Source organism: Pristis pectinata, chromosome 20 (genome assembly GCF_009764475.1).
Source record: "Pristis pectinata isolate sPriPec2 chromosome 20, sPriPec2.1.pri, whole genome shotgun sequence".
In the NCBI taxonomy this organism is placed as follows: domain Eukaryota; kingdom Metazoa; phylum Chordata; class Chondrichthyes; order Rhinopristiformes; family Pristidae; genus Pristis; species Pristis pectinata.
Genome location: NC_067424.1, coordinates 36817047 through 36889135, shown reverse-complemented (window position 1 = coordinate 36889135; position 72089 = coordinate 36817047). Strand labels below are relative to the sequence as shown.

Sequence of the window (72089 nt, the reverse complement as noted above, 5' to 3'; positions counted from 1 at the left end):
TGTTTCCATTAGCAGGAGAGACTAGGATTCGAGGGCACAGCCTCAGAATGAAGGGATGTCCCTTCAGAACTGAGATAAGGAGGAATTTCTTCAGCCAGAGAGTGGTGAATGTGTGGAATTCATTGCCACAGATGGCTGTGAAGGCCAAGTCATTGGGTGTATTAAGGCAGAGATTGCTAGGTTCTTGATTGGTAAGGGGGTTAAGGGTTACGGGGAGAAGGCGGAAGAATGGGGTTGAAAAAAAATCAGCTATGATTGAATGGCAGAGCAGACCTGATGGGCTGAATGGCCTAATTATGCTCTTATATCTTATGGTCTACCTTAAGATGTTACCACCTATCATGGTATACATCAAGAATACAGAGTTTAATATATGAGCCATGGTTAAACAATTCCTCCAAGATATCACGGCTGGCTGCAGGGTGAGGGGTGGGATTAGGGCCCTTGAGCCTGTTCTACCAGCCAATGAGAAAATGGTTGATCAGTGACCCAACTCTGGTACCCACCTTCCACCACATCCCTTAATACCATTGCTTAATAAAGATCAAACCATCTCAGATTCAATATTAATAAATGACCTAATAACAACTGTCATTTTCAGAAAAGAGTTCCGGACTTCAATCACCCTTCAGGAATAGAAATTAACCTCTTTTAATGCCTGGCTCTCATTTTCAGGCTTTATCCTCTAATGCTGGGATCTCAAACCAGCAACAGGACTATATCTCAGCATTTCGCCATAATATCTTGAAAATTTACATCTTTTAAATTCCAAGAAATGCAACTCCAGATTGGGTAATATCTCCTCACAATTCACCCCTTGGGGTCCAGCTAAGTCTCAGTATTGTCCGTTGAGCATTTGTGCTTTTGATTCCAAAGTCTAAATTTTGGACTTTGGGGGCAGGCACTGTAGTGTAGTGGTTAGCGTAACGCTACTACAGTGCCAGCGATCCACGTTCAATTCTGGCCGCTGTCTGTAAGGAGTTTGTACATTCTCCCCGTGACTGCATGAGTTTCCTCTGGGTGCACTGGTTTCCTCCCACACTCAAAAGACGTACGGGTTAGGAAGTTGTGGGCATACTACATTGGCACTGGAAGAGTGGCGACACTTGCGGGCTGCCCCCAGAACACTGTACGCAAAAGATGTATTTCACTGTGTGTTTTGATGTACATGTGACTAATAAAGAAATCTAATCTAATCTAAATTGTTAATACAAGTTATGAACCCCTGAATAACCCAAATGGCTGCTCCTTACCCCTACTCCCTGCCTTCAGCCAGCAAGCTATCCATTACGTTGTCTGTCTCCTGCTTGGATCACTCAGATCTGAAACAGCCTGGTGATAGGGATTACTCTGATATAATGTACAGCCTGATGACACGGGGTGATCTTCGAATCAGACTGGCAATGCAGGCATTGGTGATTTATGCTGATCTCCTCTTCTCTCCTCTCCCATCAGGTAGAAGATACAGGAGCCTGAGGGCACGTACCACCGGGCTTAAGGACAGCCTCTACCCCATGGTGATAAGACTGTTGAACGGTTCCCTTATACGATGAGATGGACTCTGACCTCACAATCTACCTTGTGACCTTGCACCTTACTGTCTACCTGCACTGCACGTTCTCTGTAGCTATGACACTTTACTCTGTACTGTTATTGTTTTTACCTGTACTACATCAATGCACTCTGTACTAACTCAGTGTAACTTCACTGTGTAATGAATTGACCTGTACGATCGGTATGCAAGACAAGTTTTTCACTGTACCTCAGTACAAGTGACAATAATAAACCAATACCAATCTAGTCCCTAGTGATGGGGAAATTGGTGAATCCTTCTGATCTACTGATGGAAAAAGATCACAGTGATCTAATATTCAGTCTGGGATAAGACGGCTGATAAGTCACTGAAGTCTCCCACTCGCCTACTGATGTGAGGGTGAAGGATCACTCTGATCTAATAGCCCAGTGATGGGTGCAGTGTTGCATTATTCTGCTCTCCCACTCAACCTGGCAAAGGGTAAACACAAGAGACACTGCAGGGTCTTGATCTATCCCTTTGCCTCCACAGATGCTGCTCAACCCACTGAGTTCCTCCAGCAGTTTGTTTCTTGCTGCCAGTGGATAGGTTGAAACATTCTGTGCTAATAGCCAGGCAATGGGAATTATGCTGAGTGATGGGGAGGTTGAAGGATCACACTGATTTGATGAATGACCACCAGTACAGATGTTAGTGGATCACCTTGCAACATGTAGTGATATGAATGGATTAGTCTGGTCTCTCACATGGCCCACAGATCATGATGGATCACTTTGATCTAATACACAGCTGGCCATTGGGAATGAGATGGATTACCCAAATCTGATAAGCTTCCTAGCGATGAGCAGGATGTTGGATCTCTCTCGTCTAATATTCAGCCAAGTAGGGGGAGGATAGTAGATCACACTGACCTTACACTCTGACCAGCAATTTTGTAGATCCCTCTGATCTCCCACAAAGCATGGAGGTAGATCACTGATCACCGACCAGTCCAGCAAGTGGGTTAATGATACATCATTCAGGTCACACACAGCCTGGTGCTGAAAGGCGTGGTGAACCACACCATTCTCATAGAGTGTGGCAAATGGGCAAGTTGATGGATCATTCCAATCTACTCCCCAGACTGCGGCTTGCTGGAACACACTGACCTCCAACACAGCCTGGCAACCGTAGAGATCATAGAATCAAACAAACCTACAGCACAGAAGGACACGTCGAGTTCACGCCAGCCAAAAATGACCAAACCCACTTCCCAGCCCTTGGACCAGAACCCTGCGTTTCATAAAGTCAGCTAACTCGTTTTTACATGTGATGAGGCCTTCTGAACTATGCTTTCAGGCAGAGCATTCTGAGCCTGAACTACCCAAGTTATTTAATATTTTCTTAGTTTCCTTCTAATCCTTTGGACAGTTAACTAAAACCCATATCCCTTAGTTACGAATCTTTCAGCCGAGGCAAACAGTCCCCGTCTAGCCTCCCCATAATTTTATCACCTTGATCAAATCTCCTCTCAGTATCCCCAAAAAGACAGTTCCTCCTCAGAACTCTAATTCTGCAACCTCAGCTACATCCTTCTGAACATCCTCTGTGTCCCCTCTACTTGTGTCACATCCTGATGACCAGAACTACACACAGTCCCCTTGTTGTGGCCCAATGAGCATTTTACACAGTTCTAGCAGGATTCCCCAGATTCTACCACTTACCCACACACTCGGGAGAATTTATTGCGGCCAATTAACCTAACAAACTCCACATCTTTGGGATATAGGAGGAAACCGGAGCACCTAGGAGAAACCCACACTGTCGCAGGAAGAACACGCAAACTCCACCCAGAGGCGATGGACTCTCTCATCAGCGAGAGAGAGAGATATGTTAATGGCCAGCAAGAGGAAATAAGTCTGCTCAAAGGCTCCATCCCTCCCAGACCATGACGCAAGCTCCCTTTACCAATTGTAGTGAGAATGACCAGATTGAAGGGGTAGTTGGTGAATTCATTTCCCAATGGTCTGGATGGCTAAAGATTGGGGTGAGGCCAATTAATAGGAAGGGAGATGATGTCACTGGTCAGGGAGACTTGGAGGGTCTTATTTTCTCTCACTGGCCATGAAACACCTCTCTCTCTCACTGATGAGAGACTCCATCACCTCCCTGCCCATTGATGCAACCTCTCACTGAGTACTAACTTCGTCCTTCTTGCTAACCATTGACACATTCTACCTCACTGAACTGATCACTGAGTCCATCCCTCTCCCTCACCGCAGACGATCTTTCGCTTCCCGATCAGTAACTCCTTCGCTCACCGACTCCCTCAGTGTCGACCAACTCCTGGCCACCGAGATCTCTGTCCTGGACCACTGCCGCCAACATCCTCCCTCTCCTCTGACTCCAACACTCATCCCTGTCCACTGAATCCATATCTTTCCCTGACCATTGACCCTCCAAGTCTCCCTGACCAGTGACATCATCTCCCATCCTGTTAATTCACCCCACCCCACTCTTTGGCTACTGACTCCATCCAGGCCACTGGGAAATGATTCCACCAACTATCCCTTCAAACTGGCCATGCTAACCAGAATTGGGCACTGGCTTCATCCACCCAACCACCAGCACTGTTATTCTCCCTGGTTGTGGATGACAGATCTGATCTAGTCGCCCACTCCAGCTCTCTCCTCACCAGGCCACTGACTCTCGTTCCTCCAGCTGACCACTGTCCATTCTTCCCCTTGACCATTGTAAGTTGTCTCCAATAGATTAGCAAGACATCAATGGTGCTAAGGTCAAGAGGGTTGAGAGCTTCAAGTTCCTGGGAGTGAACATCACCAACAGCCTGTCCTGGTCAAATCACGTAGATGCCACGGCCAAGAAAGCTCACCAGCGCCTCTACGTCCTCAGGAGGCTAAAGAAATTTGGTTTGTCCCCTTTGACTCTCACCAACTTTTACAGATGCACCATAGAAAGCATCCTATCTGGATGTATCATGGCTTGGTACAGCAACTGCTCTGCCCAGGATCGCAAGAAACTGCAGAGAGTTGTGGACACAGCCCAGCGCATCACAGACACCAGCCTCCCCTCCTTGGACTCTGTCTTTACCTCTCGTTGTCTTGGTGAAGCAGCCAGCATAATCAAAGACCTCACCCAACCAGGACATTCTCTCTTCTCTCCTCTTCCATTGGGTAGAAGATACCACCAGACTTAAGGACAGCTTCTACCCCACTGTGATAAGACTATTGAATGGTTCCTTTATACAATGAGATGGACTCTGACCTCACAATCTACCTTGTTGTGACCTTGCACCTTATTGCACTGCACTTTACCTGTAACTGTGACACTTTACTCTGTACTGTTATTGTTGTTACCTGTACTACATCAATGCACTTTGTACTAACTCAATGTAACTGCACTGTGTAGCGAATTGACCTGTACCATCGGTTTGTAAGACAAGTTTTTCACTGTACCACGGTACAAGTGACAATAATAAACCAATACCAATACCCAAACATGACATCCCGTTCATAAGTCCACGCTGACTCTGCTCAACCTTATTATTTTCTCAGTGATATATTGTTATATCCTTCGTTATGGATTCTAGCACTTCTCAACTTCCATCTAGGATAACAGGTTGGTAGTTCCCCGTTTCCTCTCCCTCACCTTCCTTAATTATTTACTTCTGTCCAATTCGCAGGAACCATTCCAGATTTTATGGAATTTTGGAAGCTGATAACCAATGCATCAACCATCCCTAGAGCTAAAACTCCTGCAAAACTCTGGGATGTAGATCACAAGGTCCTTGGGATTTGTTAGCGTTCAGTCTCAACAACTTCTCTACTAATATTTTTGAATGAATACTCTCATTAGACCCTTGATTCTCCAGCATTTCTGGCAGCACCTTCTTCTGTTCAGACAGACACACAGTGTTGGTTTACTTCTCTTCCATTTAACCTATTCCCCATTATTATTTCTCTCAACTCTGTCCGTAAGGGACCCACACTTGCCCTAGACTTGTCCTTTTTACAAACCTAGAGAAGCTCTTCCAGTCAGTTTTGATGTTTCTCACCACTCTACTCTCATATATTCCTTTAACCTATCAACTTTCTTCGAGTTAACACCATCTTGTTGGCAACTTGTTCTGTTAGGTTTTATGGTTTAAAGGATGTTATTTTTTTACAAATCTTATTTCTTTAACTGCTATCCACTGTAATACCTTTTCTCAGTCTACCACTGTGAACCCTCATACCATCAGCATTTCCATAGTTTAGGATTGAAGTACATCACTTCCAAATTCAATGTAAAATTCTATCATATTATGAACACTCTTCCCTAAAAACCCCTTTACAACAAGATTATTAACTATTTCTCACTGCAAAACACACAATCCAAAATAATCCAGTCCTCAGCTGGTTCCTCAATATATTGATCAAGAAATGCATCGTGAATACATTCCATGGATTCATTCTCCACCCTATTACTGCCAATTTGATGTGTCCAATCTATATATTGTCACCCACAATTATTGTATTACCCTGTTACACACACCTCTAATTCCCATTTATACCATGCTACTATTTGGTGGCCTCTAAATAAATCCCAACAATATTTTCTACCCCTTGCTATTTCTTAGCTCCATACAAACTGATTCTGATTCTACATCATGATCTGCTGAGCCAAGGTCATTTCGCACTGATCTCCTCCCTTATTAATAGCATGACTTCACTTCTTTTTTGCCCGTCCTTCCTAAATGTTGAATACCCTCAAATATTCAGCTCCCAGCTCTGGTCTACCTGCAGCCATGTTTCCATAATGGCAATCAGATCATATTTGTTTACTTCCATTAATTCATCTAGCTTGCTGCTAAAGCAGTGCGCCTTTAATTTTGTTCTTTTAACATTTTTCTACACATTGACCCATTTCCTTTGCCTATTTATTTGACTTCCTATTTTTCCAACTTCCCTTTCCCACTTCGTGTCTCTCCTTCCTGAACTCCCTCTCAAGTTCCCACCCACTTGCTGATCTGGTTTAAGTGTTCTCCAAAAGCCTTCCTGTTGTGCTCCCTGGCTGCCCCAGAAACAGTCCCAATGACCTCCCAAGCCCATGACCTCTGCCACCAAGAAGGCCACAGGAGCGCCATCACTTGCAGGTTCTAAGCCACACACCATCTTGATTTGGAAATATATCCCCGAATCCTTCCTCATCACTGGAACCAAATTCTTGGACTCCCTTCCCAACAGCTCTGTGGGAAACCTTCTCCAGAAGGCATTTCACACTACCTTCTCAGGGGCAATTCAAGCAAGCAAGCAAGCCTCAGATCCAGTGGGCAGGGAGGGAGCTATTGCCAATGGTTAAGGAAAGGCATGGTGTCTGAAGCCAGGGAGAGGAAAGGAGCAGCGACAGGGAGATGGACTGAGTTTGACCATGAAGGACATGGTCAAGATAAAAGATTTAATGGCCAGAGAGGCAGGAGCTGTCAATGTTAGGGGAGACGGACTGAAGCTGCATACAGTGACGGAGTTGGTGGGTAAGTCAACGGGTGGAGCTGATGGCCAGAGAGGGAGATGGTCAGGAAGAGTGAAATATTCAGTGAACTGGTGAGATTGTCTCGAGGAGGTATTCAGAATCAGTGACCAGGGAGGGAGACTGTGCACGTGGCATGCGAGAAGAATGGATGTCTGTATTCCATGGGGCTGGATGCAGGTCAGCCACCAGAAGGGGGACTGGGGCATTGAACTGACCCACACTCACTTAACACAAGAACCACATGACAGCAGTCAGAATAGAAGTAACAGCCTCGGTATTGGTTGTGAATCCCACTTTGAGTCTGGGAGGCCTCGGTTACCTTTTGGAAACACAGGTCAGTTTACAAGAAGTTGAAACCTTCTGTAATTTTCCACTGGTATACTCATTCAGGGCAGTCATAAGATCAATCCTTCCAACCACTGCATCATTCAATGAAACCTTTCGTAAGGTATCCACTCGGATGTCAGAGAACAAATCTGGAATTGGAGCGGAGTTGGACGTACAGCGTGAGTATCACAGGTTGATTGCCCTTTGCTTCATCTAAGCCTAAACATTAAGTCTGAGATTCTATATCTAATTTGGTAATCAAATCTAACGTCAAGATGAGGGGAAACAGAGCATTGGAACTGGTTCTCAATGTGTCAGCGGTACTTCCACAGCAAACCTGATAGTCAGAAATGCTCTGAGAATAAAGAGCTGTACAAGTGAAAGCAAGCAAGAGCCCGCCATCAGGAGCAGTAAAATATTTAAAAGCTGTGGGGAGATGTGTGATGCTGATGTATCGCCTACTGTAAGTAATACTCAGGTACGGAAAATTGACGCTTGAGTTTAAAGGATCAGCAGATCAAGTCACACATTTTAAAAAGTGTTTCAACATAACTCAATGCCCTTACATCTACTAAACATTACAGATGAAACTGTAAACAGCAGAAAAGAAAAGAGGGGAATAGACACAGAGGACAAGGTGCAACAGACTAAACAGTGCAAGGAAAACTGATAGAGACAGGACTACACAAGTGCCTCAGTTACTGAAACCTCTTATAGAAACAGGAAATGTTAAAAATAGAGGCGAGAGCCATTGCAAAGAGGATTTTCCATAACCATCTCTTTTGTCATTTAATCCAATTCTCAACGTGACCTTCAATCAGAGTCTGTAACTGGTAACTGGTGGAAGTGGCAAGTCTGAGGACAATTGGCTGCAATTTCGGATTAAGACACAGAGAAATTCCTTTACATAGAAGGTGGTAAATCTTTCAAATTCTCTACCCCAGAGGCTGTGGATGATTAGTCTTTGAGAACATTCAAAAACCGGGAGGAACAGAATTTGGGCATGGATGGAATAACAGGATTTGGGAATCAGCTGGGAAAATGGGAGGTAGAGGATTAGCAATGTTCTACTGAGGGAGAGAGCAGGCAGCTGAGAATATACAACCTCTACCTTTCTCATTCTTGCTGTCATTGAGGGATATTAGAAGCAGGAGGTAATATACAGTATAAGGGAATAGACAGAGAGAGAGCAACACACTAGGGTTCAAGATATTGAGAGAGCAGTGTACAGAAATAAACAGAAAAAGAGGACGGTTAACAAGTTATAGGATACAGAGATAGCAACATACAGGGAGCTAAAAAGAGAAATCAGACGATACACTGAGGTACAAGACCCATAATGTACTCGATCACAAGATACAGAGAGAGGGCATTACACAGGGAAACAGACACTGTACAAAGGACTATGCACAGACAGAGTACAATGTAAAGCTGGACAGATAGAGAAAAAGGTACTGGGGGTAGACACAGAAAGAGGGCAATGTACAGAGGCTGGACAGAGAGAGAGGGAAGTGCACAGGAATGTAAACATAGAGAGATGCCAAGGTACAAGGGTCTGGACCCAAGAGAAGGCAATATACAAGGAACCAGGCACAGAAAGAGGGCAACGTAGAAGGGACTGGACATAGCGTGAGAGCAACATAGGAGGTAATTACATACAGAGAGCAATGCATAGGGAACTGAACACAAAGACAGCACGTACAGGGGAGAGCACAGAGAGAGAAGAAACCAGATACAGGGAGAGCATGATGTATAGGGGATTAGAGAAAGAGAGGTTAAAATGTAGTGAACAAGACAGAGAGAGGGCAACATATAGGGACATGAGCACAGAGAGTGTGATGTCTATGGGACAAGACAGCACGAGGGCAATAAACTGAGGACTCACAAATTTGATTTGAGTTTTTTTGAAGAGGAAGATGATTGTTGAGGGTAAGGCAGTGGGTGTTGTCAACATGGACTTCAGTAAAGCATTTGACAAGGTCCCTCAGGGTAGGCTGATCCAGAAGATTAAGTCACATGGAATCTACAGTGAGTTAGTACGTTGGATCCACAATTGGTTAGGCCATAGAAAACAGAGGATGGCGGTGGAGGGGTGCTTTTCTGACTGGGATGAGAAAGGTTGTCAAAGGATACAGCAGGATGTAGACCAGTTGAAAATTTTGGAGAAATGGCAGAGGAAGTTCAATCTGGATAAGTGTGAGAGGGTGCATTTTGGGAGGTCAAATGCAAGGGAAAAGTGTATAGTAAATGACAGGATGCCCAGGAGCATTGATGTACAGAGGGATCTTGGGGTAAAAGTCTATAGCTCCCTGAACACTGCAACACAAGTGGATAGGCCGGTAAAGGTGTACGGCATGCTTGCCTTCATCAGTTGGGGCATTTAGTATAAAAGCTGGGAAGTCATGTTGCAGCTGTACATGTTTGGTTGGGCTTCATTTGGGAGTATTGTGCGCAGTTCTGGTTGCCACCCTATAGGGAAGGTGTGGAAGCTTTGGAGAGGTTCACCAGGATGTTGCCTGCATTGGAGTGTATTAGCTATTAGGAAAAGTTGGACAAACTTGGATTGTTTTCTCTGGAGTGTTGAAGGCTGAGGGTGACCTGATAGAAGTTTATAAAATTATGAGTTACCACCGCCCCCACCCCCAGGGTGGAAATGTCAAATACTAGAGAGCACTGGTTTAAGATGAGAGGGAAAAGTTTAAAGGAGATTTGCGAGCCAAGGTGTTTTTTTGTACACGGAGAGTGGTGGGTGCCTAGGACGCACTGCCAGGGGAGGTAGTAGAAGCAGATGTGACAGCATTGCTTAAGAGACACAGAGAGGTACATGAACAGGCAGGGAATAGAGGGATACTGACCACATGCAGACAGATGGGATTAGTTTAGATTGGTATCATGGTCGGCACAGACATGGTGGGCCGAAGGGCCTGTGCTATACTGTTCTATGTTATGTCTATGACCAGACAGAGAGAAAGGGCTATGCAATTAAAATTACTGCATTAATTTGTAACATTGTAATCACATCTGTCATCATTATGAAAAAACAAAACTACTTTAATAATTGCCCAACGCACTTCTCCATCTGGTCCCAGAAGTGGCCACACACGAGCCTGACCTGCTCCAGGAAGGTGCACTTGGGCCCACTGAATTCAGGCCTCCCTGGATCCTAAGCTCCACTGGTTACTTGCCTTGCGTTCTCACTCTCATATTCCATTTTCTCTCTCTCTCTCTCCACCAATACTTTAGTTAACCATTGCTGGTTCACCAAAAGCACAGAATTTACACCACTCTGTTTAGGGATTGCACTTCACCCACACTACTGAGTGCAGGGCAAGCCAGTGGCCATCACTTGCATTCTGATACCTACACTCATCCAGTGGCACTCACCACCTTCCATTCTGAGGTAGTGTTGATGCTTCATTAGTTCCAAAGGAGAGGAGTACTTTCTACCACTTTTTGAACGTCCTGACCAAAGCAACATCTTTGATTGTGATGAAATTTATAAAGGATGCAGCTTTGCTCTTGATTTAAATGAAGCTGTTAAGAATCCCTCACACTGCAAACTGCTTCATTTTGAGAGGGATTCAAACATTGAGAAAAGCTGGTGGTAGAGAAGCCATCAGTTCCCACCAGATGAATTAAGATTCCAATGACCATAAAAACATCTTGCAATGTGATAACATTTCTCAGATGAAACAGGACTACTCTGTACATGAATCCACACAGTCTACAAAACTACAAATCAATTGATTAGGTGGAAGCTAGGAAATACTACAAGGGAGTGTTTTCTCATTGACAGTCAGCTATGCTTTCATCATGGACATGTCTATACTATATTCTCAATAAGAACACGAACCAAAATTGTAGGTCATTTTAAACAATGCAGTCTTGTCCTTCTCATGAAAGGAACCAACTCACAAAATGCTTCATCTGGGAGGAGTTAATAAATTGAGAATAAGTTTAGCCGTTAACACTTACCAAATAAGACATACAGAAAACTCTCGTTTACCTAGTATTTATGCATCCAGAATACTCACCCAGTGAAAATACATCCAAGAAATGAACTAGATCGGTGGCTGGAAATTGACAAGAATGCTCCTGTTACAGTGACATTAAATACTGATGAAATCATAGAAAATGTTTTGAATAGGTTGAGTGAGCTAGGGCTTTTCTCCTTGGAGAGAAGGATGAGAGGTGACTTGGTAGACATGTACAAGATGATAAGAGGCATAGACTGAGTGGATAGTCAGAGACTTTTTCCCAGCACGACAATGGCTAACACAAGGGGACATAATTTTAAGGTGATTGGAGGAAGATGTAAGGGGTATGTCAGGGGTAAGTTTTTTTTTACAGAGTGGTGGGTGCATGGAACGCACTGCCAGCAGAGGTTGTGGGGGCAGATACATTAGGGACATTTAAGAGACTCTTACGTGGACACGTGAATGATAGAGAAATGGAAGGCTATGTGGGAGGGAAGGGTTCGATAGATCTTAGAGCAGGATAAAACGTCGGCACAACATCGTGGGCTGAAGAGCCTGTAATGTGCTGTAATGTTCTATGTTCTCTGAATTGTAACAAACCTAAAGAAGAAGAAAGTGGTGATAAAGGGGTCCAGAGAAATAGGTCCCTTGGAAAATTGCTGCAAAGGATTTGAAAATGTATTGAAACTTGTGGAGCGACAAAATCGCTTTTCTGCTCAAATGTAATGTTTTACCTTCTTCATTCACACTTAGTGTAAGAGAAAAGGCTGGGATGCAGGCAGACTTCAGGGATCTAATCATTAAGGATAGTAAAACCTAAATCTCAGCCTCGGACTTCGACAAACAAAAGTTCTGTTGACCCTGATGAAATACCATTAGAGTGTCCAGTATACAGCAAATAAATTGCACTGCCCATCTGACATTTAGAATTAAGTGATTTTAGTTTGTGGTAGCCTAGCCCACGCATACAAGTCTATGCATAGCCTGCACAAGATTGTTTTGATCTTATGAAAATGAGCTCAAAGAGTGAATTTTATTTTAAGTGTATTGGTGTATTCAAGTGTATGGTGTATTGTCCTTCATCAATCATGGAATTGAATTTAGGAGCCGAGAGGTATTGTTGCAGTTATATAGGAGCCTGGTCAGACCCCACTTGGAGTACTGTGCTCAGTTCTGGTCACCTCACTACAGGAAGGATGTGGAAGCCATAGAAAGGGTGCAGAGGAGATTTACAAGGATGCTGCCAGGAATGTGGAGCATGCATTATGAAAGCAGGTTGAGGGAAATCAGCCTTTTCTCCTTGGAGCGACGGAGGATGAGGGGGGTCGATTGGGTAGGTAGTCAGAGGCTTTTCCCCAGGGCTAAAATGATGGCCACAAGAGGACATAGGTTTAAGGTGCTGGGGAGTAGGTATAGACGAGATGTCAGGGGTAAGTTTTTTACTCAGAGAGTGGTGAATGCGTGGAATGCGCTGCCGGCAATGGTGGTGGAAGCGGACATGATAGGGTCTTTCAAGAGACTTTGGGATAGGTACATGGAGCTGAGAAAGATAGAGGGCTATGGGTAAGCCTAGTAATTTCTAAGGTAGGGACATGTTCGGCACAGCTTTGTGGGTCGAAGGGCCTGAATTGTGCTGTAGGTTTTCTATGTTTCTAAGTGTTACGTGAAGTGTGAAAGACTATTTATTTACATTTGTACACAAGGGCTCTAGAGCCATAGGCTGATTGACAGCAACATCGTCCTTGAAGATTAGGCACGTGATGGTGAGTACAGCCATTCATTTGACTTATTATTGCTGTGTTTTACATTAATACTGCTCAGCCTTAGAATACAGAATTGTAGGGGAAAACATTGTTATTTAAGAGGTAAGGTGACATATAGTTCAGCAAGTAATTTAAAGGTTTATGCATAGAATAGCGTGGGATGTACAGTAATGATTTTTTTGAGCAACTCACATGTAACTGGTACCCTCCCATTCCCTGTGGCTGAGTGTACTGTACTGTACTTGATGCACCCGAGCACTTTGGCATTTTGCTGAAAATTAGATGTTTCAGACCAAATGTCACAGGCTGCAGCGTAAAACACGTACTGGCACAACCTGGGACGTACGTGTACTCTTTTGGAGACAGGTCTTTTGGCTGAAGTTACTGACTGAGACAGTGTGACATGGACTCACTCCTCAGTATCTGCTGATTTGCCATCTCTGGATCCACATAATTGTGAGGTCAGCCCCAGGACCCATCTCAAATATTTCCCTCCAAATGTATCTATATACAGGTACACACTGAGCAACCAATCATTGTGTGTATGAATCTGGCAATCAGTTTCCAAACCACTTGTGTCAAATGGCTCCCTGTTGTATGTTGGTCTAATAGAGGGCAGTCTTTGTTTATACAGCTGGGATTTCAAGACTGATCATTGCTTGTAAGTTTCAATGGAAGTAGTCTGTTGGCTGATATCATACCCTTTTAGGTACTGAAACATCAAAATGTTTATTAATGCATGTTAATGTTTTTAGAACATTTTTGGGCATATTTATATTTATTTGGGAGGCAGTGTATTGAGTGAAAAGGAGAGGGCCTCAGTGGTACAACTGTTTTTTTGTTATTTACAAGTCCTGCCTCTGAACAAGGACTTGGTGTACGCTGGTGAATGACTTTGGGCAAGTGACATTGGGTGAGAGAAACCAGGTGAAGGGATGTGAGAGTGAGAATGAATCTGGGAGGGGGAAATTGGTGTCAGACACTGCATGAGAGATACAGCACGACATTAGGTGTGTTGGAGTGGGAAAAAGACTGATAACACTGAGATACTGGGGTGAGAGATAATAGTGAGCCTGAAATACCGTGAGTGAGTGACTGGTGAGAGATACTGGGTGATTCACACTGGGTTTGAGGCACTGAATGAGCAAAATGTGAGAGACACTGGGGGAATCTGGGTGAACTGGAGCATAATCACCTCAGGCTCAGCTCAGTAGAACAATTCCCAGAATTTCCTTTAAATATTTGAGCCTGGAAATTGCTTCCTATCTACAATATTGTGGGTGAAATGGAGAGAGGCACCAGGAATGCAGTGGTTTTCTAGTGAGGGATCCTACAATCCAATATACAGTCATTCTGTCAATATTTGTACATCAACCAGTGTCACTGAGACAGACTAAATCTGGTCAATATCCCTTTGTGGGATCTCACAGAGCACTAGTGGGCTGCCCCATGTTCTCTTTTACAACAGGAACTACATTTTGAAAGTACGTCATTAACTCTAAAATGTTTTGAGTATTCAGAGAATGTGAAAAATACGAAAAGTTCCTTCACTCGAACACCAGCTTTTCAGGATAAGTAGATTTAGTTAACCAAACTTATGGAAATATGACTGTGCGAATCAAAATACTAAAACTAAACAAAATTTATAGACAATTAATATAACTTTTGCAGCAGTAACAATATATCAGTGCAACCAAAATTTTCTCTCAAGGCTTGGTACCTCAACTCTTACCTTAGTGACTTGTAGGGAACCACTTTCTCAGGCACATACCAGACTGCCAACTTCAAAGCATTATTTCCCTGTCAATAGTTTTGTGATGCTTCTTCACTGATTGCTGTACTTTCAAAGCTGATCATAGAATTAAAACCTACTGTTCAGACTTCATGCATTGCTGCAATTTCTGACAGAGAGCTCCCTAATAAAAGCTAAAATATCATTAGTGCTACATTCAAAAATCAAAGAATTGTTTCACAAGCGCAGAATCACAGGAATTTACAGCTCAGATGAGCACTTAAATCACTAATGCATAAAAGGCTACAAACCAAGTGCTGGTTAATGGAATTAGTATAGGTGGGTACTTGATCGGCATGAATGAGGTGGGCTGAAGAGCCTGTTTCGGTACTCCACAACAGGAGGAGGCCATTTGGCCCATCATGTCCATAGTGGGCAAAAATAGACCTTATGAGTCACAGTTCCCCATTCTTAGCCTGTAGTTCAGTGCGTTAGGGTTTTTCTAGAAGCTTTTTCTGGTACTTTTAAATGTGGTGAAGGTTTTTGCCTCCATCTCCCTTTCGGGCAGCGAGTTCCAGAAAGATCTTTTTGTCGATCTAGGGATGGAGTAAAGGCCAGATTCATGGTTAAAGAATTCTTTGAGTTGCTTCTTCCAGTGGGTGCTGACTGCCTCCCTGACCTGTAAGCCTTCTCTGTTCTTGGCTCTCAGTGAGGCGGGGCCAAAGGTGACTTTGACAGCACTGAAAAATCTGTACTTGTCCCGGTTATCAGGGAGTTTCTGGACATTCTGAGCTCTTTCCACCCATCTCTTTAGGTCATGGGTTTTCTGTTGGACCTCAGGCTTCAGGTGCCCAAAGAGCACTTGCTTTTCCCTTGAAGCCTGGTGAGGTTCCAATTCAAGTACGCCTGGAATATGAAGTCAAATTAGCACGTGAATCTCCTGGTTATTCGCATCAAACCAGTCCCAATGCTTTCTGGTAAAGACGAGCGTCTCCTCATAGGTGCCAATCATGATGGATCTCAGGGCAGTCCAGTTGTTACGTGTGGCAGTGGTGCAGCTGGTAGAGGCACTGCCTCACAGTTCCAGAGACCTGGGTTTGATCCCAACCTCCGGCGTGTCTGTGTGGGTTTCCTCCTGGTGCTCCGGCTTCGCTCCACATCCCAATTTACAGTGGTCACTGAACCTTCCAACCCACATCCTAAAGCAGTGTGATTGGTAGGTTACATGACCACTGTAAATTGCCCCATGTGTAGGTGTGTTTTTCCTTCCATTTTAAATAATTGGATCACATTAGCCACTATCTCATAGGAATTGATTCAGAATCCAAAAGATGTTGGATAATGACCAATCCATCCATTATTTCTGGAACCACTTCCTTAGGATGCAGACAAGGTCCTGGGGATTTATTAGCCTTCAGTTTCATGCTCCTTAGATGTTTGCCATTGCTGATGCACCATCAACCCTGGAAGTACTGTTCTCCAATCTTAGCCAGCTCTCACATCATTATAGTTTGCTTCATTTACACTCAGGACCTTAGAGTGAAGCAGTGGATTCTGAGACTAAGTCTTAGTGAAGAACATGGTCCTGTAGCTCTCCCTCCCCAAGGGGAGTTATACAACAAACTGCTAATTAATTGCTTCTCATGGGCGACATAATCTCACAGTGCCGGTGACTCAGGTTCACTCCTGCCCTCTGGTGCTGTGGGGTTAGCACATTCTCCTTATGACCGAATGGGTTCCTCACACCCCAAAGCTGTGCTGGTTGGTATGTTAAATTGACAACTATAAATTGCTCCTAATGTGTAGATGAGTGGTAAAATCTAGGGGGCGGGGTGGGGATGGGAATGTACAGAAAATAAAACTGGTTAGCATAAGATTAGCGTAAAACAAAATGCTCTGACTATATAATGCATGATCCGGTCTCAGATTGCCTGCTCTCTAGTTTGTTCGCATTAGTCCAGAAAACATCCCATATACTTTCCAGGGATTCCTCCACAATATTGTTACTAATTTGCTTAGCCCAACCTGTGTAGATTATAATCATCTATGATTATAGTTGTACTCTTCTATACACAACTATTCCCTGTTTAACTCTATCCCCAAAACCACTGTTTGGAAATCTGTATGCAACTACCAGCTTTTATCTGCCCCTTGGTGCATCTTACCTCTACCCATGGATTTCACAACACCCTCCCTTACTATTGCTTTCATCTCAGACCCGTAAATCCATGCCACCTCCTTTTCCTTTTTGCTCATCCTTCCTAAATACACATCACTGGAACTTCAGATCCCATCTTTACTGCCTACGATTCCAATCATACCCATCTATTTGCAGTTAATTCATCCACCTTATTGTGAACTCTCCACACACACACACACACACACTTTAGGCTCGGCTTTTGAGCTTCATTAACCCATCCAGTATTATTTCCACACGGCAGCCTGCTTTGTTTTGCTCCCTTGATTTCTGCCTCCACTTCTGCTTTTCCCCATTGTTTCTATCCTAGTTTCCCCTTCCAGCGTCTCCCTGCATTGGTTCCCATCCCCCTGCCATTTTAGTTTAAAGCCTCAACAGCCCCAGCAAACTCTGCAGGACATCAATCACTGTTTTATCCGGATGAAACTTGTCCCATTTGCACACATCCCACCTTCCCCGGAACCAGTTCCAATATCCCAAGAATCTAAACCCCCTCCCTCCAGCCACGCAGGCATTTGACACGAACTAAAACAGAGTAAATCAGACCCTTTGAGGTATAACTTTACAACTCATCTCCTAGCTGCTTAAATTCATCTTGGAGGACCTCTTTAGAAAAAGCTCATGGTCATTGTTACTCTGTACCATGACTACCAGCTGTTCACCCTTCCCTTGAGAATGCTCCCTATGAAATTCATAACCCTCAGACCTGAGAGGCAAGATACCATTCTGGAGTCACGTTTGTAGCCACAGAAACACTTGCATTCCCCTTACAGTTGAATCCCCCATCACTATAGCTCTTTCTTTGAACTCACTACCCCAGAGAGCTGTGGAGGCAGTCACCGAAAATACAGTGGCATACAAAAGTTTGGGCACCCCTGGTCAAAATTTCTGTTACTGTGAATAGCTAAGTGAGTAAAAGATGACCTGATTTCCAAAATGCATAAAGTTAAAGATGACACATCCCTTCAATATTTTAAGCAAGATTACTTTTTTATTTCTAACTTTTACAGTTTCAATATAACAAATAAGGAAAAGGGCCCAAAGCAAAAGTTTGGGCACCCTGCATGGTCAGTACTGAGCAAATCCCCGTTTGGCAAGTATCAGAGCTTGTAAATGCTTTCTGTAGCCAGCTAACAGTCTTTCAATTCTTGTTTGGGGATTTTTGCCCATTCTTCCTTGCAAAAGGCTTCTAGTTCTGTGAGATTCTTGGGCCATCTTGCATGCACTGCTCTTGAGGTCTATCCACAGATTTTTGATGATGTTTAGGTCGGGGACTGTGAGGCTGTGACAAAACCTTCAACTTGTGCCTCTTGAGGTAGTCCATTGTGGATTTTGACGTGTGTTTAGGATCGTTATCCTGATGTAGAAGCCATCCTCTTTTCATCTTTTTATACAGACGGTGTGATATTTGCTTCCAGAATCTGCTGGTATTTAATTGAATTCATTCTTCCCCCTACCAGTGAAATGTTCCCCGTGCTACTGGCTGCAACACAAGCCCAAAGCATGATCGATCCACCCCCGTGCTTAACAGTTGGAGAGGTGTTCTTTTCATGAAATTCTGCACCCTTTTTTCTCCAAACATACCTTTGCTCATTGCTGCCAAAAAGTTCTATTTTAACTTCATCAGTCCACAGAACTTGTTTCCAAAATGCTTGTTTAGATGTTCCTTTGCAAACTTCTGACGCTGAATTTTGTGGTGAGGACACAGGAAAGGTTTTCTTCTGATGACTCTTTCGTGAAGGTCATATTTGTGCAGGTGTCACTGCACAGTAGAACAGGGCACCACCACTCCAGAGTCTGCTCAATCTTCCTGAAGGTCTTTTGCAAACAGGGGTTTTGATTTCCTTTCTAGCAATCCTATAAGCAGTTCTCTCAGAAAGTTTTCTTGGTCTTCCAGACCTCAACTTGACCTCCACCATTCCTGTTAACTGCCATTTCTTAATTACATTACGAACCGAGGAAACGGCTACCTGAAAACGCTTTGCTATCTTCTTATAGCCTTCTCCTGCTTTGCGGGCATCATTTATTTTAAGTTTCAGTGCTAGGCAGCTGCTTAGAGGAGCCCATGGCTGCTGATTGTTGGGACAAGGTTTGAGGAGTCAGGGTATTTATAAAGCTTTGAAATTTGCATCACCTGGCCTTTCCTAACAATGACTGTGAACAAGCCATAGCCCTAACAAGCTAATGAAGGTCTGAGACCTTGGTAAAAGTTATCTGAGAGCTCAAATCTCTTGGGGTGCCCAAACTTTCGCATGATGCTCCTTTCCTTTTTTCACTCTAAAATTGTACAAAACAAAAATAATACACTGATCTTGCTTAAAATGTTGAAAAGAATGTTTCATCTTTAATTTTATGACTTTTGGAGGTCAGTTCATCTTCTACTCACTTAACTATTCACAGTAACAGAAATTTTGACCAGGGGTGCCCAAACTTTTGCATGCCACTGTATATTCAAGGATGTGATTGATCTGGAGAGGGTGCAGAGCAGGTTCACTATTATGTTGTGTGGATTGGTGCATTTCAGTTATAAGGAGAGTCTGGATAGGCTGAATTTTCTATGGGATAGAGGGGGCTCAAGGGTGACCTGACAGAATAGACAAAATTATGAGGGGGTAGATAGTAAGAATCTAAGACATTTTAAGGTGAGAGTTAGGAGGTTTAGAGGGGGAGTTGCTGCCTGAAGAGGTGGTAGAGGCAGATATCCTCAGAACATTTAAGAAGCATCTAGACAAGTACTTGAATTGCCAAGACAAAGGCAGCAATAGACCTAATGGGGGTAAATGGGATTAGTGTAGGTGGGTACAATGAGCAGCATGGACATGGTGGACCAAAGAGCCAGTTTGTGTGCTGTATAACTACGACTGTAAGGTGGAGATAGACATTTAAACTACAAAGTAGATTAGGGGTACAGGGAGAGCATGGGAAAGTGGTGTTGAGACGAATTATCTGATTGGATAGCAGCTCACCTCAAGGGGCTGAATGGTCTGTTTCATCTGATCTTGGTCTTAGGCGCAAGGTGAGGAGAAAATTATTTTCAGGAATACAAATCTTTTATTCTTTATTCTAGGTGTGCTTTGGCTGCTCCGTGATTGCATAGATTCAAGACTGGGATTGATAGTGAAACAAAGATATCGGACACTGGGGAGAAAATGAAGATCGGCCATGGTTTTATTCAAAGGTAGAGAGGGCTTGAGATGCCAACTGACCCGTTCCTGCATCTATTTTGTGTTCTTAAAATGCTGATGAGTTGAACACAATTTTGTATAGATAGCAAGTAAGCAACACATTAGTCTTTCCCAACAACCAATAAACTCCTTGCACACACCTGGCAGTCTCTGGTTTCTTTTGGTTGCGAACAGAAGCATTTAACAACTCAGGCACAGGCAGTTAGTTGGGTCTTTTAATGCAGTCACATCCAGAAAAGGCTGTATCAAGGTTAAAATGTAGGAAGCAGGATCACCGAAGTGAATACTTCTAAGACTACCCGAACACACACATACTGCTTTCCAATTGTGTCTCAGGAGATACTGGACAAGTTTATGATGTATTGAAATCACCAATTCCAGTACATCCCCCATTAATCAGGGATTGGGTGTGAGATACTCATTTCGTTCCAGTGACTGGGTTGGATGATTACACAGAAATGTAGCCCACAATATACTGACAAGTTTAACATCCACCACACAAGAATTGCAGAACCTCACAGACTGTCCGTACAAAAAAAATGAGATTTACAAAATAGTCCCATGGTATGCAGATAAAGCTGGACCATAGTTCACAAACATTCATGGCAACGTCCCCAGCCCACTGTCTTCCCACTGCCCCTACTCTTATCCACATCTGGTTCTACTTCCAGCTCCATCTCCCCATCCATGTACTGCAACAAACCCCATCCCAGGCTCAAACACCCGGAGTCATCTTCTGTCTCCCACATCATACATTCTAACCTCCTATCTCTCACTCCACTGCACCCTGTCCTCTCCTACTGGAACCTGTCTCACCATCTCTTCCCACTATTCTCTTTCTCAGGTCTTATTTCTTTTCCCTTAACAGAACAGGAACAAACTAGGGTCCTGGAAAACAGCATCGCCCATCCCACAGCTAACTCAGCTGTAACCATCTCAGAATCTGTCAGGAAATGCATCAGATACAGCTCGACATATACCCTCAGAGCAGGAGCGACTTTCAGTGAGAAAAGCTCAGACCGAATACCAGGACAATTGGAAAACAAAATGTTTCACAAAAGCTTCAATCTTCATTCTACTTCTTTAAGTGCATCACGTAGCTCGATATTTGTGTTCTGTAGCAAAAAGGAGAGAGTTAAACCAGGCCTGCTCCCAGGAACCGCACAGGTTCCAAGATAGTAGTACTGACCCATGACAGGACTTTACGGAGACAAGAGAGACTGCAGAGCTTTGCAGCACAGGTTTCCTCCAGTACCAAACAGCACGGCTGCAGAAACTCCCAAAGGCTCGTGTGCTTCATTAAATTAAACTACTCGTCCTTAGTTAGGCCTCTGCCGTTCAATTGCTTTGAGTCATGATGAAAGAAAGGCTACGATGAAATCTGATCTTTTCTCCCCATAAAATGAGCAACTGGCACAGGAGGAAGTTTCATAAGGTGACCGAGTTTGGTGTCAGTCAATGACACAGCAGACACGGGAGAATCACGTCTCTTCCAGTTTATCTTAAATGCCTATCGAGCGTAAAACTCTCTTCTCCTTTTCGTTAAGGTGATCAGAAAACGGTGTGTAGCAGGGCTGTTGCGCAAATTGCCGGAGGTAATCAGTTAGATAGGCCTGAAATTAAAAGACAAGATGAGGGCACGCACACACACACAAGAAGAGCATTTAACACTTTAGCCTAAACCATAATTCCTGATGATCCATTCCACTGCAAGCACCAACCCCACACTCCCACTCCGTACCCAAAAATTACTGTCACAAGGTTAGCACTGCACGAAACATTCTGTTTACAAACTGTAATCCAACTACATGTGGGCAGCACAGTGGCACAGCTGGTAGAGCCGCTGCCTCACAGCTCCAGTGACCCACGTTCAGTCCCGGCCTCAGGTCCTGTCTGTGTGGAGTTTGCACGTTCTCCTTGTGACTGCATGCATTTCCACATCCCAAAGACACGCAGGTTGGTAGGTTAATTGGTCACTGTAAAGTGTCCTTTGTGTGCGGGTGAGTGGTAGAATCTGATGAGAAAGTGGGGAGAATGAAGAAATGGGACGGATGTAGGTTTAGTGAGAATGGATGACGAGCCTACTTCGGTGCTGTATGCTTCGATGTTTCTGTCTATAAGGAATGCTGAGTACACACATGCCTTGAATTTCAGCCTGCACCTTCCCATCCTCAGTGATGGCAGAGCCAACATGTAGGAGCCTAAGACAAGGCTAAAACCAGTTCAAACACCTTCAGCTAGGAGCACCCACTGGACAGTCCGCCTCTCCTTCCTCCAACACAAGCCCTTCTTCAGCCAATTCAATTCACTCCGCATGAAGTGGCTGAGACCACAGCATGTAACAGTGACTGTGTAAACTGAAAATACCTGGCTGATGCAAGCAGTACTTGCTGCACCTCAACCCAAGCTGTTCCAATCCAGCTACAACACCTACCCTTAAATGTGAACAATTGCTCCGGTGCATCCAGTCTACAAAAAGTGGGACAAATCCAATCTGGCTGGGTGTTGCTTTACCCACTTCCTTTAAACCCCTGGTGCAGAAACCACACAGTTCTGGAAATCTGAAACTCCTCAGTGTCAATAGCATGGACTTTGCAGGGGGAACTATGGCCGATGTACCAAACTTTCAGCACTTCCTTATCCAAATGCTATCAAATTTGGGATTTCTACACGTGTGTGAGCAAACAGAGAACATCAAGTTGTTATCTGCTGCTCGCCAGCAATTGCTCAACTCCACTTAAATGGAAGCCTCCTCACACTTCATCTAGCAGCAGGCAAGTTTGCAACAACTCCCCAACACTTACTGCTGGAATGAAGAGGCTGGAAAACTGAAATTAAAACAGATCACGCTGGAAACACTCAGGACTTCAGGCTACACCTGTGCGAAGAGAAACAGTTAATGCTTCAGATCAGAGATCTTTCCTCAGAACCAAATCCATTCCAATTTTGGACCTGAAACGATAACTTTCTCTTTTCCCAGACGATTCCTGACCTGCTGAATGTTTCAAGCATTTACTTATGCTGGAGAATCGGATCAGTGGACCTGTGCCAGGTTAGACCAGGAATCCTCCAACATTAATTTCATTGAACAACCTTACGAAATTAAGGCAAGTCTCCACATTTTTACATTTGTTTTTCTTTAAAAATATATGAAAATAAATAACTTTAATGTTTTTTTAAGCATCCAAGTATCTAACTCTGTTTTTTCTTCTTTTCAATGGTTTTGCAACACTTTTGAGTGGCAGAAACAGGTCTTGTAGCCAAAACTGTCGAAAAAGCCGGGCAGCGTGCAGGAGCCCCGTATTGGTTTATCAGCTGTTTCGTCAGTAGGACTCGTCCCCACTGCCCTGTGAATGGATGTACAAGTGGAAGGTCCTGCCCAACGCAGCATCTCACTGCAGAACCTGGAATACACTTCAGCAAGTCTCCACAGAAGGTGAGAAAGGTAATTTTTTATAGGTCAGCACCAAGCACAAGTGGCTGGATGCTGACTGCAAATTTTGATCTATTATTTTCTTCATTATTCTCATTTAATTTAGGCTAATTTTGATTAACCCTATCCCCAATTCGATATTAAATAACTGAAATTCTCTTCCTTCAGTCTAAACACTGGTACCACACTAAGTACTACCCCACAGAGCACTGACTCATCATAATGCTCTTGCTCCTCCAGTCCAAAACACTCACAGGTACATACCCCGCTGTACTTTTTAAACAAAAAGACGCCCGCTTTGGTTGCCAGCTGCTGTGCTAGAAATCTGGCACAAACTCTTAGCTTCCCTGCTGCTGTGCCAGGAATCTGACGTGAACCCCCTGCTCTCCACTCATGTCCTGCAGAAATTAATTATCCACGTCTTGATGTGAGGTTGTTTGGGCTGGGCAGGGCAATGCAGCCAAACACAGAGGGAGAAAGAACAGCATCCATCACATTGGAGAGGGACAGATGAGAGTGATGGTGGGTTCCAGGCAGTCTGTCAACACATGGAGCAATTGCTGCTAGTTCCAGCCACGGTCTACACTCACCATGCTGGCCTGAACCCCACATCTTAGAGCTGTCTGGAGACTTGATGAAGACTACTCCAAGTTCTGCAGTGGGATGCTACATGGGGCAGGTGCTTCCACTTGCTGCATTGCACGACACCAGCCCTAGCCCTCAAAGGCAGCCTGGGCGATTCATTGCTGCAGGAGCACCAGCAGAGGCAGGGGTTCATGAGATGATTCCAGCACAGTAGGGAGGAGCAGCGAAGGAAAGCGTCACACCAGGAACCCAGCACAGCAGCACACAGGAGCAGGGAGGGCCGGAGCGTCATGCAAGACTCCCAACGCAGCAAGTACTGCGTTTATATGTAATGACCCCTTTCAGCACTGATTGTTTTACTACTCTTATTCCTGGGAAAGCATCTGGGTGCTCTGCAAGGTACCGGTGAACTGTAAATCCTCCAATGTAGATATTGATCACCAAACTCAACCATCATGTCTTTATTTTCAACGACATACAAGAGCTGAGATTGTTCCCAACTCCCTCAATATTTCTAAAACATTTGTTTTATAATTATTTTCATCCTTGGTATAGTTCCCAGTCATCGGGCTTTGCCTTTTATATATCCTATCCTTGTTTATCATTGCAAATGGGACTAGCTTAGATGGGCATCTAGATGGCATGGGCTAGTTAGGCTGAAGGGCCTGTTTCCATGCTGTATTATTCTATGACCAAATGGAGTTATTTAACTCTTCGTCTTTGGTGATCCATGAGGGATTTTGAAAAAAAGAACACTTGCCTCCTTGGGAAATAAAAATTCAAATTCTTTGTCAGACACCTCCCACTCAACTGACATTTTATCCATTAGCAGATTTCGCCAGTTTACTATCATCTTCCTACAGGCACTGTTCCTGATTATTGATTCCCCAGTTACCATCAGCCCCGAGAGCTTATGCTGCCAGACTTGGCTCCTTATTTTCATGGCTCCAGTCAATGAGAACCTCCCTAGTGCTCATTAGCTCCCTCAAGATGAGAACTAGCACTTCAGAAAAAAAAACCCTATTCTGCCTAATTACCATACAATAAAATTTAAATAAATTCTGCTGGGCGAATTTCCAAATTAAACTTGCACTCTACCTCATTTCATAAAGATTCCCAATTACCTGCAAATCAACTTGATACAAGGGATCCTTCAGTGTGTCTGGGTCATCTTCACCGTCATCATCATAATAGTCATCGTCTGTTGAAAACAACGCACAATTAGTAACTTAACCCAAGGGCAGATAGGTTCAGTACACAGTAAAACTACGCCAATCCAGCATGCTCAGGATTTTGGTGGTAGCTAACGAGCAGATTTCCCAGACTATTGAATGTTATTTGTATATCTCAACTCACTTTTAGTTCACTTTTTAAGGATGTTAGCATGATAAATTTTCCCAGTGAACATAGCATGTTTAAAGGGAGGGCAGGAGCTGGGGGCCCAGTGTGACAGTTGCCAAATATCAGAGTTTCCAAATAGTCGGATAGGTGTTTTACTGAACACCAGTGACAGTGGAAATCATCTCTCAAAATTAACCTCCAAGTCCATCATCATTAACAATCCTGTGTGAGAGAAGCCCTAATTAATTTACTTTGAACAATCTTCTTAAACTTTTGTCATCAACAGTGGCGAATATAAGCATGTTTGGTGAAAAGCTGAGGTTTGCTTAGACTGTAACTAAGAGCGGATTGGATCAGCCAAAGGCTGTCTGATAATGAGGGAAATTGTTCAGTTGTATCAGCAGAACTAAAAATGAAGTACCGGTGTAAGATAACAAAAAAAGGACGAAATACAGGTCTGGGTACAACTAAAAGAGTCCTAACTGGTGGTAACATCTTTGACCACAAGAGCCAATGAAATCAAGTGGACTTTGAATGGCCCCAGTGTGAGGATACAGGATAAAAAAAGCACATGGGACAAATATTCACAGAGGCCCATTGAACACATGAGAAGTTAGGAAGGTGGGGGACAGACAAGGAGATCACCTGCGTCCAAGAGGCTTCAGACACCAGGGTCTATAAGCGAACTCTAAAAGGCTGCCTGTTAACCACACAAACACTACCGATTACTGCTTATTTTATCTTGTTCCAATCTTAGACAGTATCAACCTGAAAATAAATAGTCAAGGCTAAATTTCAGTGTCTTTTTGATTGTTTGTAATGCGTTAAGTAGTGTTTTTTATTGTACTTGAAAATTAAAATAAGCTGAAGGTTACATCCACGACACCGTCAATTCAAGCCTTGAATGCTAATCAGTTGAAAATTCACAGCGTCTGCAGGGCAGACAAGAAAACCAAAGATGACAAACTGCACATCATTCCTTCTTTACTCCTCGTCACCCTCTATACTCCAAGAAAGACTTGAATCTGCAAGGTCTGATCTGGATATGATGAACACCCATAATTTCTGCAATGCACTAGGAACCCAGAAGTGGAGAGAGCTTGTTATATTTTTGTTAGGTTCACCAATTTTGAAGTTGGGCTTACAATGGAGCCTCTTGTCTTCACTTGATTTGTTCCCTGTTCTTTGTTTCAAACCACAACTAAGTCAGTAATTCAAGGCCTGCATCCATCTGCTTTGCTTTATTAAATCTACAAGTCTGTACTTACAGCACATGATCATCCCTTAAATAAACTACAGACAGCCCTCCTCAAAAGATTTCTACAAATCTAAAGATTAAAGAGTGTTCAAAGGTAAGCTTTTCCCAACACAGATCAAATCCATGCCTAATTTGCAAAACTCAACAGTATACGTAGTGAATTGTTCTGTCACCCCTAACTTGGTGTGTGGTACTTCAGGGCAGTAACTGCCCTTTTTCAGCCTGTAACAAGAACATACACCTAGCTGGAGGTGTGACGGATGGCATGAAGATCAGTGGTAATACTGAGTCAGGGAATTAGGTATAAGTATAAATAAAAGTTGGACTACATGGCCAGAGTTACATGATCCTCATATTCTGCAGAAACCAAGTCCCCTTTTGTAGAAAGACTGCTGGCTACATTGTAGTGCAACTTTTTATGGGCTAATTCCTGAGGTCAGACCTGTGAAAAAAGGTGCAGATGTTTGGCACCACCCCTTTTGACGGGGGCAGGGAAGGAGCCCAAGAGCTCAATGGCTGTGGCATGCATAGCAAAAATAATATCATGTGTGACAAGATGATGACAGAAAGGGTAACCAGCGTTGTGGAGTCCTGAGAAGTTCTAGAGATAACCACGCGTACACTCTCTCCCTTTCTCTCCTCTCAATGTGCTTATATCTCTCTTCCTATCTGACTCACTCTCTCTGGGCATCATAGTGGATCATTTTGCATAAGTCTAATATGCAGGTACACCAATTAGGAAAGTCAACAGAATGTTACTGATTATTCCTACAGGAAAAACATAAGTAGGGAGGTTATGCTTCAGTTACATAGGACATCGCTGAGTCCATACCTGGAGTACTGCATACAGGATTGATCTCTCTATTCAAGGAAGGACGTAAATGCATCGGGAGCAGTAAAGAGATTTTCTAGGCTTATGCCTGGAATGGATAGGCTGTCTTATCAGCAAAGGGAGGTTTGTATCCACTGAAGTTTAGAAGAGTAAGAAGTTCTTTGACTGAAGCATCCTGATATCCCATCTTGAGGAAGAATCTAAAACCAGAGGGTCAGTATTTAAAAATAAGGGGTCACCCACTTAAGACAGGGTAACTTTGTTGCTTTCTTAGGAACTATCTTTCTCAAATAGCAGTGTAAGCAGAGTCCTTGAATTATTAGGACAGAATTGGAAAGATAGGAATGTGGAGGTGAGGTTACAGTCAGTTCAGCCATGACTTTACTGAATGGCAGAACAGGCTGAATGGGCCGAGGGGCCTACTCCTGCTACCAATTTACTGTCAGCATCACATGGAAAGTAAAACAACACATCAAACAAGGAGAAAACTCAATGATTCAAAGTGGAAATGGTTTACAGAGCTTCTTACCATATCTAATGCTTCCCCCTGTATTGAGCAGGTCTGATAACAGCTGTCCAGCTAGCCCTTCATCATCATCCTCTTCATCATTGTCATCTTGGTCCTCCCACATATCGTTAGCATCATCTAAATATACAAGACAAAGAACCATCAGTTCCATGGGCATCAGTGGGCAGGTGGGGAAAACATTAAAGCTCGGGCAGTAGGGCAAGGGAGGGCTGGATGGTGGAGGGCCACATGGTACATGGAAAGAATTTATGTCCAGACTACCTTGATTCCACTCAGCTGCATTGGATTGCCGGGAGATATTTGCTTCCATGACACTGGAGAGTTCACCAATCACCAACTTGAAGAGTTTAACTAGCAGAGGAATATTTGTCCATTGTTCTGGATCTATCGAATCCAACAAAACAAGCAAAAAGGACATTACACCAAGGAGAACTGGGAATACAATTTGAGATGCAAGCAAAGAACCAGCACTGCAAAAGGAGGGAGAATATTTTAAGAATTTTTTGACAAGCTGCCTCACTTAACAGTAACTGGGTCTTACTATGGGATAAACAGGGAACACAGGAACAAGAGCAGATTTACTAAAAGATTTAGTAACTGCATCTCTAGTCAAAGAGCTCAAACACCTTTTCTCCCAATCCTTTGTGCAAAGGTAAAGTCCTCAAACACAACTTCACCTATTCCTTTCCCATTAATCATGGAACCACACAGCACTGAGGACATTATGTCTGTAAAGACACAAGAGACTGCTGACTGGAATCTGGAGCAAAAACACAAATTGCTGGAGGAACTCAGCAGGTCAGGGAGCATCTGTGGAGGGAAATGTCCAGGTGAGGGGTCTCGACCCAAAATGTCAATTGTCCATTACCCTCCACAGATGTAGGCTGACCCACTGCATTCTTCCAGCAGTCTGCTTATTGCTCCATTACAGCTGTGCTGACTTTCTGAAAGAGATATCCAGTTAATAGCTTTCTCCTTTCTTTTGTCATAGTCCACCAAATATTCCTTCTTAGGCATGTATTCTATTTTCCATCAACTATAACAAACTCTATCACTGATTCCAGATCTTAACAACTCGATACACACCTTTACCCGTAGAATGGACACGTTAGGCTGAATGGCCTGTTGATCGTTATTCAATAAAAATCATGGCCACTCCCATACTTCAACTCCACTTGCCCTACAGATGCCCATATTCTTTGATTTCCTCAATGTCCAAAAACGTATTAGGCTTGAATTTTTCTGTTTTAATACTTGGAGCAGTTTTTTGGGATTTTTTATTCTTCTGCAAAGTTACCTAATTCTGATTATTTAAAAACTTCAGTTTGGCAATACATCAACTTTCGAACTCCATAAATGCATGGTGTTAAATTTGTTAAGAACTGTTCCAGGTAATGCTGCCAAAGTGACGGAATTGGATACTGATAGCCATTCCAACATTTTTGTCCTTGTTATTATAGAACATAAACAAGATACTTGTAGCTGGATTGCCACACATTACAACGCATTCAAGGATTATGGCTTTTTCCTTTATTATACACTGTACATGCCATGCTGTGATACAAAAGCAAAAATATTTCTCGAAAATCTCCGGAAATTGTTGCAGTGAAGCTGGATAAACAGCTACCATGCATCCGTCAAACAGCTCAGCGTGGTTCCCAATTGCACCACTGCATAAATTACCTGCACCTGCTTCTTCCTCACAACTTCTTTCATTAATGTTAGTTTGTCTGTGACACTTGTGCTGCTCCAGAAGTTTAGGCTGGATTTCTTTTGAAATTTTGTTAGATGTACTGCATTGGTACTCAAATCCAGTAAGTGATTTTGCCATTAACCACAAATTAAATACAGGAATATTTACAGATCAGATTGGACTTTCACTTAATTATTACTTAAAAGGAATCTTCATTTTATTTTCAGGTAATTGCATACACTTTTTGTTTTGGCCCCATTTCCATTTACAAGTTATCTTTCCAAGTAGACCCACGAAGGGTTTTTGTAGTTTTTAATACTCATTAAACCCAACAACTGGGCATTCACAGATCTCTAAAGCAGAAAAGTCTAAAGATTTTCAAATCTTCTCAGAAAATAAATTTCCTTTAATCTCCATTGTTCAGTTAACTCCTTATCCAGAGATTATGCTGGTTCTCAACTCCACAGGTAGAACAGCCTCTAAAGCATCGACTCAATCAATCTTACATATTTCACACTGGAGACACCAAGAAAGATGGGACTATACATAATCCCAGTGTTCATATGCAACCATCTCTCTTTCTCTGCAAAGAGCACCCAATTTCCTGCACTGTTTCCAAGTACATCTTTCCTTGGTTATTGAGACCACAACCACACAAATGCATTGGGTCCAGCCCAATTTCAGCAGAAAGCCTGCTTACCATTTGCTTTCCTAACTGCTTCCCTTCCTTGGACTCTGTCTTTACCTCTCGTTGTCTTGGTGAAGTAGCCAGCATAATCAAAGACCCCACCCGCCCGGGACATTCTCTCTTCTCTCTTCCATCGGGTAAAAGATACAGGAGCCTGAAGGCACGTACCACCAGACTTAAGGACAGCTTCTACCCCACTGTGATAAGACTATTGAACGGTTCCCTTATACAATGAGATGGACTATGACCTCACGATCTTCCTTGTTGTGACCTTGCACCTTATTGCACTGCACTTTCTCTGTAGCTGTGACACGTTACTCTGTACCGTTAGCTTTTACCTGTACTATATCAATGCACTCTGTACTAACTCAATGTAACTGCACTGTGTAATGAATTGATTTGTACGATCGGTTTGTAAGACAAGCTTTTCACTGTACCTCAGTACATGTGACAATAATAAACCAATACCCAAATGTAACTTTGACTTTCATGAACCAGTACAAGTTCCCTCTGAACAAAAGCTAGTTTGTTATTTAAAAGTGTTTTTTTTCTCTCCCATTCTACCAAAGTGAATGACTTCACACTGTCCCTCATTATGTTGTGTTTACTACCTTCTTTTCTGCTTAATCTGTCTGCGGTCTTTTGCAGACTCTTGCAACTTCCTCGCATCTCACCAGAAAATCTGGATAATTTGAATATAATCATTACAATCTAACAATACATGTAAATGAGACTGCGGATGTTGCAATGCTGATTTCTTTGATCTAATTTACTACTCTGCATGCTATTTTACCTAATGACTGTTGTCTCAAGATTAAATAAATCATTTTTGCCCCTCTGCACTTAATTCCTATTATCTGCGTTTGTAGCTCAAAATTGAGAACACCATGGCATATACCTGAAGCCCCACCTCTCTCATCTACCTTTACACTATCCAGTTCAGTTGTGAGCATGGATCCAGCCACTGCAGGTTTTTACATCATTTGATTCTGCTCAGACCAGTTTGTTTCCCACGTGTTAGCTTGAGAGTTGAATGGTCTGCTCTTTTGTGCCTTTGGAGAACATTGCTTTGCATTCTTTTATACACAGTCCTTTCTTATTTTCTCCCAAAGGTTTCTCCCAGTTTATGAGCAGTTTCTGCTTTGGTTATTCTAAAATCAGCAAATTCTTTCATGATGCTGCTTTAAGCATTAAGACAATGCTTATAAGTGACGAATGCAGTTCATATAATCAGAGTCAAATAAACAGAAAAAGGACCTTCAGCCCATCACATCAATGCCAACCATCAAGTACCTATCTGCACAAATCCCATTTCCAAGTACATGGCCCTTAGCCTTCTATGCCTTGGCATTTCAAGTGCTCACCTAAATACTTCTTAAACGTTGAGAGTAGCTGCCTCCACTATACCCAAGCCGTGTGCAACAGATCTTAACCATCGTCTGGGTGAAAATATTCTTCAAATCCCCTCTGAATCTACTTACTTTAAACCTATACCTTTTGTTCATAGGCACTTAAGGGAAAGTTTCTCACTACCTACCTTATCTATGCCTCTCTGAATTTTGTCTCAGCCAAAGAAAACAAACCCAGCCTATCCATTCTTCTCATTAGTGAAACATACCATCCCATCCACACCCTGGTAAATCTCCTCTGCCTTCAAAACCTGAAACTGAATTTGGAAATTCTTACTTTTTGCTGTTTTGGAGCGAGTGCGAATTCCCTCATCAGCATTGAACACCTCCTCCCCTTTCACCATGATATCCTGCAGTCGCTTGTCGTCTGTGTTAATACCATGTTGCAGGAGCTTGCACATCGCTACAGTACTATGGAGTAAACACACTCAGGTTAATGATCAGTTTTGAAACATTCAATCACAGTCCGTCAAGAGTAACATCATGTAGCCAAAGATACATTATAATGGTTTTTGTTTGTAAATTTCCCTGACTTTTGGACTGCCCCAACTTGAGGTTTGGACTGGGAAGATGAACAATTTGATTTCAGGAAAGTCATGGCTCCAACCATTTGCAGGTCAGACACAATGAGCATCACTCTACATTGATCTGGAAACACAATGATTACATAAATTCTTGTGCACATTTCAGAAAGTGCTTTCTCTTCTTGCCCTTTATACCCCACAAGCCTGGGTCAAGAAATCACACCCTTCACCATCACAGTTCTGAAGTTCTGAAACGACTGCCTGTAAACATCCACCCCTCTTTCCCACTATTTGGAGGCCCATGTAGCATAATGGCCCCTTTGTTGTCTTACACTAACAAAACAACAGATGGTCTTTGAATCCTCAATCACATCATTCCTTAATGGGGCTACAACTATTTTTTTAAATCATTACTGACACCAGGCTTCCTTTCTTTGCTTTCCATATCCTTCGATGACCAGAAATATTAAGGGCCCATTTCTTCACTTGTTTGAGCCTGGTCTGTATTATTGCCTGTGTTTCATCTACACTTCACATAAATACTGTCTGCCTCTGTACACCTCCCCGAACCAACTGGATATCATCGCCTCCCCTGCCCCTTAGTCCCTACCCTAAGGTCAGTTGCATTTGCCCAAGCTGAGAGCAGAACTGGTAGCACACCTGACTTTGCCCTCGTACTGTCCGTAGAAGAGAGGCTGTCGACTGGTCCACTCAGACATGACAAACTCCAATGCAGGTTTGCCAGTGGGCCCAGGCAGACTGCAGAGAAACTCCAGCAGAGGCTCCAGCTGATTGTGAACAAGGTGTGCAAACACCATAATCAGAGACTAGGGAGAGAAAAGAACAGTGAACATCTTCATCTAAGGACATAGAGAAAATATGAATACAACACAAGAGTAAGCCATACAACCCCTTATAGTTCCTCTACCATTAAATATCATGCCTAACCCACCACCTCAACTCCACTTTCCCACCCTATCCCAGTATTTCTCAATTTCCCTGCTGGCCAAAAAGCCATTATTTTAACCTGGCATATATTGGTTGAAACCTCCACAAGCCTGTGGTAGAAAGTACCAAAGTGAAGAGATTTCTCTTTATCGCCAAGTGCCCTAGCACATATCTTGAGATTTGTTACAATCTGCTTTGATACCTTTCCCAGTTACAATATCTCCAGTTTTGAATCAAGTCTGGCATTCAAGATATTCTCAAGTCGAGACAAGCCAGATAAGAATTAGTTTGAATGTTGCAGCTTGGCTGTAACAACAGGGGCAGAATATTCGATGAATGAGTCGATCAAGCAAACACCGAACAGACATGAGACAGGATGATGCCCAGACATTACAAAAGCTGAAAGTTTGTTTGGAAGGAATTGCATTTCATTTTACCTTGTGAGAATCATGTGACATCAAAGGAGATAACTTTAGATTTTAGTGGGATGGATAAGTAGAGATTTTATTTTTCAACAACTGTCTGGTAAAAAGCTCACAGGAGAGCTGGAAGTCCACAGAAATTCAGGTTCTAGCCTATGAACATATCAACTGATAGAAGTAGGCCACTTGGGCCCTCAAAGCGTAGTTTTAAAGGATCCAAGTCTAAACTCGGATCCACATTCCTATCTACCAGCACTTGCCTTTCATCCCCTTCCTTATCAAGGAACTATCTACCTCTGCCTTAAAAGTAGTCAGACAGCTCCCACTTCCATTGAGGAACAGAGTTCCAAAAACTCCAGACCCTCAGAGAAAGGAGTTGGTTTCATCACCTTATTTTCATGCACACTGACTGCATACACCATCTTACTGTGTCCTTCACACACCCCGTGCAAGTCTCTGCAGGCATTACATATCCTTTTTGTGCTCTTCACCTTCCTGAGCCATCCTGCCATTCTAAATCCTCGCCTCACAGCACTGTGACCTTCTACCACCACCCCTCCACAGCAACACCCTTCACCCACTCTTTTGCAGAGTTCCCACTCCTACCTGCATTACAGCGAGTGTCTCTGCTTGCTGCATTTTGCTGAGAATTGCTCGCAGTATCTGGTCGAGGTTTTCTCCCAACTGTGAGCCAGCCTTTGAGATGAGAGTGGAAACCAGCCGCCCTACAAATGCTGCAGTGTACTCCGAAGTGCGGGGATCCAGAAGTTGGCTAACCACTTGCATGACGTACCAGAGCCCATTATGACCCTGCTCATCATGCCACTGTGCTATTTGTTCCATTGCTACAGCCACATAGGCGCGCAGACACTCACCGCCATTCTGTAAAAGAACAGAGCTCAGATTTAGAGGGCCAGATTTCATTGCATCAGGTAGCATAAACCTATACAAATCAATTTTTCCAGCAATTATACTGTAGGAGCATACAATCAAATATTAAGCCTACACTAAGTCACATTAGAAATCCTAAACTAACCCCACTACGTCATTCTTGGTATTCAATCTCAAACTTCTCCACCCTTCCCATTTCTCCAATTCCAATCCCAAACTAATCCTTATGCTCCAATCTCCCCAGCTGTTTTGATTCAATATCAAATTACTCCCACTGCTCAACTAACCGCAGACCCCTTAATTTCAAGCTGTCTACCTGCATGGTTGCGTTGTCATCTGTGTGCAGTGTACACTGAGCCACAACGGGGAATGCCTGACAGATCAGCACCTCTGACAGTGGCAGCTTGGTGTTTCTCACTACAGTTGTCAGTATGTCAATAGCAGTCTGCAAGTGGTTAGAAAATGGCATCAGTACAAGTTCACTTCCTGGGAGCATTCAGTCAATACAATGAAAAACTTGTGGGGACTACTCACTGCGCAGAGTCCTGAGGGTATTTTATCAGATGGAGCATGCATGATGCTAACAAGAGTTGGAATTAACCTCATCTGCATGGGACCCTGACAGGCCTCGATCTGTGCAAGCTCCTTGAAAATATCTTGTGCCAGAGATGCAACCACTGGATCTGGAGATTCAAATTGAACAAGCACAAATCAGAAAAATCACTCATATACACTTTGCAAATGAATTCTTGTTAAACCTGCTAATGGCCCTACTGGTAGTGGTGCAATGGAATATCGCTGGCTCTGACTGTGCAAACCACCTAGAAAATATTCACTCACAGACTACACACATTTCAACAGTTAAGGTTCATGCAAATCACTGCAGCCAAACACAGGTTCATCCACTCCACCATATGGCATGTGCACGCTGTGGAATGAATGCCCTTCCAATACAACGCACCTGAGGAATTCACAGTTAATTTACCACCTCCCACTTAGTTTTGAAGGGTTCAGTGACACTGCTCCCTCTACTTCAACGTTGTCTTTAAGTTGGATTTTAAGGGGCTTCACGTTATTGAAGTCATGTTATTGTTGCGCAACTCAAATTCGAGTTTTCCACGTTGAAAGTCTAAAATCCCAATCCACTTCCACTGTCCAATAACGGACAGATTCAATTACATGACATTGTACCTGCCTCTGACCTACGTACCATTACTGTACTTGAGGAAGATTGCAATGGTAAGGGGACAGACTTTATTTTCCACACTGATAGTGAAGGCAGGGTCCACGGTACAGACAACACACAAAGTCTCCATGACCAGTGTCAGCACCTCAGAACTGAACTGAGTAGCGAGTTGAATCAGCCCATCCAGGATGCTGGGTAGGAATGGCTGTAGCACACGTGTACAATCCGAGATTTTCAACTGGTCACAGTACCTGTGGGAAAGGGAAGAAGACATATTAGATCATACCTCTACACTCATTTACTTAATAATAGACTATGTTTACCTCACGTATTTACAAAACACCGGTGGTCAGTAAATTATACACCTATTAAAAGACAATTCCACCCATCACATGGAACCTGACTGCTCAAATATGTACAACGAAGTACAAAATAAAGAAAACACAAAAGAAGATGTCAGGAATCTTCTGGTTTCTGCTTCCATGTTAACCAGGCACTTGACAGTCAACATATCTGCTGGGCAGGTCGTGTCCAATTCATCTGATCATTTTCAGCACTTTGCTTTTATTTTGTCAACAGCAGTCAGGCTAACTGGTCTATAATTCCCCACTGTTATCCTCCTTCAATCTTATGTAACATCATTATATTTGCTGTCTTCTAAGCTGCTGGGACTATTCCAGAACCTGGAAAGTTTGCATGGATTTAATATAACCACACACCTTGGGATGTTGTCATTCTGTTAAAGGGGCAAGATAAAATAAACTTATTGTTGGTGTAAAACTTCAAGCTCGCAACTTACCCCCAGATGGCTCGAACTGCTGAGATTCGCACTGACGGTGGCTGGGTCTCATGCAAGCCACTCACAGTTGCTTGTAGAAACTGCTGGATCAGCTCAGGGGTCATAACTGTAGTGAATCGGCTGGCGGCCCACAGCGCACGGCCAAGTAGGAAAGGAGATACTGAGAGAGAGAGAGAGAGAGAGAGCGCGGGAGAGGGAGAGGGAGAGGGAGAGGGAGAGGGAGAGGGAGATAAGTCAGGGGTTCTTCTTTCACCGCCACCCTGAATATTACCTGCACTCCACAAAGTCTGAGTAGCAGTACAACTCATACAATTGACCAGGTTCCAGCCATCCTTCAAGCTCCTGTACTCATTCCCATCAAACCAGCCAGTGCAGACAAAGTACAGATTAGAGTTCCATCTACACTCTCCCAATACAGTGGAAGTGTTAAATACAGTGTCCTTCAGGCAAACCATGCATAGGCACAGTACGGATTACTTCCATACACTATCACATCATGGACTCCAAGGCCAAGTACCACCTCATGTTAGATGCAGAGAAAAGCTTGCTCTGTGCTCTCCTACAGAGAAGCATCATTGCTGAGATGTTACTAGCTAGGCAGAGGCCATTTCCTCCCACACTCTGGTCTACCCTTAAAACTTTTAAATTTTAGAATCTTAAAATGCAAAGTGTTCACTTTGGAAGCACAATCAAGCAGTATTCTTTAAATGCAGAACAGCTGCAGCACAAAAGGGACTTGTCTTTGGGCACAGAACACAGGTATATAATGTAGCAGGTAATAAGGAAGGCTAATGAAATGTTGGCCCCTTAATGGAGCCTGAATGTAGAGCAGACAATGCAACTGTACAAGTCATTGGTGAAATGACTATAGGAGCACTGTGCATAGTACAAGTCTCCATATCTATGGAACAATGAAGTGTTGGAAGTAGTTCAGATTTACTATACCAATACCTGGAATGGGTGGGTTATTTTAGGAGGAAACGTTGGACAGTCTAGGAATAATACCTGCTAGAGTTTAGAGCCAGGATTTAGCTGAAACACAAGAAATTGAGGGGTTTTGACAGGGTGGATGGGGACAGAGTTTCTTCTGTGAGAGAATCTAGAACTGGTCGGCACAGTTCAGAAAAGAGGCAGACTTTTCTTCCTTTAAAAGTGTGAGTGTCTTTGGAACACTTCCTTAAAGGACGGTAGTAATAAGAGTCTTTGAATACTCAAGGCAGGGATAGATTGGTTTTTAGATAAAGGGGTGAAAGGTTCCAAGGGTTGACGTATGCAGAGCTGCGGTTACAAATCAGATCAGCCATGATCTTATTCAATGGCAATGCAGACCCAAGGGATCAAATGATCTACTCCTGCTCCTAATTCAAATGTTCACACAGCCATGTAGGGTACAGACCAGAAGAGGAAAGCTCCTGTACTTGCTCTCGTCAACTACTGTCAGGAGAGATGGAGTTCAGATTAGACAAAGGGAATCACAGCCATGAATATACTTAATAGTAGAGCATCTCAGTTCCCCTTTGGAGTATTCTTAAGATGCATAAACCTCTGCAAAAGAAAATTCTCATTTTAGTTTTAAGTAATTGACCTACAACCTCGTTTCTGGACTCCCCAGCTCCGTGCCACACAGTTCCAGCAAACAGAGTTCAGTTCTAATCTCCGGTGGTTCTGTGTGGAGTTTTCACCCTCCACCTGTGACCCAGGTGCTCCACTTTCCTCCCACATCTCAAAGACGTGACTACTGCAAACTGAGCTGAGTGTAGGTGGGTAACAGAATAATCCAGGGGAGTTGATGGACACGTGAGACACAATATATTCCACCGAGATAACAAATAAGTGCAGCACAGTAAGTAAAGACTCGCCTTGCAGCACCAGAGACCCGGGTTCAATCCTGACCTCAGGTGCTGTCTGTGCGCAGTTTGCATGTTCTCCCTATGAACGCATGGGCTTCCCCCCCACATTCCAAAGATGTGCAGGTTGGTAGGTTAATAGGCAGCTGTAAATACACCCTAATGAGTGGTAGAATCTGGGTGAGGTGGGGAGAAATGTTGATTAGAATAAAATATGGGGATTGATTGTGTGTGTGTGTGTGTGTGTGTGTGTGTGTGTGTGTGTGTGTGTGTGTGTGTGTGTGTGTGTGTGTGTGTGTGTGTGTGTGTGTGTGTGTGTGTGTGTGTGTGTGGTGGCATGATGGTTGGCATGGACTTGGTAAGCTGAAGGAATCGTTCCCATGCTGTATCCCTCTAAGACTCACTGGGCCAAATTACCTCCTCCTATGTCAAAAGAAAATGTGAGAAAAAATGTAAAGGAAATAGCCTCTTGGCATCGACCCTCTCAATCTATTGTAATGTTGTTTGTATCAATGAGATCACTTGTAATTCTTCTGCTCCAGCTTCCTCAATGAGAGCACAATCCCGTTATTCAATCCTGTAAACCTAAACTGGCTTTGAAGTCAGTGCAGCATATTCTTCAAGTATAGGGGGATATCGGTGTGCTGGTTAGGGAGACACAGAACTAAACATGCACGTATAGCAAGCAATGGTGAAAGGTATATTGGTCTATATTGCCATCTTAGGGAGGTTGGAGTACTCAATGGGCCAAATGGCCTCCTCCTATGCCAAAAGAAAATGGGTTGCAAGCAGTGTTCCAAATGTGTCTTTAAACTCTGTACAATCTCAGCTAGAGTTGCTTTTGTACTCCAACCTCCCTAAAATGACAATATAGACCAATACACCATTTACCTTCCTCATTGCTTGCTCTATATGTTCACTTTCCATGTCCCGTTAACCAGCACACCGAGATCCCTCTATACACAAATGTTTACAAAATTTATCACTATTTAAGAATACCACACTTTCTGTCAAAGTACACAACCTCACATTTTCTCCACATTATAGTCCGTTATCTCTCATTCACTTTCTTATCTGTTCGAGATAGATAAGAGAATAAAGTTTCCTCTAATACAGCCTATTAAACACACTCAGTGGCTGCACCTCAGATGCAATGCAAGGCATGACTCCCTCCACATGGTTCAAACACCTCAGAGGCAGACACGACATATGACAGAGAAGCATGTCCATTATTCAATTCCATCCAGTTTGTCCCAGACTGACTACAGAAAGGTTAGCTAGAGTAAATCTTCTGCTACTCTTAATCATCCCTAGGCATCAAGAGCATTGGTTAAATGCTCCAGGTATCCATGGGACAGCAAGGGAAGATCTTAATGCAGAAAGAAGCCTTCCTTTCACTGTTGCATCAAATATTCCTTGGGCAAGTACCTGGGCTCCAGTCAGAGGATGTCGTCCTCTACAAGTTTTTAGATCACTCTCCAAGGCACACAGATATAAATGACCCCCACACTTCTCAATACAACACTCTCATGGAAGTTGCAGCATGGGTTAGACAAAGTGAAGTTCTTTCAACACCACTTAGATAAAGACTTGGGGCCATGTATGAGTTTGATACAGAGTAATGCTCTCTCTATACTGTCCGTCAAACCTTAAAGGACATCAGCAGCACTGGTTACATGCAAAGCAAAATCCATTCTGCACAAGGTTTCCTCAGCAGTACTCCATCACTTAACTTGCTATGAAGTCCATCAAACACTACCAGGGAAGATACAGCCTGGCTTAAGTACAACGTAAAGCTCCATCTGTATTATCCATCAATGAGTTCCCTCGACGGTATGGGTTAGCCAATAAAACCACTTACACTGAATATTGTTAGAGCAAGAATGGCCTATGCTAAATATGGAGAAATAAAACTTTCAGTCAATACACCCCAAGCATGGAAAGCACATGTTCAATACAACAGAAAGCACCCTTGATACTTTCCAATCAAGCGCTGTCCACTCCAAGTCTGCGAACGTTAGATAGCAATAAACCTGTCCAGATTCACAATACACCAACAACCAATACACCAACAATGCAGGTATGATATAGGTTAGATATGAAGATACTTCAATCAGACAATCCCATTGTAGGAACTGCATTAGAATTACATCTGGTCCACATTTTCCCATCAACTATTCAGAACATTGAGTCCCTTTCTCTGGCTCCCCCCACCCCCCCACCCAGCCAGCAAATCATCTTTCTTACCTCATTACTTTTGAAAGCCACAGCTGAGTCTTCTTCCAACATCTTTGAAGCAGTAAATTCCAAATCGTATCTACTTGCTGCATGAAACTCTCACAGGTCACAGCCAATAGCAACCTCCCTTTATTGAGTTATACAGCCTGGAAACAGGCCCTTTGGCCCAACTTGTCCATGCTGACCAAGATGCCTATCTAATTCCATTTGACTGCGTTTGGTCCATATCTCTCTAAACCTTTCCTATCCACAAACCTGTCTAAATGTATTTAAAATGTTCTAATTGTACCTGCCTCTACCACTTCCTCTGGCAGCTTGTTCTATATACCCACCACCCTCTGTGTGAAAAACTTGCCTGTCAGATCCCCTTTAAATCTTTCCACTCTCACCTTACACCTATGCCCTCTAGTTTTAGACTCCCCTAACCTTGGAAAAAAACTATGACTACATAGCCTGTCATAATTTTATAAATCTCTATAATGTCACCCCTTATGGCATGGCTTTAAGGTTATGGGTGGGAGGTTCAGGGGGAGGTTTTTCACCCAGAGAGTGGTTGGTGCGTGGAATGCACTGCCTGGGGTGGTGGTGGAGGCAGATACATTGGACAGGTTCAAGAGCTTGTTGGATAGGCATATGGAGGAGTGTGGGATGGGGGGATATGCGGGAGGAAGGGGTTAGGTAGTGTGAGGGTGGTTTGATGGACGGCACAACATGGTGGGCCGAAGGGCCTGTTTTGTGCTGTATGGTTCTATGGTTTAGCCTCCTTTGCTCCAGGGAAAACAGCCTTAGCCTATCCAGTCTCTCCTTGCAACTCAAGCCTCCAGTCCAGGCAACATTCCTGGGAATTTTTTCTGCACCCTCTCTTGCTTAATCACATCCTTCCTGTAGCACGGTAACCAGAAGTGCACACAATATTCCAAGTGTGGCTTAATTAACAATTTGTACAACTATAATATTATGTCCCAACTGCTATATTCAATGCCTCAGCTAATGAAGGCAAGCATACCTGTGTCATCACTTTTAGGGACCTATGTACATGTTCCCCAAGATATTGCTGTTCAATTACTCTCTCCAAGGCCCTGCTGTTCACAGTGTATGTCCTGGTCTGGTTTAATTTCCCTAAATGCATCACTTCACACTTGTCTGAGCTAAATTCCATCAACCATTTCCTTGCCCACTTTTCCAGCTGATCTTGATCCTGTTGTAAACATACACAAACTTCTTCACTGTCCACCACATCACCAACTTTGGTGTCATCTGCAAACTTACTAATCATGCCACCTACATTCTCATCCAAATGGTTGAGTCGTGTCGTAACAACAACCTCGCACTCAACGTCAGCAAGACCAAGGAATTGATTGTGGACTTCAGGAAGTGGAGGTCGGGAGAACACACACCAGTCCTCATTGAGGGATCAGCGGTAGGAAGGGTGAGCAGCTTTAAGTTCCTGGGTGTCAACACTTCAGAGGATTTATCCTGGGCCTAACACAGTGATGCAATCACAAAGAAGGCACGCCAGCAGCTCTACTTCATTAGGAGTCTGAGGAGATTTGGTATGTCACCAAAGACTCTTGCAAATTTCTACAAATTTATAGTGGAGAGCATTCTGACTGGTTGCATCACCACCTGATATGGAGGCTCCAATGTGCAGGATCAAGAGAGGCTGCAGAGGGTTGTAGACTAAAAGCTAGCTCCATCACGGGCACAACCCTACCTGCCATCGAGAACATCTTCAAGAGGCAGTGCCTCAAGAAGGCAGCATCCAATACTAAGGACCCTCACCACCCAGAACATGCCCCCTTCATGTTACTACTATCAGGAAGGTGGTACAGGAGCCTGAAGATCCACACTGAACACTTCAGGAACAGCTTCTTCACCTCTGCCATCAGATTTCTGAACAGTCCACAAACCCATGAACACTGCCACATTATTTCTCTTTTGCACTAATTATTTTTGTAACTTATAGTAATCTTTAGGTCTCGTGTCCTGCACTGTACTGCTGTTGCAAAACAACAAATTTCACCACGTACGTCAGTGATAATAAACCTGATTCTGATTCAAATCTGACGAACAGTAAAGGACCCAGGACTGATCCCTGTGACACACCACTGGTCACAAGTCTCCAATCCCTTCACTACCATCCTGAGTCCCATCACCAAGCAGATTTTGTATCCAATTTGCTTTCTCATCCTGGAACACACGTGATCTAACGTCCTGGACTAGCCTACCATGTGGGACCTTGTCAAAGGCCTTGCTAAAGTCCATGTAGACAATGTCCACCGCCCTGCCCTCGTCAATCCTCTTGGGCACCTCCACAAACATCTCAAATTCACGAGTCATGGTCTCAGAAGAACAAACCCATGCTGACTATCCCAAATCAGTCCTCATCTTTCCAAATGCAAATAAATCTTGTTCCTCAGAACCCCTTGCAGCAACTCTCCCACCCATGATGTCATGCTCACAGGCCTGCAGTTCCCTGGCTTGTCCTTGTAGCCCTTTTTAAATAAAGGCAAAACATTAGCCATCCGCTACTCTTCCTGTATCGCACCCTTGGCCAACAAAGATGCAAAAATCTCTGCCAGGGCCCCAGCAACCTCCTCCCTTGCTTCCGACAGCAGTCAAGGATACACCTGGACAGGTCCCAGGCCACCATCATTCCATCATTGTGCACTTCAAAATCACCAACACCACCTCCTTCATACAGCCAACATGCTTCAGGAGATTGCGCTCTTCACTGAACTCAACAGCTTCCATGTCTTTCTCTGTCCTTTACTCAGTCCATCAGGGATAGGCCAGAGTCGGTAGTTAACATAGGAAAAAGCCATGAAGCTACGCTCAAGCTACCCACACCTTATTTCCAGCACTTCCCTCCTTTGCTTTCAAGCTAGGTTTAAGCCAAGTCCAAGGAGCAATTGCCAGACTTCACATTAGCACTTCATTTAACCTTTTTTTACCCAGTGACATTTTCCATCCTAAGTTAAGGCTTGGGCAGGAATTTTCACCTTCTAGTGTCCACTTAAGATGACAAGCATACTCCAAACTTATCTGTAAACCACGTGATCTGAATTCAGCAGCAAACTTTCCTGTTATTCAGGATGAGATCATTTGGCCATCTCTGCTGACAATCTTTTCTGATTGGCACTGGACCATGCCTGGACTAAAATGAATTGTTCACACTGCTTGCCATTACCTGGATGATCAGGTGACTGCAGTCTGCACACTACCTGAAAGGTTGAGGTCAGCAAGGACGACATTGGTGAGAAATCCATGTATGTCGAACTGTATCCGCCCGTTCTTCACACTGTCGGTAATGACACTCTTCACAGAACCCAGCGCCAGCATGCAAGCCTCGTGAATTTTCCACCTGCCACACAAAAAAAATCAAAGTCACTCGCTGGGCGGGGCACACATCAGCAGAACATACTCACTGGAGCTACACTGTCACTTCCTACAGTTCATCCAGTGTCAACATCAGGGGCAAACAACCAGCTCACTGCTGCCATCTCCTAGCTAGCTGTTAATAGATCACGCTTGGGAGAGGACAAATTCAGATGTAACAGGGCGAGAACTGGCAGTTGCCTGCTTTCCCTTGCCCAGTAACACAAATAAAAATCACTAAAAAGGCAAAAAAAAATTCCTACTCCTCCAAACTGTGATGTAAAAATTAACCGGAGCAGAAGGATTAGTATACATGACCCAAGTAAGCAATCTTTGTGCTAAAACCTAGAATAGAATTTTAGTTTAGTCTAACAGTGGGTGATCATTTATCTTTTACTAATCATAACATGATCGAGTTTGGTTGCTTTTGACAGGCAGAAACAAAACAGCTAGTTAGAGTTAGATTTAGGTGAGGATTAATGGAATTAGAAATCGCACATATCTATTAAGATGACAAGGGTAAATTCAAAAGTACAACAGGGATTTACAGAAAGCAGTCTGGTTGGGGAATTTCAACACCTGTTCCTAAACTTCCTAATCTGTCGAAATTACTGGAAAGATAACCAACATCAGCATCACTCTCAGGCCAACATCCCCAGCGTTCAGACCCTAGTTACTTTCTCATTGGGGTTGGCCGAGTCAGTTGCATGCCCAAAACATAAACCCTGAAACAGAGACGCTATTCCCAATTCTGTTAAAAGGTAGAGATTACTAGGCAGGTAGAGAAAAACATTCAAGGATGTGCTTAGAGCTTCTTTGAAGAAATACGGCATCTGCACTGACTCCAGGGAATCGCAGCCCTACGACTGCTCTAAGCGGAGAAGGATCATTCAGGATTATGAGAACCTTTAAACCATGCACCAGGCGCACAGAGATACCATATGGAAAGTGTGCACCACCTCACAAACTACCTACCTATCCACCCCACCCATCAGCAACTTTCTGCACCATCTGTGGAAGAGTCTGCACCTCCCACACTGGCCTCGACGGCCACCTCAGAACGCACTAAACTGGACTGGAAGCAAGTCATGCTCAACCTTGAGGGACTATCCAAGGAGAGAAGTACCAGTGAATCAATAAAGTAGTGTAGAAGAGAATTACTATGAGGTGGGAAGCATGCCAGGTATAGCCAAACATATCTGAAAAATCAGATGTCAACCTGGTAAAACTCCAACACAAAACTGTGTGTGTTCTGAACAGTAGAAGCAACATGTAACAAAAGTTAAACAACTCTGAAACCCACTTCAGGTTAAAGTTCTAGAGTCCTGCCATATCTGGTCATGAAAGATGGGGACAATTAAACAGTTCACATGGATGGAGACTGGGACATGAATGCAAAAAGATTTAAACAAAACCTCCACAACCATTTTCAGCCAGAAGTATGTAGTTGTTTGTCCACCTGATGACCTCCTGATGTCCCCATCACCACAGAAGCTAGGCTGCAGTCAATTTGAAGACCACCACATGAAAATACAGTACTCCCTCCAAGACCATCCTGGCTGCAGTGCTGAAGGCTTTCACTCCAGAACATCTAACCAAGCTGAAAATATGACAGATGCTGGAACTATGACACAAAATCAGAAAACACTAGAAACACTGGGGTCAGGCAGCATCTCTCTTTGACCTGAAGCGTTAGCTGTTTCTCTTTCCACATACGCTGACCGACTTGCTGACTGCTTCCAGTAGTTTTGGTTTTTGTTTCTTCTAACAGTTGTCGTAGTAGTTCCGAAACTGCCATTACAATGTGGAAAACTGCCCAGCAACACAGCAAAAAGCAGAATAAACTAATCTGGCCATATAATGCCGCATCAGTTCTGATGAAGAATCTTTGTCCTGCAACATTAACTGTCTCTCTCTCCATAGATACTGCCTGACCTCCTGTTTTTCCAGCATTTTTTGTTTTTATTGTAGATTTCTAGCATCTCCAGGTTTTGTTTTGATTTACATTCACCATCTTATATTGTCAATAACCTTCCCCATCATGAAGTTACGAAAGGGGATGTTTGCTAATAACGGAACATTGTTCAATCTCACATGACCTGGATAACATTCAGGCCTGGCTTACCATAATGCAGTTTGTATTTTTGCTTCAGATTTCCAGCACCTGCTGTATTATGCTTTGCCATATTATGTGCCATACAAATGCTATCACCAACAGATCATCTTTCCTTAATGTTCAAAAGCATCATCCTCCTTAAATCTCACACCCACATCCTGGAGAATTATCATGATCCTAAATGTTCACTGGGTAGCAATGTAAAACTGCATCTAAAGGGAGGTCAAGGGCTGGGTATCCTGCTGAGTCACCCAACTCCCCAAAAACTTTCTACCACCTACAAGGCACAGGTCCAGATCCAAAAATACTCAAGCAACTCAACACCATTCAGGACAAACAGGCACTTGCTTAGGATCCTGTACACCACCTTAATATTTGCAATTGGCAGAATGTGACCTATAGTGCCTTGCAGGGATCTGTGATGGGACTACAACTATTAAAAGAATTTAACACTCAGAAAATGGAATGGAACTTCATATCCATATTTACCAATAACACAGAGGTGACATCATTAGTGTAGATGGAAGCAGAACATTACAATGGGCTGTGAATGGACAAAACTGTGGCAAATGAATTTCAATGCAAGTAAATCCATTTTGGAGCTAAAAGAACAGAATACTTTCTAAATCCTGGAAATCCAGGAGTAACTTAGAGTGAAAAGTGACCAGGGGCCCATGTAAATGGATTATCAAAATGAAATGGATAAGTACATAAAGAATCCGAGTACAACATGCTAGCCTTTATACCTCAAGGGCTAGAAAACAGCAGGAGCAATGTTATAGTGCAACTAGAATGTTGTCTTGGAGTATTATGCTCAGTCTGGAAACCACACAGTAGTAAAAGAAAAAGTAGACTGAGGGTAGTACAGGTGGATTTATCAAAATGGTACCTGGAATCCATAAGGAATTACATAAATGAGGTTAAAGTGCAATTTGATGAAAGCTTTCCAGTCAAACTATATGACAGAGAAACTATTTCTGTTTAAAAAAGTTACATTTATGCAGCAGTTTTCTAGAGCTCATGTATTTAAGAGCTAATTAAATACTTTTGTTTTATAGTTACTACTGTGATGCAAACATTGCAGTAGTCAGTTTTCACACAAGTTCCAAACATTATTGCCATCACAACCATATAATTGGTCTAGTAACACTGAGATGAACATTTTCCAGAACATCATGGGTAACTCTCCTGCCCACTTTAGAAACAGTGCAGTAAGATCTTTTACATCCACCCAAAGAACCTGCCATCAAAAATACAGCAGATGTACTTAGTCAGCTTAGACGTACTTACTTATTACCACACAGAAGGGAGGCCATTTGGCCCATTGGTTCCATGCTGGCTCCCAGCAAAGGACTCCCATTAACTAATCCCCCCATTTCCTCGTAGCCTGACAACTTATTCTCTTTCACATGCCTGTCAGCTCCCCTTTGATTCTTTTAACCCCTGGGCACAATGTTACAATAGCCAATTAACCTACCAACAAGATACTGGGGAGGAAACCATAGCACCCAGAAGAAACCCATCCTGTCACAGGAAGAACATGCAAACTCCACATAGAAAACACCCAAGGTCAGGATCGATCCCGGATCCCTGAGACAGTCAAGCAGCATCACCTGATGCACCATCATGGCCTACTGAACCTGCTGATCCAAAGGCATGGGTGCTACCAAATAAGCCAGCACCGTTGGTTGGGGAATCGAGAGCGAAACACCACAGCTTAAAGATAGTTAGATTCAGTCCTTTCAGAGATGAAGTAGGAAACACTGCACATATTCAGGATAATATTAGGTCAATTTTTAAACCTGAGATTAGATTTTCATCAACCATGAGTATTAAAGAGATATGCTTCAAAGATCAGTTGGGTTCATAGGGAAGGATCTCAGTTCAGCCTCAATTAAGCAGCTTCTCAGGAACAAATGACCTGTGTGTGTACTTAGAAAACATATCAGTCCACTAATTATCAGATCTCACCTCATGAAGGCAAGACCTCTGGTCTGGCTACTGCGTTAGTGACAGTATAGAATTCTCTTACCAGTGAACATTCCCATCACGCTTGGCCTGCTCAGCTTCCTGCAGATGCTTAGTTGCAGCTGCTGCTAAGGCAATGGCACTTTCATTCTGAAAGTCACTTACAACAGCCTGGAATGGGAAAATGAGAAAGGACTATTAGCTCTTCTGGAAGACATGGGTTTTCAAGAGAGAAAGTAGGGTTAAAGGAATACTTCACCAATGTGCTGGTTGCTGATACAGGCTGTAGTTGAATAGACTAAAGGGTAACTATTGTGAGGAAGCGGGAATCAGCAGGGAAGGAGCTGGAGGTGAGACCATATCTTCTATATCCCAGGGACAGGAACGGTTAGGCCCATGATGTACAAACTAGAGTATAAACACTGAAGCTGGCCCTCAGCAATGTGCTACCCTATCTGCCACCTGCTGCTGGAGACAGTGAAAGGAAAACAGGGATTGGATCCATACCAAAAATAACTGGAGGTGGCGAATTTAGAACTGGTTGTTAGTTCAGTGATCCACAACTCTTTTTTGTGAGAAGGGCCAGACCGATAGCCCAAAACATTTCCTATGCAAATGCAAAAACCTCAGACGTCCTGAGAAGACTTTGCTTCTGCCAACCCAACTGCTCTATTCTTGGATTTCTTGTGGAGTCCTGTGGTTGCCAACATCCTGCAGTTGCACAGCGATCTTGCAGGATATCTGGATGCTAGACCCTTACCAGATTACAACTGGTGCACATACAGCAGCTCCATTCATGTTGCTACTTCTGCTTCAGTAGCCCTCAGAAGTGCTTAGGGTTATCAATTTGGCCCTTCCTACACAAAACAGTTGTGGATCACTCAACCATGGCAGTTAGCTCCAATTACTTTTTATTTGGATCATATCCCATGTTCATTTAATTTGCTCTTTCATTTAAACCTCCATTATGATAACTGCAGCCTTAGAATCTACTAGTGACAGTAAACAGTTCAAGAGCATCAGTGGGCATTAGTCAGGTTCCCCTAAAGGCCGTGCTGTTATTACAACATGTTAACAGAGGAACTCTCACAATACAGCTGGTGTGTTATTTCAGCAGACGGGTTGAAATGGACTGTTTAGCATTTCAGTGACTCAACACCTCTCCACATGCTAATAACTATCCTCCCAAGGTTCTCTGCTCCACCTGCATCTGATCATAACCCCTGCCCTCACCAGCAGGAGATCCTGAGCTGAGATTCGCACTGAATACGAAAAGGTGTCGTCATCTTCATCCTCCACAAACTGATGTGGGTTTCCTGTCCAGACCTTAATCTGCAGAAAAAGAAAACCAGATGAATGGACTCGTGGACAAGATTAATGAACATCACATACAAAGATCCTTGCAAAAGGACCAAAACCAATTAACGTAGCTAGTCCAGGCAAAGTATGTTATTCTAACTACTTGTGGCCCATCCTGTTAATCAAGGGTAGCATATGTTCAGTAATTGATCACATCTTATCATGTACGAGTCTTATTACAGGAACTGCAGTGATGGCCTGTAACATCACAGAGAAAAGGACATGTTACCGTTGCTGCTTGGAACTGATGAGTTCCTGCCATGGAGAGTGGCTGCACACAGAGTACCTGAAACAAAGTGCTGCTTCAACAGGAACTTGAGTATGGGAATGAGTTACAGTGGGTGGAGGACGTGGAGTTTTGGATTTCCAATACTTGTAATGGTTCAGGCAGAAAGTATTTAAATTTGATCTAGCACTTAGTGGAAGCTATAATGCCAAAACTTACAAAAGACCTGTAATTAGATCAACACAGTATGGAATATTTAACTTTAAGTTGATAAACTAGTTATAAAAAGCTAGATATCAAATAGCTAGAAACCTAAGCTACTTAAATATGTAAACCAAGTTTAGATCAGGATGGCAGGGCAGATGTGGTAGGAAGAACAGAAACGTGGATTATTTAAGTGGTGTGAGGCTATTGAATACTGGTGTACTGAGATCTGGGCATCCTTTTACAAGTTAGCATGCAGTTGCAGCAAGTAATTTGGAAAGCTAATGGAATGTTGATCCTTATTGCAAAAGGGATGAAATACAAACAAAATGGAGAAGTTTTGTTATAATGCTACACCTGGATTACTGCATAAATTTTAGTTTCATTTAAGCAATGATATACAGACTTTGAAACCAGTACACAGAAGGCTCACTGGTTTGACTAAAGGGTTGGCTTTAAATGAAAGATTGAGCCTTTACTCTCTGCAGTTTAGAAGAATGAGAGATGATCTTATTAAAACATATGGTTCTGAGGGTGGTTAACAAGACACGTGCTGAAAGGATGTTTCCAATGGTTTGGGAACCTACAACTAAAGCAGCATAGTCGAAGGATAAAGTGTTGCTCATTTCTTCCCCCATACAATGTTCTACCCTTGAAAGCTGCAGATGTAAAGTTATGTAGAACCCTAAACAACCAGATGGATTTTTGGATTTTCGGGGAAATCAAGGTTATGGGTTTCAGCAGGAAAGCAGAACTAAGATCAAAGGTCAGTTCAAGTCTCACTGTATAGCAGAGAAGGCTCAAAGGGTCATATAGCCTACATAACTGATTCCTAACATTGTAATAAAAAGGAAAGGACAAGCCATAAGAATTGCACTGTTACGGGCAACTCTGCATTAAGGGGAAAGGCATCCAAAAAGAAAGTACTTTTCACACCATTAGAAATATACCCATCTACATTCACTTGCTGTACAGCTTTTAAACTCATTAGCATTGCACCCCTGTGACTGACTATTTAACCTTCTCAATCAAATGAGTTCCCCCAGTGCAACACAAGTTGCATTTTGAGATGGCCTGGGCTGTTTCCAAATGGTGGACTCTGGAGGAAAAGCAATGTTTGCTAAAAATGTTATGACCTCCAGGGAGGATCAATCACATCAAAATAATTAGGATAAGGTAATGAACAAAACAAATCGACAAAAATTAGCAGATGACACATCGAGGCCCACAGTGTCCTTATGTTGCAGCAAGACTAGTGATTTATATATTCGGGAATGGATCAGTGAACACTTGATATCATCTCCAACCCCAAAGATTACCTGGCTTTACAGATTGCAATACAAAAGGTGAAGTCTCACCTGTTCTTCAGTAATCTGCATGTACAAGATGATGTAGTAAATCAACTCAGGCAGGGCCTTCTTCACAGTGCTCTTAAACTTCCTGTTCTCCAGTAGCGTATGCACAAACTCAAAAACATTGAACACCAAATTCTCAAACCCCAGCACCTCACCTTGAAAGGAAAAACAAAGAATCAATCAACATGTTTCATCAACAGGAATTCGGATAAGACTCTGCAGCTGGAAGTACAATTGCCAACGAAACCACCATCAACATTGCTATTTATCAGGAGGCAAGAGATTATGCATTATATGGGCCAGCAAGAGTGATGACAAATTCAGCCATGCCCCTAAACACCACACCAAACCCCAACAAGGTGGCACGGCAACACACTAAACTGTCTACTATACCTCCAACCCATTCAATACCAACTCTTATTCATCTCCACCCCTCCAACTCAGTCATTCTTCTTTTACACTGAGATTATTTTTTCTACTCCCCTCAGCTCCAGTCATGAACTCAGAAATAAAGATGTCACAATTCAGATCGGAGACCAGTTGACACAACCAGTCTGCATCAACCTTTACTCTCATGAGCCATAGTTCTAATTATATTCTCCCAGCCTGTTCCATATTCCTTCATCTTCAAGCGGTTCTGAGATAAAATGTGTACTCAGCTTCTGTCTTAACCCTCAAACCTGGAAGCAGTCTTGACACAAAGAAGTTTCTACTGCACTGGTGTAAATCTCTTGGATTTGATCTGGAATCTACAATCATCAAGTCTAACTTCAAGGTTGATTTTCTCAATTTAACAAGTAACAATTTTCAAGCATTCAATTTAGGACAGAAATGCAGTGGTCGCACTTACCATCCGAATCTACTGGATCATCCACCTCTTCCATATAATTCACCTCTGTCCTTACGTAAGTGTCATAACGTTAAGGGAAACAGCAAAAGTTTAACTACATCAATCTTCGACAACCTTAGTATCATGGACACAATAGAGAAAAACACTGACATTTGTGAACCTCATCAGGGCACCAATGTTTCTTGTTCAGTACTCAGCAAGTTACCTGGAATGATCACCACAGTAATAGGATTCTGGGGGTGTCCCATTTGGCAATCATCAGTAATTCCATGTGTCAACAGGTCACATTCAAACAACTTGTACACCTTTACAGAAACAGACAAGACAATAAACCAGAAGGGAAAAAAAGAATACTTAGTTTTTAAAAAAAAAAGCAAGAAAAAGAGAAAGATGAAAACAAAACTGAAATAATTAAATTCTACCTATCCTAAATTCAATTCCTTCAGGAGGCCAGAAACTGACCCAACCCAAAATTCAAGAATGCCAAAAGCTACAGTCCCAAACACACGCGAGTCAAGTTCGCACAATCTGTTTAGGACAGCTGCTCCCAAAAGCTGGCATCTCACACTACTCTGGGGAGGCAGCTGATGTCTCAGTTATAAAATATATTTGCAAGGTCATCCAGAGGCTACACAAGCATCAGGCCTGTGAGAAAGGTGACCAAATAAAGGCAAAAGGACCACCCCATACCAAAAGTACCACAGTACAAGATCAAACATGGTGAATATTTAAAATGCAGTTGTGATTCAAGATCACTAAACTAGGTATTCTTACATACTTCAGTTCAAAGTCAGAAGCTCAAGGGTCTTCCACTAAATTTAAACTATGATTAAGCATGTACAAAATAAAAACTCTGCCCCTACAGCTTGCTTGGCACATTGACTATTGATTAGGAATCGTTTGAATTAGCACTGAGATGAATGAAAGATAAAAACAAAAAAATGCTGAAAAGATGGAGAGGGAAAAAGTTAACGTTTCATCAGTACCAAGTGAAGGATATGTGGCCACACTATCAGTTAGAGTATTCCAAACAATTGGTAGGACCTGTTGCATTGACGAGACCATGTGCTTTGGAAAATTCTTAACCAGAGCTGTCACTGCCTGTAAAAATAGAGAGAACCAGGAGATGTCAAGAATATCAATACCTATTATGTTCACCAAATCAAAATTCAGATCATGGTCACCACCAAACATAATACAGTAAATAAAGAGGAGTCAAGGTCATCACTTTATGCAACACACATCAAGTCTAGAGAACTGATCTGTCACCAAAACATTACCAAATGTCAGACAATCAGGAACAAGAGCCAGTGCCGTCACTGCCTACAGCAAGCGGGGTCAACAATATCACCGTCTGACAGAATCTGGCCCTACACTGTCTACTACAGAACCAAAAGTCAGGGTTGATACCCTTTACAACAAAGGAGCCAGGACTGTCACTCTCTAATAGAATCAGGCACTAAGTGTCAGGGCCATCACTGCTTACACCAGAATCAGGTCTAGTGGTCAGGGCAAAGCTGTCTAGAACAGCATCAAGGCCATCACTATCTACAACATAACCAGGAGACAGGACCACCACTGTTTGCAACAGCAGGTTCATGGCCTTCTCTGTCCTTCAGCTCTGAACCAGATCCAAGGGTCAGGGCAGTTACTGTCCACAACTGAACAAGAAGTTAGGGCCAACACCATCTGCAACAAAGTAGGAGCAATCGATAGCCCATGACACATTCAGGAAAAAGGATCAAGAGCCTTCACTGACTAGTATCAGAGCTCAGAACCATCAATAGGATCAGAACTGGGGGTTACAGCTGTCACCATCTACAAGGAGCAGGGGTCAAGCCACTGCCTGTAATACCAAGAGTCAGGGTGACCGCTCCAGATTCTTATGCAGGCAACTGTGGCTGAGATCATATCGAAATTCTCCAATACTACCACATGTAGTTATGAATAACAGGAGGATGAGGCTCCAAGAACATCCCCATCCTCAACTGTATCAGTGTGCAGCAGGCAAGTGCCAGAGACAAGGATGAAGTTTTCACGAGCAGGTTCAGCCGGAATTGCCAACTGGATGATCCACCTCAGCTTCTTCCTGAGATCCTCACCAAGAAGGAAGCCAGTCTCCAGTCATTTCAATTCACTCCGCTGGAAATTTGGAAACAGCTGAGATCACAGGTTACAGCAAACGCTACAGAACCAGACAACTGCCTATCCATGGTAATGTAGGACTTGAGATTGAGGCTGACTTGTTTCTGCTCCAGTTTTGTGGGCCCCAAGATGGCTAACAAGGACCGTGTGAAAACAGCAAACTCTTACACGGATGGGACAGGAAGAGCTTAACAAGAGCAGATTCCAGGGGATATTTATGTGGTGGTGTGCTACTTCTGCAGGGGTTCTGTGTAGTCCTGATGCACGGCCTCAAGATTCTCAATCCCATACCAAAAGTTCCTCCTCCACTTGAGTGGTTGTGGGACAGGAGTCCTTGGGGATGGTGCAGTTTGGAACAAAGCTGCCCACTTCAATAGCTCCACATTAACCACCCTAAATGTTTATTCCTCCACCACTGGTGCACAATGGCTATAGTATGGATCATCTACAAAACACGTTACAAATACTCCCTCTGGCTATTCTGACAGCACCCCATAAACCCACCAATATCTGGGGCAGCTGGTGCATGGGAAAACCACTATCTGCAGAGTACCCCTCATGTCACGCACCATTCTGATGTGGAAATATATCAGTCGTCCTTCGTTGTTGCTGAATCAAATCCTGTAACTCCCTATCCTGCAGCACAGCGGGAGTGCCATCACCAGAAGGTCTGCAGCAATTCAAGAAGACAACTCACCATCCCATCTTCTCAGGAGGAATTAGGTACAGCAGTAAATGGTGACTTTGCAGGAATACACAGATCGCAAAAATGAATTAAACAAAAAAAAAAATCAGTGAATTGAGAGCAGAGTTCACTAATCCACTGAACCTAAACAGAAGCTTGACGTGAATAAGACCCTGTCGTTTGATTGCCACATTATAGCCTTCAGGACTCACCCAGTTCACTAATAATGGATTGCCAGTGCTTCCTTTCCTTTGGTCAGCTGACAGTAACAATTCAGCTGTTGCTAATTTTACTTACTCTAGTTTCATTTTTAAAAAATACCCACCCACTGCCTTTTGATTTGCATTATTCCTCCTATCATTTAATCTCTCCTACATTCTACCCTATCAGAGACCTCCCGTTTTGTTCTTTCTATCTGCATGTGACCTTTCATACAACCTGCTGCACCTCTAATTTGCCATTTCTGATGGTGTCATTGACCCAAACAATAACTGTTCTCTCTCCTGTTAACCTGCTGAGTATTTCCCATTGTATATTAGATCTGCTTGCAGCTTTCTATTCATAAAGATACTGAGCAGCGTGGGATGCATATTAGCCAAGACATCAAAGAGAGCTCCCTTTGTCTTTGAATTTCGAGTCTGGGGTACAAGGGCAGATAGAGGCTCCATTTAGTACTTCTGAATGGCAACTATCACCAGAAGGACTGCAGCAATTCAAGAGGACAGCTTCAGTGTATTCAGGTTTGGGCAGTACTCATTATGACTGACATATTGGTCTTGCGAGGAGTGTAATTTTCCTGTCTTAAAGGGTTTAATCATGAATTGAGTTTGCATGCCTCAGAATTTAAATTAAAGGGTGATTTTATCTACGTTTGAGGTAGGGAGACACTACTTCACTGGTATGCCCTGTATTCGGAGGCACCGGAAAAAATTTCAAGGTAAAGTTAGGTAATATGCAAAGAAACTATTTAGAACTGACATAATGCACAGCAAGTAAATGCAGGTCAATTATCAATTAAAAAGACCCTTGTTTAACCTATGTTTATCAAAGGGATACAAAAACAGAAAATGCTAGACTCAGGTCAGGCAGCGTCTGTGGAGAGAGAAACAATTAAGGCCTGAGCGTTCCCAGCTTTTTGTTTATTGCAGACTAATCACCTGTTTTGTTTTACTTCCAAGAATCTAAGGGATATGGGACAAAGGGTTTATAGTATTAGGTCACAGATCAGTCATGCTCCTATTCTTCAAGTAACACTCTAGTACTGAGGTGGCATTTTCATCAAAGGAACATTCACTTCAGGGTTTCTTGGCTTAGTTCCTACTGTAATATCCAATCAGCAAGAGAATGTTATTAAACACTACTATTGCCAACATGAAAGAGGTTATTTGGTTTCAATGGCCCAGACTGCCAGCTCAGGTTGCAATCATTGCCCGATTAACTCCTCATTACTTACCTTTAGCACTTCCATCTTCAGTCCACTATCAGAATTTGGGCCATCTGGCATTTGCAGAGCTTGTACAAATGCCTGGATGAATTGCTGTACCACAGGGAAAATCAATGCCTTGGCTGCGCCCTGTCAGATGTACAGGAAAAGCCTTCAGATATAATATTTCTCATCAGGCAGTACACAACCCACACAATGAGCAAACCGCATCATCCGCATGTACACCAGATCAAAAGGGTTATGAGAAACTTGAGGGATATCAGAATAACACAAAAGGTTTTACAAGTGGCATGTGCTAGCGAGGCAAGAGTTGGGAAGGCAGTACAGTTGAATGCGTTGCTAACCAGCTAGTGTAGGGAGGGACAGCTTCAGATAGCTGGATCACTGGGCTTTCTTCCAGGGCAGGTGGGACATGTACAAGGAGGGTAGGTTTCACCTGAAGTGAGGAGCACCAACATCCTTGCAGGAAGATTTGCTAGTGCTACTCGGGATGGCTTAAACTAGAGGGGGATGAGAACCAGAGAAGATCAGCAGTGGAGAGATTGAGGAGAACGTAGAAGTTAGGTCAGGCATGTTTAATAGGAAGAACAGGCAAAGCCAGGTTAATGAACATAGCAGGACTGACAGCCTGATGTGTGTTTATTTTAATGAAAGGAGTAAAACGAGCAAGGCAGATAAGCTTAGAGCCTGGATTAGTACATGGAACAACAATGCTGTAGTCATTGCAGAAACTTGGTTGGGAGAAAGGCAAGACTGGCAACTCAACGTTCCATGGTTTAGATGTTTCAAACGTGATAGAGGGGAATGTAAGAGAAGTGGGTTGCACACTACACTGGTACACGTGTATAAAATCACGAGACACACATCACTCACACACACACGGTATAACAATGAGTCACATGACCAATGCAAATAAGAGCATTTATAAACATCAATAATTCAGGTGCATATATCACATGCTTATACAACATACAAATACACACAACCCTCACACAAGTATCATGTATAAATTATGCAGTGACCTGTACCTTATACACACAAACATGCGTCAGAGAGTAAAAGAGGTGATTAATAAGTGTTTCCCGCCAGCATAAAGACTTAAGGAATAATTAACAATCAGCAGTAATCTCCTGCCCCTCAGCAGAGGAAGCACATTAAGACACAATGCAGACATTTCCTCAACAATGCAGTTTTATTTTAACTTTAAGTCATTCAGATATTCACCCCACTTTTCCCTTAATCACATCCATGGCCACCGTTGCCCCACCCTCTGCAATGAAAATGAGGGGGAAAATATGAAAGAAGGAATTTAAATCAATATTTTATGAAGGATCTGAATCCATCTGATCAAGAGAACTAACTGAGAGTATTACATATCAAATACTTCTTGTTGATTTACACAGCAATTTGAGGGCAATCTGAACCACTGGTCAGGGTGGCAATGGATAAAGAATCGATTAATGAAAAACTAATGCTCATTATTTGAAAGGAAATTGGCATAATGAGCGAAATGAGTTTTATTCCAAGCTTAAGCCCTTTTCGCTTACCTTCTCAACTTCCTCAATGCACAAATAAGGTTGGCACATGTGGTGAAGATCTCAACTGCACGTGCTCTAGTCCGAATACTGTAAACCTTCAGAAACAAACAGAAATCAGCATCTGGGTATCTTAAACACTTCATCACCATTTAGGTTGATTTAACAGTCAGAACACAGGGACTTACCAAATCTGAGTGGGCACAAAAGGAGTTGATGCAAGTCCGAGAGCAAATGTACACATCGAGTATGAATAACATCTGTGTGGAGCTTACATGTTATCCCTTTGAAACACATGGGTCTCATCTGAATGCTTTGGTTTCCTCCCATATGCCAAAGATGTGCTGGATGATAAATTAATTGGCTACTGCAAATTGTACCCAGTGTAAGCGGATGGCAGGAGAACCTTACGAGGCATTGACAGGGATAGGAGGGGAAAAAGGGGATTAGTGCAGATGGGTGCTCGATGATCGGCACGGATGCAATGGGTCAAGGACCCATTTCTGTTATACGACCATATTACTATGGCATATTGCCCAAGTCAGGACCTATCAAAGGTCTCTGGGAACTTTCAGGATAGCCCCAGCCTCTATAAAGTGGCCTATGACACTGTCCAGCAGAAAAGGGCACAGATAGTAGCAGTGTTGTTGAAGTCAGAGAATGCATTTAGGACTCATCCCTCATTTCCTCTCCCAGTGGCTACCCAGGTCCCACCTACTGCCAGGGCCTGGGACCAGAGATTCAGTGTCAATATCATGCCCAACCCTCATTTCTGAGCAGAGTTATGCAGCTATATTTTACTGGTGAGCAGGGGCCTGTCACTGTGCAACAAAGGGCTACAGTGTGGGTATGCACAGGTATGTCATAAAGCAACACAGGTACAGTACAGACAAAGAAAGGTTTCACACTGGAACTGATTGCAATTACAATTCGCCCTTTTAAGGGTCGGTACAAGCACAAAGGGTTGCAAGATTCCTATGAATTACCATGCCTGGCATGGCCTCCCTCCCAGACTTTACTCTCAGTGATGAAACCAGTGAGCCTGAAGGACAGCAAGTACTGAGGACGAACAGGGAGGAAATAGCAATGTGTGAAATTGTCCTTAGGAGATGTGAACAACTAGCTGTTCTTAAACAAACAGATTTTATGCATTTTCTGAATGGCTTGAACAAAATCAAACACGTTTCTCATTTAGTAGCCCACAGAAGTGGTTTGGATTAGAAATCTGACGGCCCCTGTGAAACCCAGGCTTAATTCAAACTCTATTTGCTGTATTGTAGCCAGATTGTTATCCATTGTTGTATCGGCTCCCTGACTCTCCAATTATGGCAGCCTAACAAAGGCCTTTTGAAAATACAGCTGCACCCCCTCTACTGCATTACCACAATTCAATTAGGCCGATTAGACAATGCCGTCGAAATCCATGATTATTCGTTTTTGTGTTCCCTGTATTTTTCCATTACACCCACGTGTAAAGATTCCTTACTCTTTCTTCCAATGCTTTAATTAGTGGAGTCTTTCCTAACTTTTCTCAGATCAATTAATTATTTTCTATCTTAAAGACAGAGCTGTCAAGCAACTAAAATATTGTTAATTACTGCTGCAATTGCACTGTTAAACAAATAGAAAATCAAATTTTTTCCTATTAAATACCCTACTCCCCCTCGCAAACACTAAAAATGTGTTTGCCAGTTACTACCCTGCAGTAACCCAGTCTTTGTCTAGACTGTAGTGTGAAGCCTCATGATTTAAGTTGAATGGTTTGTTTCAACTGTGAGCACAGTGGGGGGAAAGAAAAGAACACATGCCCTTTATTCTAAATCCTTAGTATTGTTATCACTGGTAACAATGGATTTTCCCTGACTAGGACTAAACAGCTGAGCAGAATCTTTTGCGAGTGTGGTGGTGGGGGTTATATAGCAGCAGCAAAGCAGATTTATTTTCAGGAGGGTAACTTATGAAATCAACCTAACCTGATGGATCATAGGTTCACAATGAGCCCTTCTTAAAACAATCTGAATAGTGGGAGGGGCACAAACAGGAAATATAATTATAAAACTCACAAAAAATGTACGCAAAGCATGCTAGCTGCCGCAGCTGTGGGGTTTTAAATGCCCCTATGAATTGCTGGGTCAGCCCAGTTCCTTAAAAGGAGCAATCTGTGACAAGGTCAGCTGCTTATGGCTGGGTGTGTGTTTTACCTAGTGTGAACAAAATGGGGCATTCATTTTAAAATGTTGGGGACCACTATTTTGAATGTTGTTAAGAAGCTGGAGGGAGATTTGCTGCAGTCAGGATCAATCATGAAGTGGCTTGCTGTACATTGACTGCAGGTATACTGTACTTCCTTCTTGGTGAACATATTCTAATCTTCTAGCATTTATACAACTCTTTCTTTGCCAATTTAATTTTCATTGATTCACGTTGCTTTTCCAATTTGTTCTTTTGAGTTCTTCCCCTTTGTTTTCTTTTATATTTCTTTTTCTCTCAATTTGCACCAATGTTATTGTTTGTTTTTGTGCAATGTGTATCTTTGTTAATTTATGATAACTTATGTTTGGGACGTACTGGCTGGTGCTGTAAAAAATCTCATTTTCATGGTATTTATACCCATGTCCATGACAATAAACTTGAACTGGATTCATTCAGTGTTTCATATTGCATGTTGTTTCCCTTATTTATTTTTTGGAAAAAAAAGAACACATCTCAAACTCCCATTCACCCTTTATACATTTCCCACTGTTGTTCTTATCCACTGTCAACGTTTCCCCATTTACCTTCAAGTTCTTTTCTCATCCTTTTTAAAATTAGTTATTTCATAAAATGACATTGTATTTTCCTTAACATACTATGGTTTTAAAATAAGTGATTATAATCACTATTACCTAGGTGTTTTCCTACACTTACTTTTGGAGATCTGCTGTAGTTCATTTTCCGTAACTAGAATCAAGTTGTGATTGCTCCCTTGTTCACTTCTTACATAATACATGAAAAAAGGTGCCCCATTAAGCTTTTCCCTACCTCATCAGTACATTTGGAAACTGTTTCTTTTATATTATTCAGCACTTTTTATTCATCTCAGATTTGCTGACATGGTTTTTCCACCATTGGTGGTCTGGCAACATACTGTAAATATCAATTCTCCAGTACATTTGGATTTATTACTGTATTAAAGTTGCATCCTTTTTCCCCCAAATACCTTATATTTCTGATTAGTAAATCACCCCCCATGTTTTTCCTGTTCCATCCTTTCTAAATATATTAGAAACCTACAATATTTGGTTGCTTAACAGAGACCAGGAGTTGCATTGTTTCAGTTTTCCCAAATAATCATGAAAACTCACCAATTTCCCAGTTTTTTTTTGGTGGATGCACTACAAAGTGCTTTTTATTCCTGTCATATACATTCTATAGCTTTTGTTCCCTAAATATTCATGTTACTTATGTTCCTCACCTTGTCCCATCTTCGTTCTTGCCTGTTAACCTTTTCAGACACGTTATATGCTTCAGGTAAATCCTCAACATCCCTTCTCTCCAGCTGCCCCGCAATTCCCCCACCCCCAGGGCCACCACCAACTCTGGCCGGGTGTTATGAGTCTACCATATCAATGGCCCAAATCATCTTTTCCATCGTGACAACTGAATCATTCCCCTCTCTGTGAGGACCTCTGTGGATGCTGGACAACGCACATTCCTGAAAAGCTGCAGAGGACGTTCTCCTGAATTATCAAATCCTCCAACTGCAAACTCTCTTCAGTGTCCTTCCTCCTTACATCTGCCTCCTAATCCATGTTGCCAAGTGCAAGTATTGTGCAAACATCAGTGTCTGTGGCCACTTTATCTGATGAAAGGTGCTTAACCTTCAAATTGTCACTGACTTTTCTGCAAACATATTGAGAAACAATCTCCACATGGAGAAAATTTAAGGATTTGGTAGACTCAGAAGTTAAAAAAACTAATGGCAACAAGAAGTAACTTACCTCAGCCATTGTAAAAATCTTGTACATTTCTGGCAAAATTACAGGTGCTACCAGTGGCATCTGGGTGTCTGTAACCTCCCGAGTAACTCTGCAGAAGAAAGTCACAAACAGAACTCGGAACCGAACGTGGGGCCTCTCTAAATAAAATTGAGTAGTACGCCTTCAGTTCAGAGCATTACAATAGTTTGAAGAGTTCCCCACTGTGACAACACATTCAAAATAGTGTGAGAGTTCTGACAAGACAGCCCATTATTTATACCTGTGAGGACACGCATGCCCCGTGCACAGCATTCACATCGCCGCTGATCAACATCTCCATCAACAGTCTGAAAGAGATCTGGCCAGGCCTCAGGCCAATCCCAGGGGCTATTGCTGATATAGCATAGGCTACACTGGATCGCACTTTACTGATCGACTCTTGCAGGCCACTTGGTAAAAGCTCTCTGATGGCCACCTTAGCCTGCAACAGAAGTTAAATAAAGACTGGATAAACCAACTCTGATTAGTCATCTTCAGTTACTGAGCTGGAGGACAACAATAAACCCACCGAGTCCATGAAGCCCTTTGCACAGCAACGTCATCTGATCTATTCCTCAACTTGAAACTCTTTGCCCTGCGAGTTTATTTTCTTCAAGTGCCTATCCAATTGCTTTTCAAATTCTGAATCAATTTCCACTTCTTTCACCCTCACAAGCAGCGAGTTTCTGCTCAATACCACTTGCTCTAAAGTTCTTCCTCACATTCCCCCCACCCTCTGTAGCTTTTGCCCAAAACGATGCCTTTGTTGCCCTGTCCATGTACCGTCAAGTCACGGGAACAGCTCTTTGTCTCCCTTACCTAAACCTGCCTTAACCCTGTATACTGTCAAATCTCCCCTCAACCTCTTTCACTCCAAGAACACCACCAGCTTTACAGCTAAAACTTGCAGCTAGGGCACTGCATCCCTGCAACTATTCAGATTAATCTGCTTTCTCTCAAGGACCTGGCCATTTATTTGAGACACTGCAACAGAATCTGCCCCAACTACCACTCTGGCAGTGCATTCCAGTCTGTGAACCAGTCACTGTGTAAAACATCTTTTGCCTCTTGTCACTCTTGGCTCTTTTGCCAATCACATTCACTGAACGTCCCCTGGTTCTTGACTACTCTGCCAATGGGAACAGTCTTAAACTATCTCCTGTCCATGCCATTCATAGTTTAAAAAAAATTTCTGTCAGATCTTCTCATCTGCTCTGCTCTTCTTCTTCTGCTCTGAGGAGAACAACTCCGGGCTATCCACAAAACTGAAATCCCTCAACCCTAGAATTATTTAGGTAATCTTCTCCTATACCTTCGCTAAAACTGTTACGTCCTTCCTGAAGTGTGGCATTCAGAACAGGACACACAACTCCATTTGTAGCCAAACCAGTTTATAAAGATTCATTATGATGTCCTCACTCTTGTACTCCATAAGAAGCTGTAGAGGCAGATACAATTGCAATGATTAAGACACTTAGACAGGTAGATGGACACGAAAGGTTCAGAGGGATATTGGCCAAACACAGGCAAGTGGTTCCAGCTTGGATAGACATCTTGGTCAGCATGGAAGAGTTGGGCTGCAGGGCCTGTTTCTGTGCTGTATAACCCTATGACTCTAAAAAGCGCAGGATTCCACATACTTTTTCCACCACCTTCTACGAACCAAGCAAATATATCCATAATTCTTGTATCTTTACCATCGTGCCCTCTATGTTGCCTTTGCTCATCCTTACTACCAAAATGCAACTCTTCACATTTCTGAGCATTACCTGTCCTACCAGTCTGTCTATATCTTCGTGAAGTCAATTACTATCCTGACAGTTCACTGTGCCTACAAGTTTTGCAACATCAGCAAATTTAGAAATTGTACACTTTACATCCAAGTCTAAATTATTATGTTTTAAGAAATGCAGTGCGCCTGGCAAAACTCCTTTGTACATTTCCCTCCAATCGTTTTTAGTACATCATCAAAAAACTGTCATGTTAAACATGATTTGCTGTTAACAAATCCATGCTGGCTTTCGCTTATCAAGCTACACCAGTCCAAGTGACTGCTAATTCTCTGAGTATCGTTTCTAACTTTCCCATCACCAAGGCCACACTGACTAGTCCATAGTGACTGGGTTCCTGCCAAGGTACTTTTGAACAAGTACATAACATTTGTAATTTTACAATCCCTCAGCTACCACACCGATTTTATAGATGCTTGAAAGATCATAGCCTGGGCCTCTGAAATCTCCTCCCTCATCAACCCAGGACACATCCCATCCATACCAGGTGATTTATCCATTTTAAGTGCAGCCTTGCCAATATCACTCCTATCAATGTTTTGCCCATCCAGAATCTCAATTACATCCTACTGTATTGAGATTTCTACAGCATCTTCTTCCTTGAAGAGTTATTGAAGACACTCATTTTGACCTTCAGCCTCCACAAGTGAATTTTCTTTCTGGTCTCTGATTGGCCTCACTTCTCCCCTTAAAAACCCCTTTTCTGTTCACATGCCTGTTGAATATTTTACATTCCATTTTTACACTTGCTGTCGGACTTTTTTCTGAAGCTCTCTCCTTGCCTCCCACTTTGCTTCTTCCCCTCTGAACCTTCTGTAATCAGCCTGTCCTCATTTGCATTAGCAACCTGACATCTACTGTATATTTTTTTTTGTTTCCCCTGCTGTCTTACTCTATCTTTTTGGTTATTAGTGGAGCTTTGGCTCCAAGTCCCCTGCCCTTGTTGTTCAATGGAATGTACCCCAAGATGGATTTTTTTTTATTATTAATCAAAGGTATAAGGGTTGTGAGGACAAAAAAAGCAATTTGGAGATAGGTCACTGATCAGCCATGACTTTGCTGAATAATTGAACAAGCTCATAATACCAAATTCTGTTCACGTGTCACTATTTTTGATCAATATTGCCACCTTGTCTTTCTCCTTTCTTATCGTTTCTTAATAACAGACAGAATTGTTTCCAATCACAACCCTTCTTTCAGCCAAGTCATTACTACCAAAGTGTCATTGCCCTATACAGTAAAATAAGGAGTACGCTGATTCTATCTAGGAATACTATAAAGGTTTTGATCATCTAAATTCAGCTTTCTGTTCCTACTTCCTCTCTTCGTCCCTCATTCTCATTAGCCAGTTTTATATCAATTCCTTCTTCAATACATTTAATGATATGGCCCGACCTGCCTTGTGGTAGAAAATTCCACAGGTTCATCAAGCTCTAGGTGAATAAATTCCTCTTGATCCGAGTCTTAAAATGGCTCACCCTTAACATCAGACTGTGACCCCCTGGTCCCGGACTTCCCCACTTTCTGGTACATCCCTCTTCCACCTAGTTGGTCCAGTTCCATCCAGATTTCACAAGTTTCAATAAGGTTCCCTAACGAGTTTTTCCAATATGCTATTGAATACAAGCCCAATTTGTCGCAATCTGCCTTCATACATCAGTCCAACCAGATAAGGAACTGACCTGGTGAGTATTCACTCCACTCCCTCCACAGCAACATGCCACATCTCATCAACCTTATCCACCCACCCCACGTCAGACAGGTTTGTCTTTGTCCCCTTATAGATCATGCCCATTTCTGAACTGTTCCTTCCTATTGTGCTTTGGCTCTCTGATCTCCACACATTTTTAAACACACCTCCCTAACTTCTAAATTTGTGTGCTTTTTTTCCATCTAACCTTTCATCCTGATGCCCTCACCCAGCAAAGGAACACATCCATTAAGAGTTGGTAATGATCTTGTTGTGCTCTTACCCTCTCAGTAGTCTCAGGTGGGTGGAATTTCTCTGACTGATTACACCAATGATTCTCCACGTACTGTTTGAGAATTACAGATGCCAGCTGTGGATAAGAAGGGTCAAGTTAATGCTTTTGATCATTTACATTCCTTGAGAAACATCTGGTTAATGTTTTGTTTATATTTCCACACTTATCTGCATTCGATTTAATCTTAGAAACAGCATTCCTGGCCTCTTACATAGAAGGATATTAAGAGCCTAATGATGAATTTACCTTTACCTCCCAAAGTTGAAAAGCGTAACATAGCACGATTCAAGGCCACGATAATAAAAACCACACTTCATACACTGAGCATTAACCACACCATTTCCCTTTTTTTAATATAACCACCTGATGGAAGAGACTGATCAACCCTCCAGTAAAGGAAGGCCAAATACAAACTAGTTCATTTCTAACACACAAAGTAGAGCTTACTTTGAGTTTATTCTATCTGAAATTATTCTATTTTAACATACCCCACATTTTAAAGTACCAAAATTGATTTTTCAGGCCAACAATTATCAGAGAACAATAGACTACCTGCAACATAGCAATAGGTTGAAAGAATGCTTCACTGGCCAAAAATGGTTGCCGTTGTGATAGTTCAGGTGTGTGCTGAGAAGCTCATCTTGGGGTCAAATATGACATCAAGACTGTTAACAGCTTTATTCAGCTCGAGAGATTGATACCCAATGAGGGAACGGGGCCAGTGGCCTGGGAGACGGAGCAGAGACCCTGGCTAGGGATCAGTGTCTGCTCATCCAGAATTGGATCTTCTACAGCAATCTCACAGTGAAGGAGTTGGCCACGATGTGGTGGAAGTGGATGCAGTCGGCAAACAAAGAAACTGACACAATGTTCCCAGATAACATCTTAAAATCAGAAAAGCACAAGCATAGATCACTGGTGGAAACCAAAATTCACAATGCTGAACAGAAACCGACCCAGATGATTCTTCAGCTAGAACTAATTAGTTAAGAATGGAACCAGGGCAGCAGCTCCATTCAGCCGGGTGATGGAAAAGGGCTGCAGGACGACGAGGAGATCTATGACCATTGATAAGTTAGGAAAGATGTGGAGGGATAGTTTATCTTTGACAGTCACATCTAATATCATTAGAACTTTGGTCAAGTGGAGCGATACTTGATTTGAGGAATTTAAACATCATTCGCAAGAAGGAACCCAGAATTTGGGAGGCAACAGCGTGCGGTTTCAAGGATAAATGAAAATCAAGAAAAAATCTGCAGATGTTCGAAATCTCAAACAAAAGCAGAAAATGCAAGAAAAACTCAGCAAGTCAGGTCGCATCTGTAGAAAGAGAAGGATCTATCCACAAATGTTACACAACTTGCTGAGTTTTTTCCTATATTTTCCATTTATGTAGTATTTTGAAGAACTTGAGAGGAAAGGAAGGCTGTATATTAGGCAATACTCTTGATAAGGATGATCAGATTTTCATACAAGGCAGTGAATACCTGGTGAAAGCAAACCCTCTAAATCTCAGCAAATACAGAAGAATGAGCAATCAGCAGCTTGGGTCAAGAAAACAAGCGATGGATTTCTCAAACAAGCCTGGAGATGGCATAAAGTGAGAACAAAAGATGTGAAATCAGAACCAGGACGGGGAGCTTTACAGAAAGTTAGGGATAACCAGTCAGCTCCCAACTTAAGAGGAAGAAAATTAGAGGAAAAAGTCATCCACACCAAGTGTGGCCGAAACAAAACAGAAGTGTAGAGACTGATGGGGCTCTGAAACAGTGTGGATGATGGACATCAAAGCTCTGAGGCAGTATGGGGAAGAGGACAATCAGGGAAAGGTGCACAGACAGGAGAGAGAGATGCAAATTCTCTTCTGCTATAGCAGGGGTGAAAGTCACAGAAACTCCCCAAAACCCTGGATTCCATTATGATCCAGAACCCTTCATCCTAGCCTAGACTACAAAATAACATAGCATTCACAGCTAATTCTTCTATTATTTTCAATTGCAGATGTCTATTCCTAATTATCCTTGGAATGGTAGTAATAAGCCACTTTTTTTGAATCACAGCAATCTCACTGAAGGCACTCTGAGCAGAGTTGAGCAGAGTTTAAACCCAGTATCTATGGTGGAATGATGTACACAAGATGCAACTGGTGATGTGTCTGCAACTCTCACCCTTCCTGCTGGTAGAGGCCTGGGTGGTTCTAACAGGAGCCGAGGTGAGCTACTGCAGTGCATTTTGTAGATTGTAGCTATTGTTCACATGACGGAGATAAAGAAGGAATTTTCTCTTCAGTCGTACGAAACAGGATCAGCAGGCCTTTCAAGCCTTCTCTGCCATTAAGACCATGACTAATTTCTACTTCAAAGCCATTTTCCACACCATCCCTATCCTTAATATCTAGAAACCTGTTTAAAGAACCCAACAACCAAGCCCCCACAGCCACCTGGGGTACAAATTAGGAACTGTGAACATCCCTTTTCTAATGACTTATGACTTGAGAAAATTCATTCCTCCACCACCGGTGGACACTGGCTGCAGTGCATGCCATCTACTAAATGCACTGCAGTTAATCACCTAGGTTGCTGTGAACTCATCCTGGTTCTGGATTCCTCAGCCAAGGGAAACATCCTTCCTGCATCCAACCTGTCAAGGCATGCAAGAATTCTGCAAGTTTCAATTAGATCTTCCATTCTTCTATACACTATAAAATAACAAAATAAGGCCAAGTCAAATATCTCCTCAAACGATTAACCTACCTTCCTTGGAACCAGTCTAGTGAATACTCACCGCACTCCTTTATTCTTAAGGCAAAAATGTTAGCAATACTCCACCTGTGGTCGCACCTAAGCTCTATACAATTGCAATAGACTTCAATGTCTTCTATTAAAATCCTCTCACCTTAAAGGTTAACAAATCATTTACATACTTAGATAACGTACAAATTAAGAAGCCTCTTTTATTGCTAGTTGACACAGTTTCTTGAGTGTTGTGGTGTCACACTCTTTCAGAGAAGTGGAAAGTATTCCATTATGTTCCCAAAACCCAGCATTTGACCTGCTTGTGGCCAAAGACCTACTGATCCAGCTCAGGTCCTAGTCGATGGTGACCAGTAGGTTGATGGCAGAGGGCTCTGTGATGTGATTTTAATTACCAAGGATCCAGCATTTAAACATGTTTCTTTTAATTTTAGAATGCTATTTATTTGCATCACTCAATAATTCCTTTTTATCTGCAGGTGTGTACTTTATAGGATTGGATTTAGAGCACCAACACAAACATAACCGCAAACAACACCAACAGAACTCACACAGTTGAGAGAATAATTCCACCATAAATTTAGCCTTGTAACTGCACTACTGTGATTGAGATTGAAATTGAAATGACAATTAATTAATGTGACCTTCCTCCACCCACAGCAAAGAAATAATAATGTTGCTACTGTTGAGCCCAGGTTGCTACTTGATGAGTGTCCCTTTAAGATACCTGAGTGGTAGTGTGTGTATTTTCATCTGACTACTGAGAGTGAAAAAAACAATGATAACTGGAAGTGCTGGCAATTGCACAGACAGACAAAGGGAGTGAGGGGGGAGCGGGGGATGGTAACATTGACTGCCAGTCTCTGAGTCTATGAGTGACGGACAATCGGCGTGAGTGTCACTATACAACTCCATGTATGAATATTTGTGGAGCAATCTGTGGAGTCCACTTTGTTGTTAACCTGTACTGAAAGCAGGTATATCTATGGGCAGCACATCTCGCGTGCCCTCAAAGTGGCAGATATCTCTGACTAAAAGCAAAAGAGTTCTTCAGCGATTGAAGTGTCATATGGGTTCCATCATGCAACTTGTGGAATTCGTAAACTGCTCTCTATATTCTCTCTACATTCTACTGTGGTTTTCAGAAGCCTTTGCTCATCGTATTGCTTCATGACTTGCTGAACTGAACTTTGAGAACTGTTCCTAGACTTGGGGGTTTGGGAACTTTCCCCACACACACACATTTCGGGTTTGTTTTGGGGTCAATGTTTAATATTTAATGTTTTTATTTCTCTTATTATTACAAGTAGTTATTAATAAATAGATTCTAACATTTATACGTGGCTCATTGTGTTTCTATTGTTGCTGGTATGCAACACTACAGTTTCCTCCATCTTTTAAAGACTGTGCTCTGAGATACTGCTCCACATACCTGCCGGATAGCCAGAACTCCCTGGGGATCCCACTGTTAGCTCAGCTAGGTGAACACCAAACTCTGAAACAGAACACAACCACCCATTAGCAAGAACAGATATTACTTCATATTCAATATACAACAGAGACCAGGACAGTAAGTCAGAAAGAAGGGATCAATGTGATAAAAAAAAGAGGGGAACTAGAAGGAGGTAGGGAGGGAGGGAGGGAGGGATGCAGGGCAAGGGGGGGAAGTGGGCACAGGGCCGTCAGTGGGTAGGGAAGAGAGAACCAGAGGAATGGGACAAAAAAGACAAGGAAGGCAAGGGAAAAAAAAAGGGTGCCAGGGAAGTGGGACCAAGGGAAGACAGGATGGTGGGGGAGCAGGGACATACACCTGAAGAAAACCAAGGGTCAACCACAGTGAGAAGGGCGCAACTGTAGGGAATAGGGGGCAAACATTGAAAGAAGCAGGGAGAAGGAAACCTCATCCCCATCCTCCCTCCCATTAATCCACTGTGTACCTGAGCCAGTCCCCCCACCTCCCCTGCCCCCCTCCCCCCCCCCCCCCCTCCCCCCCCCCCCCCCCCCTCTCCCTCCCCCCCCCCCACCTCTCCTCCTCCCATCCCCCCCCTCTCCTCTCCCCCCCCTCCCAGCCCCCCCGCCTCTCCTCTCCCTCCCTCCCATCCCCCCCGCCTCTCCTCTCCCTCCACCCTGCCCATCCCCCCCGCCTCTCCTCTCCCCTCCCCCCCCGCCCTCTCCTCTCCCCTCCCCCACCGCCTCTCCTCTCCCCCCCCCATCCCCCGCCTCTCCTCTTCCCCCTCCCATCCCCCCCGCCTCTCCTCTCCCCTCCCATCCCCCCCCGCCTCTCCTCTCCCCTCCCATCCCCCCCGCCTCTCCTCTCCCCTCCCATCCCCGCCCGCCTCTCCTCTCCCCTCCCATCCCCCCGCCTCTCCTCTCCTCTCCTCCCCCCCTCCCATCCCCCCCCGCCTCTCCTCTCCCCCTCCCCATTCCCCCCGCCTCTACTCTCCCCTCCCATCCCCCCGCCTCTCCTCTCCCCTCCCCCCACCCGCCTCTCCTCTCCTCCCTCCCCCCACCGCCTCTCCTCTCCCCCTCCCATCCCCCCTGCCTCCTCTCCTCCCCCCTCCCATCCCCCCCCCCCGCCTCTCCTCTCCTCTCCCCTCCCGGACGCTCACCCTCCGTCACCTCCAGCACTTTGATCTGCTCCTCCCCCGCGGCCCGCACCTCCTGCACCGGGGACAGGATGGCGCCCAGGGCCTCGAAGAGCGCCTCCTTCAGGCCCTGCTGCACAGGGCCGGCGGGGGCGGCGGTGATGGGGTTGGTGGGGGCGCCGGGTGCGGGGGCAGCGCTCGGGTGAGCCGCTCCGGCCGCCGCTCCACCGCCCGCTCTCGCTGCCGCCATCTTCCCGCTGACACTCGGCAGCTCGGGCGCCAAACACGCCGGAAGTGGCGCCGGCGCCGGCGTACGCCCCGCCCAGTCCCGCGCGCATGCGCGGGCACCCGGGGCCCCGAGCCGCGCATGCGCCGCGTCTCCGCTGGCCGGTGGTGACGGGGTGGAGGGAGAGGGATCGGGAGGGAGGACATGGAGGAGGGTGATGGACCAGGAGGGAGTAACACGAGTTCTTGAGTACGAGTAACCAGGGAGCTCCGACTGTCCGGCAGGTGTGTGGAGGATGTGTTGCCAATGTCGGTCTGTACAATATCATGGAATAAGGGTGATGGACCAGGTGGGAGATCTTTGTATCCAATTCAGCCACAGGCGAGGTCCCAAAGGACTGGAGAGGAGCCCATCTCGTTCTTTTGTTTTAGAAGAGCAATGATGCAGGAAATTATAGGCCAGTAAGCCTCACATCAGTGTGAGGAAAGCTATTGGAGAAGAGTCTTAAGAATAGGATTTTCTCACATTTGGAAAAGCACGGACCTGTTAGGGATACTCAGGACAGCTTTGTGCAGGATCGCTTATGCCTTACAAACTTGATTTTTGAGTTTTTATTTGAAGAGATGACGAAGTTGATT

General features: G+C 43.3%; 1 protein-coding gene across 1 annotated transcript; it reads right to left on the bottom strand.

Annotated features, from left to right (window-relative positions):
* Positions 1-20423: 20423 nt before the first annotated feature.
* Positions 20424-71522, bottom strand: ipo9 (importin 9). The gene is given in 28 exon segments (XM_052035040.1): positions 20424-21839; positions 25369-25445; positions 28205-28321; positions 28466-28588; positions 32272-32405; positions 33179-33345; positions 34495-34770; positions 35096-35224; positions 35314-35462; positions 35990-36216; positions 36765-36924; positions 44074-44213; positions 48376-48482; positions 49545-49643; positions 51459-51610; positions 52306-52367; positions 53309-53406; positions 56589-56708; positions 58127-58135; positions 58138-58212; positions 62095-62207; positions 62368-62425; positions 62427-62458; positions 62461-62554; positions 65876-65962; positions 70073-70102; positions 70104-70135; positions 71250-71522. Coding segments are annotated over 28 exon segments (3204 nt in total). The 5' UTR covers positions 71476-71522; the 3' UTR covers positions 20424-21728.
* Positions 71523-72089: the final 567 nt, after the last annotated feature.